The sequence below is a fragment of the Oncorhynchus mykiss genome, chromosome 26 (assembly GCF_013265735.2).
Source record: "Oncorhynchus mykiss isolate Arlee chromosome 26, USDA_OmykA_1.1, whole genome shotgun sequence".
Classification (NCBI taxonomy): domain Eukaryota; kingdom Metazoa; phylum Chordata; class Actinopteri; order Salmoniformes; family Salmonidae; genus Oncorhynchus; species Oncorhynchus mykiss.
Window position 1 is genome coordinate 10,692,489 of NC_048590.1, and position 72,089 is coordinate 10,764,577.

Consider the following 72,089-nt stretch of genomic DNA (forward strand, 5'->3'; position numbering starts at 1 on the left):
TTTGCAGCAAACAGTAGAAAGTTCACCACAAGTTTCACAGAATTCTTTGCCCGAACTCGCCGCAACAGTTTGCCACAAAACTAATTTTCATGCATGAGCTTGCCACAAATTTGCAGCGAATTGGCCAATGGTTTGGCAGAAGCCTGTTTTTTTGTTAAGGGCAAAATACCTGTGTACATCATGGGTGTGAAGAATATATGCTATGTGAAATATTTCTTATCACATAACATCAAGTTTTTATCTATATTGGCCTTCTCTTCCATTTCACCCCCCCTCTTAAACAGGGGTACATTCTGTGTAATCTCTTGTGGACAGACTATGTAAACATAAATGATACAGTAGATCTGTCATGATACAATGGGATGCGTGAGATAATGAGTAGCATTAGTTCCGGAGCTTTGGACCAATCACTATTTTGCAGATGATAGCATCTTTTGAATTTCGTAAGGGGAGGGAATTTTGGCCTATAGACTTGCCCGTTACTTTCAAAGAGAGTGGGTGGAGCTCTTCATTCTGGTTCCGATCCTTTTTCTATCTATTCTCTTAACACATATGGACCCAGAACTTAATCGAGCATCTGACAAAGTATGCAATACTTTAGTTATGGGTTAAGCAAGATTACATTCTGTGCAGACCCAAAAATACTCAATATTGAGAGAATTTCAAAAATGTTTCTTCCTCTCATTTGGGTTGCTGATCTCGTTTAGAAGATACAACTGAGGGAACATAGAACTGAGGTAACATAGAGCTGAGGGGACATAGGACTGAGAGGAACATTGGGCTGATGGAACATGGGGCTGAGGGAACATAGACATGGTCCCAGTATGTTTGCATTAACATTTAGCACTACCAGAAGAACTGCCAACCCATTGCTGCTCATCATGATCCCGTGCTTGCTTCATGTTCAATCCCAGGTCTGACTTACTGCTAGTTTCCCCTAGATGCAGATCTAGAATCTTCTTCCCTTCCCTTAATCCTAACCCCAATCCTTACCATTAATGAGGAAAATGCAACTAGCGTCTAGATGCAAGCACCTCTTTCTTTGGATGAGATCACCAACAGTTTTTACTTTCTCTTTATTGCTTTTAACCGTCCACCGGGGTTTCCTTGACCTCATCCACCGGTCCTGCGTTGCTAGGTTCCTCAGGGCTCCACCAGTGTTTAAGGTGGGTGTTGAGCCGCTCCAGGATGTCGCTGGTGTGGTTGATGACTAGGGCCAACCAGGCCAGCCCGAAGAAGATCCAGGAAGCCATGAGGATGCTGTACCACTCTGGATAGTACTGGTCGGGATTACTGTCTATAGAACCGAGCAGAAAATGTGAACAAAATATTCAGCAACTCTTGGAAGACAATATAGATTGACTTGACAGACACTTTGTGTTTATTATTAAAACCAAAGTGTTTCAGCCTATAGCCTTCACCAGGGCATAAGGGGAGAAGCAGCACAAATATCAAATCAAATCAAATCAGAAATCAAATCAAATCAAATTTTATTTGTCACATACACATGGTTAGCAGATGTTAATGCGAGTGTAGCGAAATGCTTGTGCTTCTAGTTCCGACAATGCAGTAATAACCAACGAGTAATCTAGCTAACAATTCCAAAACTACTACCTTATACACACAAGTGTAAAGGGATAAAGAATATGTACATAAAGATATATGAATGAGTGATGGTACAGAGCGGCATAGGCAAGATGCAGTAGATGGTATCGAGTACAGTATATACATATGAGATGAGTATGTAAACAAAGTGGCATAGTTTAAAGTGGCTAGTGATACATGTATTGCATAAAGATGCAGTAGATGATATAGAGTACAGTATATACGTATACATATGAGATAAATAATGTAGGGTATGTAAACATTATATTAAGTAGCATTGTTTAAAGTGGCTAGTGATATATTTTACATCAATTCCCATCAATTCCCATTATTAAAGTGGCTGGAGTTGAGTCAGTGTGTTGGCAGCAGCCACTCAATGTTAGTGGTGGCTGTTTAACAGTCTGATGCCCTTGAGATAGAAGCTGTTTTTCAGTCTCTCGGTCACAGCTTTGATGCACCTGTACTGACCTCACCTTCTGGATGATAGCGGGGTGAACAGGCAGTGGCTCGGGTGGTTGTTGTCCTTGATGATATTTATGGCCTTCCTGTGACATCGGGTGGTGTAGGTGTCCTGGAGGGCAGGTAGTTTGCCCCCGGTGATGCGTTGTGCAGACCTCACTACCCTCTGGAGAGCCTTACGGTTGTGGGCGGAGCAGCCCGACAGGATGCTCTCGATTGTGCATCTGTAGAAGTTTGTGAGTGCTTTTGGTGACAAGCCAAATTTCTTCAGCCTCCTGAGGTTGAAGAGGCGCTGCTGCGCCTTCTTCACGATGCTGTCTGTGTGGGTGGACCAATTCAGTTTGTCTGTGATGTGTACGCCGAGGAACTTAAAACGTACTACCCTCTCCACTACTGTTCCATCGATGTGGATAGGGGGGTGTTCCCTCTGCTGTTTCCTGAAGTCCACAATCATCTCCTTTGTTTTGTTGACGTTGAGTGTAAAGTTATTTTCCTGACACCACACTCCGAGGGCCCTCACCTCCTCCCTGTAGGCCATCTCGTCGATGTTGTTACCTACCCTCACCACCTGGGGGTGGCCTGTCAGGAAGTCCAGTACCCAGTTGCACAGGGCGGGGTCGAGACCCAGGGTCTCGAGCTTGATGACGAGTTTGGAGGGTACTATGGTGTTAAATGCTGAGCTGTAGTCGATGAACAGCATTCTCACAAAGGTATTCCTCTTGTCCAGATGGGTTAGGGCAGTGTGCAGTGTGGTTGAGATTGCATCATCTGTGGACCTATTTGGGCGGTAAACAAATTGGAGTGGGTCTAGGGTGTCAGGTAGGGTGGAGGTGATATGGTCCTTGACTAGTCTCTCAAAGCACTTCATGATGACGGCCAGCTCTGTCGGCGTCGGAAGTAGTTATCACGGCCTGACCACCGTGATAAGATGGCATCGTAACCTCATTTGTGTGGTATTTGATAACAACTCTACTGAAGTCATTATCAGAGTTTCTGTCATGTGATTAAGCAAGGTAAAGTAAACATTTTTTTTGCCAAAATGTATTTAGGAATTACATAATAAAATGCTAGTTAAATAATAAATACCACGTTTGTCTGTCAATTTCTTTAGGATTCTTTGAAACAAGCATTTAAGTAAACATGTGTGTGCTAGCGCTAGCTCATAAAACACACAAGTAAGCCCACACACGCATGTCAAAAAAATATCAAACACGTGAAGAACATCTCACATGGAAACATTTCATACGCACATTCCTTCTTTGCCAAGTTAATCCATCCACCTGGCATATCAAGAAAATGATTTAACAGCATGATCATTACACAGGTATTTGTATTCTATGTATTATGGACCCCCATCACTCTTCCTGGGGTCCTGCAAAAAATTAAGACAGTAATATAAACTATATATAAAAACGTATGTGGACACCTGTTTACATTTGTGGATTTGGCTATTACAGCCACACCCGTTGCTGACAGGTTTATAAAATTGAGCACACAGCCATGCAATATCCATGGATAATCATTGGCTGTAGAATGGCCTTACTGAAGAGCTCAGTGACTTTCAACATGGCACCATCATAGGATGCCACCTTTCCAACGAGTCAGTTTGTCTCATTTCTGCCCTGGTAGAGCTGCCCCGGTCAACTGTAAATGCTGTTATTCTGAAGTGGAAACATCTAGGAGCAACAACGTCTCAGCCGCAAAGTGGTAGGCCACACAAGCTCCAGCGAGTGCTGAAGTGCGTATCGCGTAAAAATCGTCTGCCCTAAGTTGCAACACTAACGAGTTCCAAACAGCCTCTGGAAGCAACTTCAGCACAAGAACTGTTCGTCTGGAGCTTCAAGAAATGGGTTTCCATGGCTGAACAGCCGCACACAAGCCTAAGATCACCATGCGAAATGCCAAGCATCAGCTGGAGTGGTGTAAAGCATACCGCAATTGGACTCTGGAGCAGTGGAAATGCGTTCTCTGGAGGGACAAATCTGGGTTTGGCGAATGCCAAGAGAATGCTACCTGCCCCAATCCATAGTGTCAACTGTAAAAGTTTGGTGGAGGAGGAATAATGGTCTAGGTCTGTTTTTCATTGGCTGAGGCTAGGCCCCTTAGTTCCAGTGAAGGGAAATATTTTCCAACTTTGTAGCAACAGTTTGAGGAAGGCCCTTTTCTGTTTCAGCATGACAAATCCCAAATGCACAAAGCGAGATCCATACAGGAACGGTTTGTTGAGATCGATGTGGAAAAACTTGACTGGCCTGCACAGAGCCTTGACATCAACCCCATCGAACACTTTTGGGATGAATTGGAATGCCGACTGCGAGCCAGGCCTAGTCGCCCAACATCAGTACCGACCTCACTAATGGTCTTGTCGCTGAATGGAAGAGAGTCCCTTCAAAAAAACAAAAAAACAGCCTAACCAGCTCTGCTAGTGCTGGTATGATCCAAATCCAAGATGGCAGCATGTCAAGTCGTTTGTCTGTGACTAGTACATTTTAACCTACTAATAACCTATTTATTTATGGTTGAGTAACTTCCTTGTTGTGTAGTGCAAACTATTTTGTTTTTGCTGGTGTAAAGATCACGGGTCTCTCTCAACTCGGAACTTCATTACTTGAAGTTTACCAAAGTAACCCTATCTCTGGCTGAGTTCCTTCTTCATCCGCGGAGTGTCTCGTCCAAGCGGCTCCTTTTTGCTCTTCGCCTAGCTGTCAGTGGCAGCTCAACAATCCCCAACCTGTTCTCTCCATCGACCTCAAGACCCAATCTACTCACACGCGCAAATACTCACATTCAGACTCATACATACACGCTGTCCCTCTCTCCCCGTACCTTCGTTGGCCTCTATTTTTTACATTTGTCAGAGAAAATGACAATTTTCGTGGTATTGCGTTGTGCACTGACTTTACTGAACTCTGGAGAAAACGAACATTGTCGCTGGGTGAGTACATCTGACAATGTGCTCTCCCGTCCATTAGACATTTTGTCTGCAGGAACTCGTTTTTTTTTTACTCGGTCCACTCGTCCAAGTGCAGATGTATTTGTGGCATGATGTGAACAGTACGAATTTGCGTCACTACCAAAGTCTAATGGTTTTAAATGACTGTTTTGTATTGTCTGGAAACTCACTTGTAGAATTTGCTTGCATTAGGTCTCTTAAAAAAGAGAAGCCATGCAAGGTTATTAAACAGAGGTGCTTAGTTATTATTTTTTTGTTGATATCAGGTAACGTTCAACCTAACCCTGGCCCTAATATGCAATGTCTTCAAACCCCCTCTGATTTTAAATCAAGATCTGGTTTTGGTATTTTTCATTTAAATGTACGCAACCTGTTTTCAAAAATTGATGCGGTTAGGATTTGGGCTAAATCAACTGATGCTGATGTAATTGTGTTTTCGGAAACATGGCTCAGCAAGCCTGTTTTTGTAAGGATATTTGTACAAGTGGTTACAATGTTTAGCGCACTGATCGAGTTAAGAAAGGTGGGGGTGTGGCTATATATGTAAAAACTCAATTCCCTGTAAGTGTGGCAAAGTCTGAAACTATTTGTAAACATTTGGAGTTTCTTGCTTTGAATGTTCATCATGTTCTGATGCTGATTGGCTTATTTTTAGGCAGTTACGAATCAAGTGTTATTTTCTTCTCAGGAAGGCCAAGTCTGAATAGAAAGTTTTGGAAGGCTATTAAGTATATGTCTGGTAACAGTAATGTTAATGAATTACCATCATGTGTTTTGAAGGACTCTGTTGCTGTATATGACAAAACTGAAATGCTGAATTGTTTCAATGAGCAATCTGTATCATCTGGTAGGCTGTTTGATTCAGTGTCCTCTGTCTCTGTACAACCCTGTGTGGATGAACCAGTGAGAGCTGGTCAAACGTTTAGCTTTTTGCCATTCTCAGTGCAGGTGGTACATAAAGCCCTGAAATCATTATATCAGAGAAAGACTGCAGGTCCTGATCTTTTGGATCCCTGCTTTTTAAATCTGGCAGCTGATTTCATAGCTGAACCACTTAATCTAACCCTGGAATGTAATGAAATTCTGAAAATCTGGAAATCAGCATTTGTCCTACTACTTTTAAAAGGGGGAGATCCAACTCTTTTAAATAATTATAGGCCAATCTCAAAGCTGTCACCCCTGGTGAAAATACTTGAAACCCTTGTGAGTGAACAGCTAAAATAGTTTTTATTTACTAACTCTATTTTATCAATGTACCAATCAGGCTTCAGGAAGAAGCATAGCACAATTACAGCAGCCATGAAGGTTTTAAATAATATCACTGAAGCCCTTGACAAAAACAGCACTGTGTCTCACTTTTTATTGATCTTTAAGGCTTTTGATACAGGCAGAGATTGTCGAGTGTAGGTCTTTCAGAGCATGCAGTTGCATGGTTTGCTAACTATCTGTCTGATAGAACTCAGTGCAATCAATTTGATGGGCTTATGTCTGTTAAATTGTCTGTCTTTCATGGTGTGCCCCAAGGCTCTGTACTTGGTCCTCTCTTATTCACTATTTATATAAATGATTTAGACAAAAATGTCCAAAATGCGCAACTTCATTTTTATGCTGATGATACTGTTATTTACTGTTGTGCATCATCTCTTACAAAAGCCATACAGAACTTGCAAACTGCTTTTTATACTGTTCAACATACCTTGTGTCAATTGAAGCTTATCCTCAATACTGACAAAACTAAACTAATGGTGTTTTCTAAAGCAAGAAATAGACCTCTGAACCTTTCTCCTATTACTATCTGTCAGGGCAAGGAGATTGAGGTTGTAACCTCATATACAGTACCTTGCGAAAGTATTCGGCCCCCTTGAACTTTGCGACCTTTTGCCACATTTCAGGCTTCAAACATAAAAATATAAAACTGTATTTTTTTGTGAAGAATCAACAACAAGTGGGACACAATCATGAAGTGTAACGACATTTATTGGATATTTCAAACTTTTTTAACAAATCAAAAACTGAAAAATTGGGCGTGCAAAATTATTCAGCCCCTTTACTTTCAGTGCAGCAAACTCTCTCCAGAAGTTCAGTGAGGATCTCTGAATGATCCAATGTTGACCTAAATGACTAATGATGATAAATACAATCCACCTGTGTGTAATCAAGTCTCCGTATAAATGCACCTGCACTGTGATAGTCTCAGAGGTCCGTTAAAAGCGCAGAGAGCATCATGAAGAACAAGGAACACACCAGGCAGGTCTGAGATACTGTTGTGAAGAAGTTCAAAGCCGGATTTGGATACAAAAAGATTTCCCAAGCTTTAAACATCCCAAGGAGCACTGTGCAAGCGATAATATTGAAATGGAAGGAGTATCAGACCACTGCAAATCTACCAAGACCTGGCCGTCCCTCTAAACTTTCAGCTCATACAAGGAGAAGACTGATCAGAGATGCAGCCAAGAGGCCCATGATCACTCTGGATGAACTGCAGAGATCTACAGCTGAGGTGGGAGACTCTGTCCATAGGACAACAATCAGTCGTATATTGCACAAATCTGACCTTTATGGAAGAGTGGCAAGAAGAAAGCCATTTCTTAAAGATATCCATAAAAAGTGTAGTTTAAAGTTTGCCACAAGCCACCTGAGAGACACACCAAACATGTGGAAGAAGGTGCTCTGGTCAGATGAAACCAAAATTGAACTTTTTGGCAACAATGCAAAACGTTATGTTTGGCGTAAAAGCAACACAGCTCATTACCTTGAACACACCATCCCCACTGTCAAACATGGTGGTGGCAGCATCATGGTTTGGGCCTGCTTTTCTTCAGCAGGGACAGGGAAGATGGTTAAAATTGATGGGAAGATGGATGGAGCCAAATACAGGACCATTCTGGAAGAAAACCTGATGGAGTCTGCAAAAGACCTGAGACTGGGACGGAGATTTGTCTTCCAACAAGACAATGATCCAAAACATAAAGCAAAATCTACAATGGAATGGTTCAAAAATAAACATATCCAGGTGTTAGAATGGCCAAGTCAAAGTCCAGACCTGAATCCAATCGAGAATCTGTGGAAAGAACTGAAAACTGCTGTTCACAAATGCTCTCCATCCAACCTCACTGAGCTCGAGCTGTTTTGCAAGGAGGAATGGGAAAAACTTCAGTCTCTCGATGTGCAAAACTGATAGACATACCCCAAGCGACTTACAGCTATAATCGCAGCAAAAGGTGGCGCTACAAAGTATTAACTTAAGGGGGCTGAATAATTTTGCACGCCCAATTTTTCAGTTTTTGATTTGTTAAAAAAGTTTGAAATATCCAATAAATGTCGTTCCACTTCATGATTGTGTCCCACTTGTTGTTGATTCTTCACAAAAAAATACAGTTTTATATCTTTATGTTTGAAGCCTGAAATGTGGCAAAAGGTCGCAAAGTTCAAGGGGGCCGAATACTTTCGCAAGGCACTGTAAATATCTTGGAATTTTAATTGATGACGGCCTCTCTTTTAAATCGCATATTCAATAACTTACAAAAAAATTGAAGCTGAAATTGGGATTTTATTTGAGGAATAAGGCCTGTTTTTCTTTTGAAGCCAGAACGAGGCTAGTATCAGCTACATTTATGCCTTTACTAGACTATGGGGATATTTTATATATGAATGCTTCCGTTCAGTGTTTGAGATCAATTGACACCCTTTACCATGGCACATTGAGATTCATTTTAAAACTGCAAAACCCTTACGCACCACTGCACTTTGTATACCAGGGTTAGCTAGCCTTCTCTGGTCACTCTTAGGCTCAGGCACTGGTATACTTTTATTTACAAAGCCATTTTGGGTTTACTACCATTTTATTTGGGCATTTGTATTGTTCAGAAATGTGGTGGGTACTCTCTTCGTTCGCTGGACTTTATCCTGCTAACTGTTCCAAATGTCTGAACTGAATTTGGTAAAAGGGCTTTTACTGTATTTACTCTGCGCCATCGTCTTGGAATGCCTTACAAAATACTTTTAAACTGGAAGAACTTGTCACGATTGGTATTTTTAAATCACTGATGAATGAGCTTGAGACTGATTCCCTGACCTGTCAATGTTTTAAATTTTGTTATACTCTTTTGAATTCTATGGTTTTTACTAGATTACTTGTAGTTTTTCATGTTGTTTGTATGTAATTGTTGTAATGACTTGGTGCTGCCTATCTTGGCCAGGACCCTCTTGAAAAAGAGATTTTAAATCTCAATGAGCCCTTCCTGATAAAAATAGTGTGAGTATGGTCAGTTAACTTGCGTGCTTGACTGCCGTTGTGAGGTCAGAACGTTTGGATCAACCCTACTCATCAGCCACACTGGACACAGTGTGCTCTCTGAACGTTCTGAATTTACGAATGGACAATTTGACATCATAGTTGCAGTCACCAACGCTCTGGATAACATAACAGCCTAACCAGCTCTGCTAGGGCGGGTAATATTCAGTGAGCTGTTCTCTCATTTGTGTCTGGAGGAACAGTGGGGAGAACAAGTATTTGATACACTGCCTATTTTGCAGGTTTTCCTACTTACAAAGCATGTAGAGGTCTGTAATTTTTTATCATAGGTACACTTCAACTGTGAGAGACGGAATCTAAAACAAAAATCCAGAAAATCACATTGTATGATTTTTAGGTAATTAATTTGCATTTTATTGCATGACATAAGTATTTGATACATCATAAAAGCAGAACTTAATATTTGGTACAGAAACCTTTGTTTGCAACTACAGAGATCATACGTTTCCTGTAGTTCTTGACCAGGTTTGCACACACTGCAGCAGGGATTTTGGCCCACTCCTCCATAAAGACCTTCTCCAGATCCTTCAGTTTTCGGGGCTGTCGCTGGGCAATACGGACTTTCAGCTCCCTCCAAAGATTTTCTATTGGGTTCAGGTCTGGAGGCTGGCTAGGCCACTCCAGGACCTTGAGATGCTTCTTACGGAGCCACTCCTTAGTTGCCCTGGCTGTGTGTTTCGGGTCATTGTCATGCTGGAAGACCCAGCCACGACCCATCTTCAATGCTCTTACTGAAGGAAGAAGGTTGTTGGCCAAGATCTCGCGATACATGGCCCCATCCACCCTCCCCTCAATACGGTGCAGTCGTCCTGTCCCCTTTGCAGAAAAGCATCCCCAAAGAATGATGTTTCCACCTCCATGTTTCACGGTTGGGATGGTGTTCTTGGGGTTGTACTCATCCTTCTTCTTCCTCCAAACACTGTGAATGGAGTTTAGACCAAAAAGCTCTATTTTTGTCTCATCAGACCACATGACCTTCTCCCATTCCTCCTCTGGATCATCCAGATGGTCATTGGCACCCTTTACCATTCAGACGGGCCTGGACATACGCTGGCTTGAGCAGGGGAACCTTGCGTGCACTGCAGGATTTTAATCCATGACGGCGTAGTATGTTACTAATGGTTTTCTTTGAAACTGTGGTCCCAGCTCTCTTCAGGTCATTGACCAGGTCTTGCCGTGTAGTTCTGGGCTGATCCCCTCACCTTCCTCATGATCATTGATGCCCCACAAGGTAAGATCTTGCATGGAGCCCCAGACCGAGGATGATTGACCGTCAACTTGAACTTCTTCCATTTTCTAATAATTGCGCCAACAGTTGTTGCCTTCTCACCAAGCTGCTTGCCTATTGTCCTGTAGCCCATCCCAGCCTTGTGCAGGTCTACAATTTTATCCCTGATGTCCTTACACAGCTCGCTGGTCTTGGCCATTGTGGAGAGGTTGGAGTCTGTTTGATTGAGTGTGTGGACAGGTGTCTTTTATACAGGTAATGAGTTCAAACAGGTGCAGTTAATACAGGTAATGAGTGGAGAACAGGAGGGCTAACTAAACTAACAGGTCTGTGAGAGCCGGAATTCTTACTGGTTGGTAGGTATTCAAATACTTATGTCATGCAATAAAATGCAAATTATTTACTTAAAAATCATACAATTTGATATTCTGGATTTTTGTTTTAGATTCCGTCTCTCACAGTTGAAGTGTACCTATGATAAATTACAGACCTCTACATGCTTTGTAAGTAGGAAAATCTGCAAAATCATCAGTGTACCAAATACTTGTTCTCCCCACTGAAGCTAGCAAGTTAGCTTGGGTGCCTGACTGCTGTTGTTAGTTCAGAACACTCAGATCAACCCTTAAGGAGATGGGTGGTGCTAAAGCTTAAGAGGGTGTTAAACAATGCTGAATGGGTGTAGACAAAGAAGAGCTGTCCAGTAGGTACCAAAACATTCAAAGGTCTTTTTCTCAAAAGTGATATTACAAGTTTATCAATTTTCAAAGCATAATTACTTTCCCATTGTTCCTCACCTGTAATGTATGATATAGCATCTAATATAAAAAACACAATTTCAAAAATTAACTGATTTGAGCCGGTTGGTCACATATTATAATACAATTTAAATAAATAAATACATTTTACAACAGATTTCACAATACAGTAAGTGTGTGCCCTCTGGCCAATACTCTACTACAACACACAATCAGGTGTACGTGTGTGTATAGTTTGCATGGGTGTGTTTGCACCTGTGTGTGTGACACTTCACAGTTCTAACTGTTCCATAAGGTGTATTTTTATCAGTTTTTTAAAAATCAGATTTTACTGCTTGAGTGAGTTACTTTATGTACAATAGAGTTCCATGTAGCCATGTCTCTGTGTAGTACTCTGTGCATCCCATAGTCTGTTCTGGAATTTGGGAGATTGAAGAGACCCCCTGCTGCAAGTCTTGTTGGGTATGATGGGTGTGTGCTAGTATTTTAAACATACAGCTAGGTGCGTTCAACATGTTAATACTTCATACAAAAACAAGTAGTGATGAAGTCAATCTGTCCTCTACTTTAAGCCATGAGTGATTGACATGTATATTATTAATGTTAACTCTACCTGTATATTTAAGGGACAGCTATGCTTGTAATTTTCCTAAGTCCCTCTTTGTGGCACCTGACCACACGACTTGGCATCAGTCCAGATGCGACAAAACTAGGGCCTGTAGGACCTGCCTTGATGACATTGCTGTTAAGAATGAAGAGCAGCGCTTTATCATGGACAAACCTCTCCCCATCTTAGCTACTGTTGCATCAATATGTTTGAGTATAACAATTTACAATCCAGGGTTACTCCAAGTAGTTTAGTCTCCTAAACTTGTTCAATTTCCACCTTATTAATTACACGATTTAGTTGGGGTTTAGGGTTTAGTGAATGATTTGTCCCAAATGAAATGCTTTTAGTTTTTTAAATATTTAGGACTGACTTATTTCTTGCCACTCATTCTGAAACTGACTACAGGTCATTGTTAAGTGTTGCAGTGATTTTACTCGTTGTAGTAGCTGACGTGTATAATGTTGAGTCATCCACAGTCAAAAGGTTGGACACACCTACTCATTCAAGGTTTTCATTTATTTCATCAAAACTATGAAATAACACATATGGAATCATGTAGTAACCAAAAAAAGAGTTAAACGAATCAATATCTATTTTGTATTTGAGATTATTCAAAGTAGCCAACCTTTGCCTTGATGACAGCTTTGGACACTCTTGGCATTTTCTCAACCAGCTTCACCTGGAATGCTTTTCCAACAGTCTTGAAGGAGTTCCTACATATATGCTGAGCACTTGGCTGCTTTTCTTTCACTCTGCAGTCCAACTCATCCCAAACCATCTCAATTGGGTTTGTCACTCGTTTTGCCCATTTAATGTTAAATTGAACAGTAACTGAATGCCTCGATGCCTGTCTGCCTGCTTTATATAGCAAGCCACAGTCACATGACTCACTGTCTGTAGGAGCAATCCATTTTCGTGAACCAAATAAACTGTCCGGTGAGTGTATACAGTATGTATGTACACTACCTGGATTTCTGCATAAATTGGTCATACAATTTGATCGGATCTTCATCTAAGTCATAACAATAAACAAATACTTTCTGCTTAAACTAATAACACACAAACATTTATACATTTTCATGTCTTTATTGAACACTGTGTAAACATTCACAGTGCATGGTGGGAAAAGTATGTGAACCCTTGGATTTAATAACTGGTTGACACTCCTTTGACAGCAATAACCTTAACAAATTGTTTTCTGTAGTTGCGGATCAGACCTGCACAACAGTCAGGAGGAATTTTGGACCATTCCCCTTTACAAAACTGTTTCAGTTCAGCAATATTCTTGGGATGTATGGTGTGAACTGCTCGAGGTCATGCAACAGCATCTCAATCGGGTTGAGGTCAGGACTCTGACTGTGCCACTCCAGAAGGCATATTGTCTTCGGTTGAAGCCATTCTGTTGTTGATTTACTTCTTGGGTCATTGTCCTGTTGCATCACCCAACTTCTGGGGGATTTCCTGTTCAGCTTCAATTGGCAGACAGCCTCACATTCTCCTGCAAAATGTCTTGATAAACCTGGGAATTCATTTTTTCCGTCAATGATAGCAAGCTGTCCAGGCCCTGAGGCAGCAAAGCAGCCCAAAACCATGATAGTCCGTCCACCATAGTTTACAGTTGAGATGAGGTTTTGATGTTGGTGTGCTGTGTCTTTTTTTGTCCGCACATAATGTTGTGTGTTCCTTCCAAACAACACAACTTTAGTTTCATCTGTCCACAGAACATTTTGTCAGTAGCGCTGTGTAACATCCAGGTGCTCTTTTGTGAACTTCAGATGTGCAGCAATGTTTTTTTGGACAGCAGTGGCTTCTGAACACTATTCTTGTTTAGTGTTTTACATATCGTAGACTTTTTTATTTATTTATTTTAGCTTTATTTAACCAGGTAGGCAAGTTGAGAACAAGTTCTCATTTACAATTGCGACCTGGCCAAGATAAAGCAAAGCAGTTCGACAGATACAACGACACTGAGTTACACATGGAGTAAAACAAACATACAGTCAATAATACAGTATAAACAAGTCTATATACAATGTGAGCAAATGAGGTGAGAAGGGAGGTAAAGGCAAAAAAGGCCATGGTGGCAAGGTAAATACAATATAGCAAGTAAAACACTGGAATGGTAGTTTTGCAATGGAAGAATGTGCAAAGTAGAAATAAAAATAATGGGGTGCAAAGGAGCAAAATAAATAAATAAATTAAATACAGTTGGGAAAGAGGTAGTTGTTTGGGCTAAATTATAGGTGGGCTATGTACAGGTGCAGTAATCTGTGAGCTGCTCTGACAGTTGGTGCTTAAAGCTAGTGAGGGAGATAAGTGTTTCCAGTTTCAGAGATTTTTGTAGTTCGTTCCAGTCATTGGCAGCAGAGAACTGGAAAGAGTGGCAGCCAAAGAAATAATTTGTTTTGGGGGTGACTAGAGAGATATACCTGCTGGAGCATGTGCTACAGGTGGGAGATGCTATGGTGACCAGCGAGCTGAGAAGGGGGGACTTTACCTAGCAGGGTCTTGTAGATGACATGGAGCCAGTGGGTTTGGCGACGAGTATGAAGCGAGGGCCAGCCAACGAGAGCGTACAGGTCGCAATGGTGGGTAGTATATGGGGCTTTGGTGACAAAACGGATTGCACTGTGATAGACTGCATCCAATTTGTTGAGTAGGGTATTGGAGGCTATTTTGTAAATGACATCGCCAAAGTCGAGGATTGGTAGGATGGTCAGTTTTACAAGGGTATGTTTGGCAGCATGAGTGAAGGATGCTTTGTTGCAAAATAGGAAGCCAATTCTAGATTTAACTTTGGATTGGAGATGTTTGATATGGGTCTGGAAGGAGAGTTTACAGTCTAACCAGACACCTAAGTATTTGTAGTTGTCCACGTATTCTAAGTCAGAGCCGTCCAGAGTAGTGATGTTGGACAGGCGGGTAGGTGCAGGTAGCGATCGGTTGAAGAGCATGCTTTTAGTTTTACTTGTATTTAAGAGCAATTGGAGGCCACGGAAGGAGAGTTGTATGGCATTGAAGCTTGCCTGGAGGGTTGTTAACACAGTGTCCAAAGAAGGGCCGGAAGTATACAGAATGGTGTCGTCTGCGTAGAGGTGGATCAGAGACTCACCAGCAGCAAGAGCGACGTCATTGATGTATACAGAGAAGAGAGTCGGTCCAAGAATTGAACCCTGTGGCACCCCCATAGAGACTGCCAGAGGTCCGGACAACAGACCCTCCGATTTGACACACTGAACTCTATCAGAGAAGTAGTTGGTGAACCAGGCGAGGCAATCATTTGAGAAACCAAGGCTGTTGAGTCTGCCGATGAGGATGTGGTGATTAACAGAGTCGAAAGCCTTGGCCAGATCAATGAATACGGCTGCACAGTAATGTTTCTTATCGATGGCGGTTAAGATATCGTTTAGGACCTTGAGCGTGGCTGAGGTGCAACCATGACCAGCTCTGAAACCAGATTGCATAGCAGAGAAGGTATGGTGAGATTCGAAATGGTCGGTAATCTGTTTGTTGACTTGGCTTTCGAAGACCTTAGAAAGACATGGTAGGATAGATATAGGTCTGTAGCAGTTTGGGTCAAGAGTGTCACCCCCTTTGAAGAGGGGGATGACCGCAGCTGCTTTCCAATCTTTGGGAATCTCAGACGACACGAAAGAGAGGTTGAACAGGCTAGTAATAGGGGTGGCAACAATTTCGGCAGATAATTTTAGAAAGAAAGGGTCCAGATTGTCTAGCCTGGCTGATTTGTAGGGGTCCAGATTTTGCAGCTCTTTCAGAACATCAGCTGAATGGATTTGGGAGAAGGAGAAATGGGGAAGGCTTGGGCAAGTTGCTGTTGGGGGTGCAGTGCTGTTGACAGGGGTAGGAGTAACCAGGTGGAAAGCATGGCCAGCCGTAGAAAAATGCTTATTGAAATTCTCAACTATGGTGGATTTATCAGTGGTGACAGTGTTTCCTATCTTCAGTGCAGTGGGCAGCTGGGAGGAGGTGTTCTTATTCTCCATGGACTTTACAGTGTCCCAGAACTTTTTTGAGTTAGTGTTGCAAGAAGCAAATTTCTGCTTGAAAAAGCTAGCCTTGGCTTTTCTAACTGCCTGTGTATAATGGTTTCTAGCTTCCCTGAACAGCTGCATATCACGGGGGCTGTTCGATGCTAATGCAGAACGCCATAGGATGTTTTTGTGTTGGTTAAGGGCAGTCAGGTCTGGGGAGAACCAAGGGCTATATCTGTTCCTGGTTCTAAATTGCTTGAATGGGGCATGTTTATTTAAGATGGTTAGGAAGGCATTTAAAAAAAATATCCAGGCATCCTCTACTGACGGGATGAGGTCAACATCCTTCCAGGATACCCCGGCCAGGTCGATTAGAAAGGCCTGCTCGCTGAAGTGTTTCAGGGAGCGTTTTACAGTGATGAGAGGAGGTCGTTTGACCGCTGACCCATTACGGATGCAGGCAATGAGGCAGTGATCGCTGAGATCTTGGTTGAAGACAGCAGAGGTGTATTTAGAGGGGAAGTTGGTTAGGATGTCTATGAGGGTGCCCGTGTTTAAGGCTTTGGGGAGGTACCTGGTAGGTTCATTGATAATTTGTGTGAGATTGAGGGCATCAAGTTTAGATTGTAGGATGGCTGGGGTGTTAAGCATGTTCCAGTTTAGGTCGCCTAGCAGCACGAGCTCTGAAGATAGATGGGGGCAATCAGTTCACATATGGTGTCCAGAGCACAGCTGGGGGCAGAGGGTCGTCTATAGCAGGCGGCAACGGTGAGAGATTTGTTTTTAGAGAGGTGGATTTTTAAAAGTAGAAGTTCAAATTGTTTGGGTACAGACCTGGATAGTAGGACAGAACTCTGCAGGCTATCTTTGCAGTAGATTGCAACACCGCCCCCTTTGGCCGTTCTATCTTGTCTGAAAATGTTGTAGTTTGGAATTAAAATGTCTGAATTTTTGGTGGTCTTCCTAAGCCAGGATTCAGACACAGCTAGAACATCCGGGTTGGCAGAGTGTGCTAAAGCAGTGAATAGAACAAACTTAGGGAGGAGGCTTCTAATGTTAACATGCATGAAACCAAGGCTATTACGGTTACAGAAGTCGTCAAAAGAGAGCGCCTGGGGAATAGGAGTGGAGCTAGGCACTGCAGGGCCTGGATTCACCTCTACATCGCCAGAGGAACATAGGAGGAGTAGAATAAGGGTGCGGCTAAAAGCAATAAGAATTGGTCGTCTAGAACGTCTGGAACAGAGAGTAAAAGGAGGTTTCTGGGGGCGATAAAATAGCATCAAGGTATAATGTACAGACAAAGGTAAGGTAGGATGTGAATACAGTGGAGGTAAACCTAGGTATTGAGTGATGAAGAGAGAGATATTGTCTCTAGAAACATAATTGAAACCAGGAGATGTCATTGCATGTGTGGGTGGTGGAACTAATAGGTTGGATAAGGTATAATGAGCAGGACTAGAGGCTCTACAGTGAAATAAGCCAATAAACACTAACCAGAACAGCAATGGACAAGACATATTGACATTAAGGAGAGGCATGCTTAGTCGAGTGATCAAAAGGGTCCAGTGAGTGGAGAGGTTGGTTGAGGGTCACGGCGATTTAGACAGCTAGCCAGGCCATCAGTAGCAAGCTAGCATAGGTTGGAGTCTGTTGTTAGCCACCTCTTGCGTTCGGTCAGTAGATTAGTGGGGTTCCGTGTGGTAGAGGGGATTAATCCAAATCACACAACAACAACAAAAATAAGAACAATAGATATAGTTATAGAGGCCCGAGAAGAAAACATAATAATAATAAAAATAAATAAATTGTCCGATTGTCTATTCAGATAGCAGCCGGTAAGACAGCTAACGGACAGGTAACGTCGCGACGGAGGAGCCATCTCCTTCAGGTAGATAACGTCGGCAGTCCAGTTGTGAAGGCCCGGTGGGGCTCCGCGTAGGCAGCAAAACGGGTCCGGATAGGTGACCGCAGCCCAGGAGTGAATGATGGAACTCAGGAGTGATTGACGGAGCTGGCTAGCACCGGAACAACCGATGCTTGCTCCGGAATCGACGAAAGCCGATTGTCACACGGATAGCAGCTAGCTAGCTGTGAGATCCGGGCATGAATGTCCAGAGAGCAGTCGAAATCCAGGGACATGGAGAGAAAAATTGGTCCGGTATGTTCCGTTCCGAGCCGCGCTGCGCCGTACAAAACTGGCGATAGATTTTCGATAGATTTTCGAGCCAAAGGATAGCCGATGACCACAAACCGTGGTTAGCTGAATACTAACAATTTGCCAGTAAAGAAGCTAACTAGCTTCTGATTAGCTTCTGGATTAGCTTCTGGGCTAGCTCCTGGCTAGCTTCTGGCTAGTTTCTGGCTAGCTTCTTGGAGTTTCTGGCTAGCTTCTTGGAGGATTACAGATCTGAGGTAAATAATACTTTTTTATAAATATAAATTGGTGAGGCGGGTTGCAGGAGAGTGTTTTGAAGATGAGTTGATGGAAAATAAAAATAAAATGTATGTGAAAAAAGTTGTAAATATATATATATACAGGACACGACAAGACGAGGACAAAAGACGTCTGAACTACTATGCGATCTTGGAGAGTGAGTCAAGAGAGTGACTTGTCAACAGAGATGTCAGCATGTTCCAGAGATTTCTGTAAATCTTTAGCTGACACTCTAGGATTCTTTTTAAGTGCCAACCACTGGTACCATTAATGCTAGTTAGTGCTAGTTTGACCACCAGAGAGCATCTTTGAGAAGCATTTGATAGCCTTCAATAGCAGATGTACTAGAGAATTTAAAACCTTTTTTGTAAGAACATAGCATATAGAAATGATTTTAAGAAATTTTGCTTGATTAACTTGATTAATATTATGGTGTTTCTATTCAAGATAAACAAAAAACCTTCTGGGTTTCCTTTACGATGGAGCGGAAAAAATGACGCTCTACAACGTGATGGTCAGGAGTGGGCTACAGTGCTGGGCTATTTAGCAAATGAGTCCCTGTGCCATGTGGGCATGTAGGAGACTGGGGTTCAATTTCCCGATGGGGAGGAAGGAGTAGGTTGTCCTTGTAAATAAGAATTTGTTCTTAATTAACTGATTCCATATGTGTTATTTCATAGTTGTGATTTATTCACTATTATTCTACATTGTAGAAAATAGTAAAAAATAAAGATAATCCCTGGAATGAGTAGGTGTGTCCAAACTTTTGACTGTTGCTTGCTTAATTCATTTGCTTAATATTATGTTGTTTCTACTCCAAGAAAAAATCCTCTGGGTTTCCATTAGGATGGAATGGAAAATACCTACTCGTACAACGTGACAGTCGGGAGTAGGCTACAGTGCTGGGCTATTTAGCTATTTCACAAAAGAATCCCTGTGTTGTGTGCAGGCACACTGGGGTTCAATTCCCCGATGGGGAGGAAGGAGTAGGCTGTCCTTGTAAATAAGAACTTGTTCTTAAGGGGCATCGCACTAATAATGCCGCTGACTAAGGTAACATTCCTGCTGTTCTAGCAAGTAGCTGGACAATAGACTTGCCTAGATGGAGGGTAGGGGGAGAATTATATCATCAAATGTATTTCTAAGTTAGGTTCTAAGTTAAGTATTATTATTTTTGTGTATCACATCCGACCACGATTGGGAGTCCCATAGGGTGGCACACAATTGGCCCAGAGTTTCTCTTCCTCTAAAAACAGAAATAAATGTTTTTGCCTTTACAAATATTATTTTGGCCTTTATTCTGATTACAATCTCTCACCTTTGTTTTTTTGAAAATGAAATAACCTCCAAAATATCGTTATATATTATCAAGTTGATGGCACTATCATATAGCCGGCACCTACATAGAGCTGAGTGACTCGCTCCTTCATGGCTTTGGATCAAAATAAATAAGTACCAGCATTCTTTCTGATGGTCTTTAATAAATACATGTTTTGGTTATCCTGACTTGGACACCATGTACAATATTATAATAGCACATTATGGGCTGTTAGCAGGACAATATACCTTTATCAACACCTCTCTGTATTTTGACTATTTGTGGATGGGGTCTCCCCAGTGGCACGGCTTTTGGTTATAATTTAGAATCCTCCAATCCTCGATATGTAATTACTGGATGAGATTTACGTCATATTTTTCAATATACTGTAGTTCTACCGTAGGTGACATTTAAAGTCCTCGGCCACAAGGAGCAGCGCTTCTGGATGAGCATTTTCTTGTTGGCTGTTGAACGCGGTCTTAGTGCCAGCGTCGGTCTGTGGTGTATATTATCCGTGTTGTCGTTCAGCCACAACTCGGTGAATCATAAGATATTACAGTTTTAAATGTACTGTTGGTAGGATAATCTTGATCGTAGGACATCAATTTTATTTTTCAATGATTGCACGTTAGCCAATAGAACGGATGGCAGTGGGAGTTTACTCGCTAGCCTACGAATTCTCAGCAGGCAGCCCGACTTCAGCCCCCTTTTTCTCTGTCTTTGGGCCTGTTCCCGGGAAAGCAGTATATCCTTCTCGTCAGAGTCATTAAAGGAAAAAGCTTCTTCCAGTTCGAGGTGAGTAATCGCTGTTCTGATGTCCAGAAGTTATTTTTGGTCATAAGAGACGGTAGCAGCAACATTATGAACAAAATAAGTAAAATAACAAGTTACAAACACAAGAAACTAACAAAATAGCACAGTTGGTTAGCAGCATGTAAAATGTAAGCTATCCTCTTCGGCGCCATGTATGTGTGGGGTACAAAGATGAGGTAGTCATTCAAAAATCATGTCCATGCAATTTATTACGCAATTTTTTACTCCTGAATTTATTAAAGGCTTGCCATAAAAGTGGTTGAATAGTTATTGACACAAGACATTTCAGCCTTTAATTTCTAATTAATTTGTAAACATTTTGAAAAACATAATTTTGACATGATGGGGTATTGTCTGTAGGCCATTGACGACAAGTCTCTATTTAATCTATTTTAAATTAAGGCTTCAACACAGCAAAATGTGGAAAAGGTCAAGGGGTGTGAATACTTTCTGAAGGCACTGTATGCTTTTTCCACCTTGCTAACTAGCTAGCTAGCCTCTGATTGCAGAAAAAGTTACCCAAAGTATCTAAAGTTAGCTAACGTTAACGTGAGCTGCTGGACAATTTAGTTTGCTAACGTTAGCTACACTACATGACCAAAAGTATGTGGTCACCTGCTCATCGAGTATCTCATTCCAAAATCATGGGCATTAATATGGAGTTGGTTTCCCCTTTGCTGCCATAACAGCATTCACTATTCTGGGAAGGCTTTCTACTAGATGTTAGAACCATACTGCAAGGACTTGCCTCCATTCAGCCACAAGAGCATTAGTGAGGTTGGGTAGTGATGTTGGGCAATTAGGACTGACTCATAGTAAGCGTTCCAATTCATCCCAAAGGTGTTCGAAGGGGTTGAGGTCAGGGCTCTGTGCAGGCCAGTCAAGTTCTTCCATACCAATCTCGACAAACCGTTTCTGTATGGACCTCGCTTTGTGCACAGGGGCATTGTCATGTTGAAACAGGAAAGGGCCTTACCCAAACTGTTGCCACAAAATTGGATGTGCAGAATTGTCTAGAATGTCATTGTATGCTGTTGCGTTAAGATTTCCCTTCACTGGAACTAAGGGGCCTAGACCAAACCACGAAAAACAGCCCAGACCAATTTTCCTTCTCCACCAACTTTTACAGTTGGCACTATGCATTGGGGCATGTAGCATTCTCCTGGCATCCGCCAAACCCAGATTCATCCATCAGAATTCCAGGTGGTAAAGTGTGATTCATGACTCCATCCAATGCTTGCCATTGCACATGGTGATCTTAGGCTTGTGTGTGGCTGTTGGCCTTAGAGATCCATTCCATTAAGCTTGACTGGGGCAGTTCTATCAGGGCAGAAATTTGACAAACTGACTGGTGGGAAAGGTGGCGACCTATGACGGAGCCACGTTGAAAGTTACTGAGCTCTTCAGTAAAGGCCATTTTACTGCTGTTGTTTGTCTATGGAGATTGCATGTCTGTGTGCTCGATTTTATACACCTGTCAGCAACGGGTGTGGCTGAAATAGCAGAATCCACCAATTTGAAGAGTTGTCCACATACTTTTGTATATATAGTGTATGTGCGCACACACCAATCACCAGCAGTTTCTGGGTACTTAAATATTTCGAAAAATATGTGGAGAATAATGTGTATTTACAGTCCCCACTCTTGCTTGTCCTCAACCTTTTCAAAGTCTGGATTACATTCTCTCTCTCTCTCTCTCTCTCTCTCTCTCTCTCTCTCTCTCTCTCTCTCTCTCTCTCTCTCTCTCTCTCTCTCTCTCTCTCTCTCTCTCTCTCTCTCTCTCTCTCTCTCTCTCTCTCTCTCTCTCTCTCTCTCTCTCTCTCTCTCTCTCTCTCTCTCTCTCTCTCTCTCTCTCTCTCTCTCTCTCTCTCTCTCTCTCTCTCTCTCTCTCTCTCTCTCTCTCTCTCTCTCTCATATATTTATATGTGTGTGTAGCTGGCAAGTTAGTACAGAACGCAGGGATCAACCCATAAAGAGACGGGTGGGGCTAAGGTTTAAGAGGCTGTGAACAATGCTGAATGGATGTAGACAAAGAAGGGCTCTCCAATAGTAGTACCAAAACATGGGCAGCAATACGAGACAGCATATGGGGAAATGTTATAGCAGTATTGTGACATGCATAGGCGAGACGTGCATTGATAATGCAACCTGTGGATTACAGAGTAAAGTTAGGAATTGTCATGAGAGACAGGAGTCAGGATTTTGGTTTACATTGGGTCGATGGGAAAATATCATAGGCTCTATTTAAGGCTACTGGATATAAGGTTAGGCTACTACGTGAGACGAGAGAAATAATACACTTGCTTTAGGCTACATTATTTCATGGTAAATGTTTCTGATCAGTGATAGATGAGCAAGCAAAAAAATGAGCTTCCACTTATCCAATCAATTAACCAAATATACAGACAGATTCAGTGAATCAAAATCACATTGATTGATTATCAGACAAGTCACAGGCTTTTGGTCGGAAGTAGGACAGGCTACTACTACCTGAGTGATGAGAAAAATCCACTTGTATAACATGCTACCAAAATGTTCTGATATTTTAATTATTTAACTAGACAAGTCAGTTAAGAACAAATTCTTATTTACGATGATGGCCTACCAAGAGGCAAAAGGCCTCCTGCGGCGAGGGCTGGGATGAAAAATGAAAAAGTAGGACCAGCTAAAGGCTATTATATTAGCAAACTAGAATAAAGATGATGTCATGGATTCCCCAGGTACTGCTGCTCATTCTGTTCACCAGTTCTGGAGGTCTACTCACCGGCCTTCTAGGCATCACTGAACTGGATCATTACCACCAACCCCGGACTGTCTTGTCTCATACCTAGTTCCCATTCTCCCTGATTAGTATGTGCATATATGTGCCCTCTGTTGTGTCCTTGTTGATTATTGTTCCATGTCCATTGGTCCTGTGAGTACCTGGGCTCTGTTGTATCGGCTTTCGTGTTACCGTGTTAGTGTGCACTTATTATTACGGGTCTTCTGACCCACTGGAATTGTGATACCGTGAAATAATCTGGCTGGAAACAATTGTTGGAGAAATTACTTGTCATGCACAAAATAGATGTCCTAACAGACTTGCCAAAACTGTAGTTTGTTAACAAGAAATTTGTGGAGTTGTTGAAAAACTGGTTTTAATGACTCCATCCTAAGTGTATATAAACTTCCGACTTCAACTGTATGTTCATCATTCAGTTGATCATAACTAAGGTGAGTTTTCCTCTGAGCTTTTTCTAGGACCAATGGCTGTTTCCTTGTCACCTCACTCTGGCACCTGCCTCCGCTGTGTGGTTCTCAACACTAGTTTAAATCAACTGTTTTCGATACATCTGTATATTTTTTCAGGTTAGGGCTCATTTAATTTCTATGATGTCGGACCAGGCCTGGTTCTCGGGCTTCAGCTCACAGGGGTCGGACGGGGTTTGAATTTTCAGTTTTGATGAGAACTCTAAATTGCATTCGGGTCTCCTGTGCAATCTGGCAGTGTCAATTATGTGTGTGCTTTGAATTTATGGTGACTTTGAGTAAATACGCTGTCTAAAGGCTTCCATGTGACAACCTGTTTGGATAATGTGCAATAAAAATAAATCCTATCTGCTCCTGCGCATATTGTGTATTTTGTGAAATTCCATTAGCCCAACATTGTAGGAAAATGTTTCAATTTCACAGTTCTTGTCATCAATGTTTTTCGGGAAATGTGAAGAGTGGTCCTGGGACAGTCCCGGGATCCCGTTTACCGGTATTAATCAATAATGGTCACAATCTAAAGTGTGATTAAAAAAAACGAACTGGTGACCCCACTCTCATTAAACCTTACACAAGTAAGTATTCATACATTAACCAAAAGTTAAATGAAACTATTGTTGAATTTATTCTGCAATTATCAAGTGTAATAGAAATAAGATAAATGGTTTAGAGCAATAATGTTTAAATGACTTTGTTGTAATTTCCCTTCTCAGTTCAATAGAATAAAAAAAACATATTCAATAGGCTTTTCAAATGCAAGGAAATACCATTCTATCAGAACTCCAAAATCAGTCGTTTAAAAGCGGAATTCAGCAGTAGAGACAAAGCGTTTTCCCCACCCGTTTCAGTAAAAAGCTGAGGGATGAGTCTGGAGAAATGTAATCACTCTCAATCATAGACAGAGTTATGGATGCAAGGACTGAACATCCATGATAAATAAATTATAATTTAGCCTATGTTCATTGCTGTTCCTTATTTTATTTTCCACCATAATTTGCAAATAAATTCATTAAATATCATACAATGTGATTTTCTGGACTTTTTAATTTTTTTTGTCTGTCATAGTTTAAGTGTACCTATGATGATAATTACAGGCATCTCATCTTTTTAAGTGGGAGAACTTGCACAATTGGTGGCTGACTAAATACCTTTTTGCCCCACTGTATATAGCAATAAGCTGTTTCTGACTTTTTACTTACTTTTGCGACAAAAATGTATTACTTCATGATTACATTTTGTGACTTTATGTTCCTTGGTGTTTCTTATGTATTATAGTAAAACAGTGACGTGAGTAGGTATTTACATAGTTATTCGCTGATACTTACCGTCTTACTTACCTATATAATAAAAAATACTTTGAATTTATTAAGTATGTAGTACTTACTTGCTTGGTACATTTAAGAAGACATTTTTACTACAAATGTAGATTTTGTTGCTATGTATTTACATAGTAATTAACGGCTGTAAAATGAAGGGTTACCCCGGAACTCCCAGTACGGCCAGTCTGTTTCTGGAGCTTCCATGTTCCTACATATTGAGTCGTGTACCTGCGACGTAGTCTCCAAAGCCAATGGTGCTGAGTGAAATGAAGCAATAGTAGATCGCCTGTGAGTAGCTCCAGCCCTCTTGCTGTTTGAACACCACCATGGGCATCACAAAGAAGAGTGCTGTTCCAGAGAGGTAGGACAACAGGTGGATCATGAACCTGGTTAACTTCTAATGGAGACAGAAAGAAGGGAAGACAGAGTCAATATCTCAAATGGCCCATTCCCAATGTAGGGGAATTGGGTGCTATTTTAGATTTGCACATATTTTAGGACAAACAGGTAACAAATGACAAGTTGGACAGTCACTGGTACTTGCTAACTGATTTATGAATACTGCATACAGACAGAGTTAAAAGAATATGAAGTCCATTATATTCTGGCGACCCCCGCCCCTCCCCCCCAAAGTAATCAATTAAATTTGCTTTATTGGCATGACGTAACAATGTACATATTGCCAAAGCTTATTTTGGATATTTACAATATGAAGAAAATGAGAATCAAAATTGTCAACGGGACAACCGTAACAACAATCACCAAGGGTCAAAATAACCATACATGAACAATAAGCATACTTTTGAGTATATGTGCAGGTTGATTGGTCTGTCAGACACTGTCCCTCAACGTATGGCAGGCAGCAATGTAGAGCGCTGCCAACCCACAGCTCTCTGCGTCCTCCCTCAACAGGACGGGTAGCCTACTCTCACCAGAGAGGTCTTTGAAACATTTTTATAAGGGTTTATAATTTGGGGAAATTACACTAATTGTTTTAGATTTTTCACAGGAAATGCAGCTCCATCTCAGGTTCTGCTGTTGTGCAGTGGTTGCACAGCCTTTCCTCTACAGGGAGCCAGGTTTTCCTCTCTACCCTTCTCAATGGCAAGGCTGTACTCACTGAGCCTGTACTTTGTCAAGGTTCTTCTAAGGTTTTGATCAGTAGCCATGGTCAAATAGTTAGCCACGGTGTACTGTCGATTTATGGCCAGATAGCACTGCATTTTGCTTTGGGTTTGTGTTTCCCAATAAGCAATGTAGATTTGTTTTGACTGTTGTAATTTGGTATTCTGATTGATTGGTCCAATGACATATTCTATTAGTTTTAGACAAATTTTAATAGGTATTTCAATTTAAATGAGTTTTTTAATGGCGTAGAATGCCCTGCGTGCTTTCTCTCTCAGTCCACTCACTGCCCCATTTAAGGTGTCCAGTTGAGCTTGTTTTTAAACCTAAGTAATTGTAGTTTGTGCAGTACTCTATATATTTTGTACCAATTGAGAACTTTGGTCTAATTCCCTGAGATCTGGATCTTCTCTGGAAAATCATTATTTTAGTATTTTTGGGGTTTACTGCCAGGGCCCAGGCCTGCAGGTCTGGCAGTACTGCTCTAGCAGGTCCAGGCTCTGTTGTAGGCCATGTGCTGTGGCTGACAGCAGGCATAGGTCATCTGTGAAGAGTAGGCATTTAACTTCTGAATTGTGGAGACTAACACCAGGGGCTGAGGATTTTTCTTGAATAGTGGCCAATTCGTTGATGCAAATATTGAAGAGTGCAGGGCTCAGATTGCAACCCTGACGAAGGCCACGCCCCTGGTTAAAGAATTCATGTTATTTTCTTGCCAAGTTTAATGCTGCATGTATTGCCAGTATACATTGATTTAATTATGTCATATGTTTTACCTCCTACACCACTTTCAATAACTTTGTAGAACAGTCCTGTATGCCAAGTAGAATCTAATGCTTTTTGGAAGTTGATAAAGCAAGCGTATATTTTGGTATTATTTTGGTGGACATGTTTATCTATCAGGGTGTGTAGGTTGGAAGTATGATCAGTTGTGCGATGTTTTGGTATAAATCCAATTTGGCTTTTACTCAAGACATTGTGCTTATTAACTTGTTATGGATGAGTAGCTTGGATGAATAAGGTGCCCAGAGTAAACTGTCTGCTACTCAGGCCCAGTTGCTAATATATGCATATTATTAGTAGATTTGGATCTGCTAATGAAGTTTCTAAAACAGTTTGAATGATGTATGTGAGTATAACAGAACTCATATAGGCATGAGCTGACTACGTGTGTTCACATGATAGTTAGCTTAAGTTCCATTGCATTTCAACAGACAAAGGAATTCTCTGATTGGAACATTATTGAAGATTTATGTTAAAAACATCCTAAAGAATGATTCTATACATCGTTTGACACGTTTCTACGGACTGTAATGGAACTTTGTGAACTCTGAACCTAGTGATTGCGCGTCATGAATTTGGATTACTGGGCTAAACGTGCGAACAAAAAGGAGGTATTTGGTCATAAATGATGGACATTATCGGAAAAACAACATTTATTTTGGAACTGGGATTACTGGGAGTGCATTCTGAAGATATTCAAAGGTAAGTGAATATTTATAATGCTATTTCTGACTTCTGTTGACTACACAACATGGCGGATACCTGTTTGGGTTGTTTTGGTCTCTGAGCGCTGTACTCAGATTATAGCATGGTGTGCTTTATCGGTAAAGCTTTTTTGAAATCTGACACAGCGGTTGCATTAACTGCTTATGGCTGCAGGGGCAGTATTGAGTAGCTTGGATGAAAGGTGCCCAGAGTCAATGGCCTGCTCCTCAGTCCCAGTTGCTAATATATGCACAGTATTATTAGTATTGGATAGAAAACACTCTGAAGTTTCTAAAACTGTTTGAATGATGTCTGAATGATGTCTGAATGATGTCTGTGAGTATAACAGAGTATGCTTGAGGAATGTTAATTGAGATTTCTGTTGTTTTGAATTTGGCGCCCTGCACTTTCACTGGCTGTTGTCGTATCATCCCGGTAACAGGATTGCAGCCCTAAGAAGTTTAAGGAGAAGTGGATCTATAATCCCATGCATAACAGTTGTATCTTTTATCAATGTTTATTATGACCTTTTCAGTAAATTGATGTGGCTCTGAAAAATCACTGGATGTTTTGGAACTACTGAACGTAACGCGCCAATGTATAGTGAACATACATGTATTGTGTAACATGAAGTCCTATGAGTGTCATCTGATGAAGATCATCTAAGATTAGTGATTAATTTCTCTAATTCTGCTTTTTGTGACTCCTCTCTTTGGTTGGAAAAATGGCTGTGTTATCTGTGACTTGGCTCTGACCTAACATAATCGTTTGGTTTGCTTTCGTCATAAAGCCTTTCTGAAATCGGACACTGTGGTGGGATTAACAAGAAGTGTATCTTTAAAATGGGGTAAAATACTTCTATGTTTGAGGAATTTTAATTATGGGATTTCTGTTGTTTTGAATTTGGCGCCCTGCACTTTCACTGGCTGTTGTCATATCGATCCCGTTAGCGGGATCTCAGCCCAAAGAGGTTTTTAAGGAATTTTAGAACTCTCACATTTATGATACTACAGAAACCTTCCCCAGGTTACTGTTCACACAAATGCCTCTGTAATTGTTAGGGTCAAATTTGTCTCCGTTCTTAAAGATTGGGGTATTGAGTCCTTGATACCAGATGTCAGGGAAATAACCTACACTTAGGATCAAATTAAACCGTTTTAATATAGCCAATTGAAATGTTTCACTAGTGAGTTTGAGCATCTCATTTAGGATGCCATCAGGTCCGCATGCTTTTTTAAATTTGAGAGCCTGAATTTTCTTATAGAGCTCCTGGTCAGTAATTGGGGAGTCCAATGGATTTTGATTGTCCTTTATAGCTTTTTCTAATCCATTCAACTTCTCATGAATTTGGCGTTCTGCGTTTGTGTCAATTTGAAAGGTGTTGTAGAGTGTTTTAAAATGGGTTGTCCATATGTCACCGTTTTGTATCGCTAATTCCAATTTTGCCAGAATTATTTGTTTATGGACTCTTCAATTAGTGTCAACTGCTTGCTGTTGTACTGTGCTTTTTTGGTTCTGAGTGTATGTTTATAGAGTTTTAAAGTCTCACAGTAATGAAGGCGTAATTCACCATTATTTGGGTCTCTGTGCTCTTGGTTAGATAGTGTTCTAAGTTATTTCCGTATAATTTTACAATCTGCATCAAACCAGTTGTCACCTGTGATCTTTTTTGTTTAGTTTTTTATCAATTTCAATTGCGCTTCTTTTGCCGTTTGCCTGAATATATATATATATATATATATAGTTGATGTTTTGTACTGCTAGATTGATGCCTTCTTTACTGTGAGTGAATGTGGTATCCAGAAAGTTATCTAAGAGTGTTTGGATATTTTGCTTCCAGGTTGCTTTCTGGTATTCTTCTGTGCTGTTTTGGGCCCATCTGTATGAATTTCTGATGTTGTACAGCTTACTGGGCTGTGAATGTGTGGTTGTTTCCATGTCTGTTCTTTTGAGAAACAACGCAATTTGGCTTTGATCACACAGGTGTTCGTGGCTTTACAGTGAATGAGCTGAGAGAGAATGGGTCAATGTCTGTGATCATATAGTCTACTGTACTGTGGCCAAGAGGTGAGCAGTAGGTGAATCTCCCCAAAGAGTCCCCCTGTAACCTACCATTGACCAAGTACAGACCCAGGCTTCTACAGAGCTGCAAAAGATCCCTTCCGTTTTTGTTGACGGTGCTGTCACTGTTGTTTCTAGTCAGAGATTAAGACAGTTAGAAACACTATGGCCTGTAATAAAGCTGTCCCCTCGTGTGCTCGTTAGATCAGGTAGTATTCCTGTGCACGCAGTTGTGTCCCCACAGATGAGCACATTGATCTGCAGTTTAAACAAGAACTACTCGGGCAGCGCACCAATTGTTTTCCCACAGGCGGGCGAGACAGCAAACATTCTATTTTATAACAATTGGGACTATTTATGATTGACATATGTGACTCCTTTCAGGGAACTAGGCGTATGTTGTGCGTCACTACTCACAGGAGAGCCATTTAAACGTAAACGTAAAAATAAAATAAAAATCTAAATATGTTTTATGCCAGAAAAGCTTTCTGGAACATTAGAATTTTCATGTGCCTTAATAACAAACTTGTATTCCATCTGTAAATACAAATACAATTGTTAAATTACGAGCCTAGTTGGTTTAGCCACAGAATAAACCAGCAGCCTTTTTGCAGCCAGTTTGAATTGGTCTGCCACGTTGCACGCTTCTGTCTATTTGAGCTGGTCAGTATGTGTAGGTAACTTGTCTTAACAAGGTTTAAAAATATATATATACAGTATATATAGTAGAACTGCGTAAGTGTTGCTCTTCACTTTCTGGACGGCTAACTTCTGAAATCAGTGGAATTAGAGTATGATAGCTAAGAAGATGGAGAAAACACCTGTCTCCGGATTACATCTTTAAACTAAGGGCAACCATCCGTGACAACCATCCGTGACAGAGAGGGGGAAGCGTACATCCATGTATACGGGTAAAAGTGTCTAGCTAACTACATTTTCAGATATTAAACGTTTCTAATTTTGTCAGACAGTCGTTGTCATTTCAAGTTAAAGTGTACTGTTAGCTAGCTAGCTCGCTAGCTAACATTACCTATGTGTATGATCTGTGTAGTAATATTATTCGTATCTCAGAGCCATTTGCTTCACTATTTATAGCCTAATGTTAGCTAGCTAACATTGAACCTGGTGGGTTAGCTACCTGCAGATTCATACAGGGTAGTAACGTCATGAGTTGGTATTATGGTTCATTGTTTAGCTAGCTAGCTACATGTCAAAATACTCTACTATGCAAGTATTAATTTCAATAATATGTTCATGATGTCACTGCGACAGCTGTTGTTAGATGTAGCTGGTAAAAAGAGCGCAGAATAACTGACAAATTTACGAAAGCTCAACACCCATTTGAATATGGCCGGTGTCAGTAAACGTTGACAAAAAAGCATAAATTGTGGACAGCAGCACAGTTGCAGTCACCAATGCTCTGGATAACATAAAAACAGCCTAACCAGCTATGCTAGGGTGAGGAAAATGATCAGTGAGCTCTTCTCTTATTTGTGTCTGGAAGTGGCTAGCAAGCTAGCCAACGTTAGCCAGTTAGCTTTGGTGCTTGACTGCTGTTATTAGGTCAGCTAGCAAACATGACGTGTATGATCTGTGTGGAAATATTATTTGTATCTCAGAGCCATTTGCTTTGCTAGTTATAGCCTAATGTTAGATAGCTAAATTATTTGGGCTAGGGGGCAGTATTTTGACGTCTGGATGACAATCGTGCCCAAAGTAAACTGCCTGTTACTCAGGCCCAGAAGCTAGGATACGCATATAATTGGTAGATTTGGATAGAATACTCGAACGTTTCCAAAACTGTTAAAATAATGTTTGTGAGTATAACAAAACGAAAACAGGCGAAAACCTGAAGAAAATCCATCCAGGAAGTGGGAATGTTTTTGAATGCCGATTGAGTATCTAATGGTTTAGGACCCAGATTGCAGTTCCTATGGCTTCCACTAGATGTGGAAGCCTGTGGAGTCTTTAGACATTGTTTCATGCTTGATTTCTGAAAAATGAAGAAGAATGAGACCTTTGTCAGGGGACTGGAGAAGCATGCAGTGCTGATTTGTGCCCTTTGTTGTTTTTCCTTTCTATTGAATACGCTATTGTCCGGTTGAAATATTATTGATTATTTAGACAATAGACAACCTGAGGATTAATTCTAAACATAGTTTGACATGTTTCGACAAACTTTACCGGTACTATTAGGATGTATTCGTCTGCATGCTTTGACCGCCTTTGAGCCAGTGGATTACTGAACAAAACGCACCAACAAAACAGAGTTTTTGGGATATAAAGAGGGACTTTGTCGAACAAAACAAACATTTATTGTGTAGCTGGGACTCTTGTGACTGCAACCAAATGAAGATCTTCAAAGGTAAGTGATTAATTTTATCACTATTTCTGACTTTCGTGACTCCTCTACTTGGTTGGAAAATGTTTGTATGCTTTTTTCCGAGGTCGCTGTCCTCAGATAACTGCATGCTTTCACCGTAAAGCCTTTTTGAAATCTGACAAAGCGGCTGGATTAACAAGAAGTTTGTCTATAAACCGATGTATAGCACATTGTATAACCATTTTTATGAATGTTTATTTTGACTATTTCTGTATTTTGAATTTGGCGCTCTGCAATTTCATCGGATGTTGTCAAGGTGGGTCGCTAGCGGCACGCCTGCGCCAGAGAGGCTAACATTGAACCTGGTTAGATAGCTACCTGAAGACTCATGCAGGGTAGTAACGTCATGAGTTGGGATTATGAAAAAGCGTAAATTGTTGCCAGCATCACAGTTGCAGTCACCAACGCTCTGAATAACATGTAAACAGCCTAACCAGCTCTGCTAAGGTGAGTAAAATGGTCAGAATGAGATGTTCTCTCATTTGTGTCTTGAAGTAGCTAGCAAGCTAGCCAACGTTACCCAGTTAGCTTGGGTGCTTGACTTCTGTTGTTAGGTCAGAACGCTCAGATCAACCCTTAAAGAGATGGGTGGGGCTAAAGCTTAAGAGGTTGTGAACAATTCTGAATGGGTCTAGACAAAGAAGAGCTCTCCAGTAGGTACCCAAACATTCAAGGGCCAGTTTATCAACTTTCAAAGCATAATTACTTTCCCATTGGATGACCCTTTTAGTGTGCATATTTTCGTAGTTAACCATTTTCTGTGTTCTCTTATACCCAATATGTAACCCCAAAATGGTAGAGGGAACACACTCCTTTTCGGTCCGTGGCTATCAGACGCAAATTTTCATCATTTCTGTGAACGTTACTTAAACTGAGTTTACTTTGCAATTTAAATTCAGAACTCTGATGGGTAATGCTTTATAATACAGTCTGGTTAAAGCTGACCTTACCTGATATTTACATGGTATTAACTAAGGCCTCAATTCAATCTAATCGAGCGTTAAACAGCATTGGTAGACATCTTCATAGCGAATATTCTGGCATTGTTGGAAGTGTAACTGCGGTATGCACTGACAAATAGGTGAGCGGCTCGTGTGTCACAAACCACTCCCTTCCTTATTATCCGTACCGTGTTAGAAGCTCAAACAGCGATAGGCAGTAAACATGCATTAGCATAAACTTCCTTTCAGTCGAATTGAGGTGTTGCGACGATAGAACATAACACTTTTGAGTGTTTGAACTTGTAACGTGGCTGCATGAACTTCTGACGCAACTGGATGGAATTTGTTGGATAATAAAATCAGGTGGTTTTGTTGCATCCAATGGCATGTTCGCGATAAGCTAACACAAGGAGCCGCTATTGGATTTCATAGTTCTTACGCAGTTCCACTTCCGACACCGTCGAAACAACAATAGCTTTGCGGGTGTCGGCTAGTGTACATCTGATAGAATCTAGCCCGAAGTAACTATGTGGAAACAATTGATAATTCCTGGTACTTACCTCCAAAGAATACAACACACATGGTAAATACCAGGCTGTAAAATAAAGAGTTACCATCTCAGAGTCTATAGGTAGAGCACTTACCCTGTGATTGGTCTTTCCCTGGATGAAATCGGAGGCTTTCCTCTCTATGGCCAGCATGTACTTGCCTACTCTGTTCAGCACCACCATGTTCAGAGGGATCCCAAACAGAGCAAAGAACACACAGAAGATCTGACCTGCCGTTGTACTGGGGCTCATGTTGCCATAGCCTAGAACAGGGAGAACAAATGGGCTCACGAATTGGGAATTATTTGGTCTATGTGTTTCTATGATGAACACACAATAAGAACAACAATTGTAATATTAAATTATAATACAGGCAGAAGCACATAGCACAGGAATATCCTGGCTATGATGAATGTGAGGCATAAATAAAGACAGGGCATTAAGAACTTGTAGACGCTACATGATGAGGTACATTTGTAAATTTGGGGTGAACTATTTTTCTAATATTAGGTACATTTCTAACTGAGGTGAACTACTCCTTTAAATTTAGGTAGATTTGTAATTTGTTTGAACTTTGGGTGAACTTTCCCTTTAAAATGTATGTGATGTTGTTTCCGGATAGAGCAGCCTACTACTTTTAATGATCTAATAAATTAAATCAATAATTTATCATTTAAGATGAGGTACATTAGTAATTTGGGTGAACTATCCATTTAAAACTCACCTATAGTGGTGACAACAGTGGCAGCAAACACAGCAGAGCTAGTGAACTTCCAGAAGCTGTCCATGGTCTGGTTCCCTTTCAGACTAAGCCCAACCTTGGAAGAATCTCGAAATACCTAGAACAATACATATGGACATACGAGAGAATTTCATAACCATTATGGGCGGGATTTAATTCCTAGTGCAGCTCACTGGACAGCTGGCAACGTGACTTTTAATAAAGGCATCATCCCTGACGTTTGTGGAGATTGCATTCTCTGTAAAATCTGTAGAGCTCAATCGGAAATCACCTTTTAAATGTCAAGTATGCTATAATGTGATTCGAATGAGGATGGGATTGAATCCCGGCCTATATAAACAGTACCAGTCAAAAGTTTGGACACCTACTCATTCAAGGGTTTTTCTTTATTTGTACTAGTTTTTTCATTGTAGAATAATAGTGAAGACATAAAAACTATGAAATAACACATGGAATCACGCAGTAACCAAAAAAGTGTAAAACAAATCAAAATATATTTTATGTTTTAGATTCTTCAAAGTAGCCTGACATTGCCTTGATGACAGCTTTGCAAAATATTGGCATTCTCTCAACCAGCTTCACCTGGAAGGCTTTTCCAACAGTCTTGAAAGAGTTCTCACATATGCTGAGCACTTGTTGGCTGCTTTTCCTTCACTCTGCGGTCCAACTAATCCCAAATCATCTCAATTGGGTTGAGGTCAGGTGATTCTGGAGGCCAGATCATCTGATGCAGCACTCAATCACACTCCTTCTTGGTCAAATAGCCCTTACACAGCCTTTATGTGTGTTGGGTCAATGTCCTGTTGAAAAACAAATGATAGTCCCACTAAGCACAAACCAGATGGGATGGTGTATCGCTGCAGAATGCGTTGGTAGCCATGCTGGTTAAGTGTGCCTTGAATTTTAAATAAATCCCTGACTGTGTCACCAGAAAGCACCCCCACCCCATCACACCTCCTCCTCCATGCTTCACAATGGGAACCACACATACGGAGATTATCCGTTCACCTGCTCTGCGTCTCATAAAGACACAGCTGTTGGAACCAAAAATCTGAAATTTGGACTCATCAGACCAAAGGACAGATTTCCACCAGTCTAATGTCCATTGCTCATGTTTCTTGGCCCAAGCAAGTCTCTACTTATTATTTCTGTCCTTTAGTAGTGGTGTCTTTGCAGCAATTTGACCATGAAGGCCTGATTCAAGCAGTCTCCTCTGAACAGTTGATGTTGAAATGTTTGTTTAAAAAAATATATATTTCACCTTTATTTAGCCAGTTGAGAACAAGTTCTCATTTACAACTGTGACCTGGCTAAGATAAAGCAAAGCAGTGCAACACAAACAACAACACAGAGTTACACATGGAATAAACAAACGTACAGTCAATAACACAATAGAAAAAAGTCTATATACAGTGTGTGCAAATGGCATGAGGAGGTAAGGCAATAAAAAGGCCATTGTAGCAAAGTAAATACAATTTAGCAAATTAACACTGGAGTGATAGATGTCCAGATGATGATGTGCAAGTAGAAATACAGCTGTGCAAAAGCGCAAAAAGTCAATAGATACAATAGGGGTTGAGGTAAATAGATTGGATGGGCTGTGTACAGCTGCAGCGATCGGTTAGCTGCTCAGATAGCTGATGTTTAAAGTTAGTAAGGGAGATATAAGTCTCCAACTTCAGCGATTTTTGCAATTCGTTCCAGTCATTGGCGGCAGAGAACTGGAAGGAAAGACAGCCAAAGGAGGTGTTGGCTTTAGGGATGACCAGTGAGATATACCTGCTGGAGCGTGTGCTACGGGTGGGTGTTGTTATCGTGAACAGTGAGCTGAGATAAGGCGGAGCTTTACCTAGCAAAGACTTATAGATGACCTGGAGCCAATGGGTCTGGCGACGAATACTGTTACTTGAACTGTGTGAAGCATTTATTTGGGCTGCAATTTCTGAGGCTGCACTTATCCTCTGTAGCAGAGGTAACTCTGGGCCATCCTTTCCTGTGGCGGTCCTCATGTGAACCAGTATCATCATAGCGCTTCTTGGTTTTTGCAATTGCACTTGAAGAAACTTTCAAAGACCTTTGTGTCTTAAAGTAATGATGGACTGTTGTTTCTCTTTGCTTATTTGAGGTGTTCTTGCCATAATATGGACTTGGTCTTTTACCAAATAACTTTTAACAAAGCACACCTGTTAATTGAAATGCATTCCAGGTGACTACCTCATGAAGCTGGTTGAGAGAATGCCAAGAGTGTACAAAGCTGTCATCAAGGCAAATGGTGGCTACTTTCAAGAATCTCAAGTATAAAATATAATTTAATTTGTTTAACCCTTTTTTGGTTACTAGATGATTCCATATGTGTTATTTCATAGTTGTGATGGCCTCACTATTATTCCACATTGTAGAAAATAGTAAAAATAAAGAAAAACCCCTGAATTAGTAGGTGTGTCCAAAATTTTGACTGGTACTGTATATATTTCAGATATGTTCAAGTTCTACCCTGGAGGCAGCAGGACTTCCACTTAACCAGCCCCCGGCACATTTATTTACTTTTAAGGAGGAATAACATTGGGACATAAAAACATTTATTTAGGCCTACTCAACCGTAGATTAACTTTTTCTGTGGGGCAGGTTTACCTCAGAGGTTTGATTTAATTCCCGTCCCACTTCTTGCTGCTCAGCTAGCTATTTCGTCTACTAACCAAACTCTAAGGCATGAGGTCAACTAGTGTAAACAGTCTCCCCTTTACAGAGTAAACAGTCTCCCCTTTACAGAGCAAACACATTCTGCTTAGATAAGAAAAGCTACAATCTAACCCAGCAATCTAGTGGTCAACTTTCAAGGCCCCTACTCGAGACAGCCACGCTAACTCTGTCATAAGTCAAGGTTATATAACAGTTTGCATACTTGGTGGACAGACTGTAACCACCGTTTCATCTCTTTACGGTCGCTTGTGCTCATTCTGGACTTTTAGGTCAATGGACCACAGTTGTCAAGAAGATGATGTACATTAGACCTGAAAATCCCTTGTAGTGAGGTATGTCTCGGAGCTGTGTCAGAATTAAGATGTTGACACAGCCTATTACATAAACGTCTTCGCAGAGAGCATCACAAGTTTGACAGTTACTCCACATATACCGTACACACATACAGTGGTGTATATTCATGGAGGCCCAAAGATGTTACCAAGAAGAAAATATTTTTCCTTCAATTTGCAAGAAGCTGAATGTATGACATTATTGCTGCCTGTAGCATTGAATTCAATAGTAAGGGAAGCCAGGGAGCATTTAGCCTCACTTGATAATAAAAGCAATAAAATAATAGCCAATCATTTTTGAGCTAATCTGAGTGAGATCAACTGTGAATGGTCCTGACGCATAAAAATAAAGTGTCAAGAGAAGCCAGTTTGGATTTGTCTTCACATCAAAAGCAAAACGTCATTGACAGGAAAAACGTAAATTGTTGCATCTCGTTGTGTTGTCCTCTGGTGGCAAGCCAGGTAGCTAAAATTGTCCATTCACTAAATTAGCCCTGGATGAAGATAGGGATTTGGACTTGTGGTTTTACTTATTTCTCCATACTGGCCAATGATTATAACGGTGATTCTGATCCAACCATAAATTCATACATTGTGCCCCTAGCCTGAGAGGATGGATGTTCTATATGTACCTAGATATAGTAGGCTAATGTTAACTACCCGGCACATCGTTGCCCATGAAGGGAAGTTAGGCTAGCGAGCAAGCATTTTAGCCAGGTAGCCCAGGACAACACAAATAAAAGCGTGTACTGTATGACAGTCATAGACCGTTTAGGTCACATGAAAGAGAGGAGGATGGCATTAGTGTTCCTCTACAAGTAGGGTGAGTCAACATGTTTTTTTCTACCTGCACGCACACACGCACACACACACACTCACATTATATTCATCTTACGTTGATTGGACGAAATTGTTTTTGGTATTAGAGTAAACGTAGGTGATTTGATGATGTTAAAGTTGAAATAGTGCTGGAATAGTGGAGGCAGCTCCTGTTTTCTTTAAGACTTGCGGTAACTCTTCAAGGTTCTAAATCAACAGTTGTTTAGTAGTCTGAACATTTCGGAAACAAGAACTTGTTTGACCATGCTGTAGGTTATGTAACAGTTTGTTAAATACAATATGCTTTGTGGATGTTACTGGACAGATGATGCCCTCCTGTTTTGTGATGAAACAAACGTTTTTATTCTGCCTTCGGAAAATATTCAGACCTTAACTTTTTACACATGTTGTTACGTCACAGCCTTATTCCAAAATTGATTTAAAAAATGTTAGAGCAAAAACCAGGCCATGAGGTCGAAAGAATTGTCCGTAGAGCACTGAGACAAGATTGTGTCGAGGGGCAGATCTGGAGGAGGGTACCAAAAAATGTCTTCAGCATTGAAGGTCCCCAAAAACACAGTGGCCTCCATTATTTTTAAGTGGAAGAAGTTTGGAACCACCAAGACTCTTCCTAGAGCTGGCCGCCTGGTCAAACTGAGCAATGGGGGGTCAAGGAGGTGACTAAGAACCCGATGGTCACTCTGACAGAGCTCTTAAGTTCCTCTGTGGAGATGGGAGAACCTTTCAGAACCATCTCTGCAGCACTCCACCAATCAGGCCTTTATAGTAGGGTGGCCGGACAGAAGCCACTCCCCAGTAAAATAATCTCAGAACATGAAAAACAAGATTCTCTGGTGTGATGAAACCAAGATTGAACTCTTTGGCCTGAATACAGGTATGCCAGCTTGTAGCGTCCTACCCAAAAATAATGTAGGCTATAATCGCGACCAAAGGTGCTTCAACAAAATACTGAGTAAAGGGTCTGAATACTTATGTAAATGTCATTTCAGTTTTTTATTTTTATTAAATTAGCAAAATGTCAAAACCTGTTTTTGCTTCATCATTAAAGGGTTTTGTGGATAGATTGTGGAAATTTAAAATATAATTTAAATTAAGTCTGTAGCCTAACAAAATGTGGAAAAAGTTAAGGGGTCTGAATACTTTCCGAAGGCACTGTATATCACGGTGGCATATGAACTAACAGGTTATAGAGCAAACAATGCAATTATCACAACACATAGGTTGTAATATGGCTTCCCTACTGATTTTACCTACGCAATGCTACTGCCCACATATCTGCCACTGCTTGAACCTGCTGCAGACCTACCTGTCCACAGATGCCCAACATCAATCCCCTTAAAACTACCCACCACTTTACATAAATGCACAGCTAAAGCTTTTAAAGTTGAATAAAAAATGATAATTCAAGAACATTTTGTAACCTTTTATAAAGGTTGAGAGAGTTCTTACATCACAAAAAGGATTACTTGGGAACACCCAGGCGATCTTAACATGGACCATGTAGGTCCAGGGTTGACACTCAGGCAAAGCAGTGCATTGTTTAAAGTAGCCCAATTTGCATGGGAAAGGATTGCCTCCTTGCCTTTTGAACATCAGTCAACAATCCAGCAGTGAGTCAGCACCTCTTGACAGACTAGTATTATCCTCAATTTAACTTGTAAATGGACCAGTAGCTAGGTTTCCATTCAATCGGCAACAGATTCTCATGTGAATATTGAATATTCTAAAATCTGCATAAAAACAGTATGCGCATTTTCCCACCAGAGATTCAGATCAAATTTGACTTGTTGCAGATAAAAGGCTGTGCGTGATGATGTAGTGCACCATAAAAATACATTTGAACTGGTTTTCTCACCCAAAAAAGTTGTGATATACTGTATAGCGAGTGTGCCCACTCTGGCATTAGCAAGTATGCTCCAGCCAACAATTTGCAGATACGGTGCGGATAGGATAGCCAATATGATGAGATTACGATAGACAAAAGAGCAAGATTATTTTTATTTGTCAAACGCAGCAAAGTATCGATCATCATGTCGCCAGAATAAGATTTTTGATATTTATTGGACAGGAGCATCAAGCTGATCACATTTCACTTTCAGCACACTGTGAAGTTCATCGTAAATTATTTAATTTGTAGCCTAATAAACACCAAGTTCAATATGATGGTTATTATATCAATATTTCAATCTCCACCAACATTTCTCACATATTTAATTTTACAGACACAAAAAGATCCCATCTTGTCTATCGTAATTTGTTTTGTCGACATTTGGCAGTATGTAGAAATGTAAATACGTTGTCTTATTGTGGCTGAGTGGGTAACACTGCCACAACTCTACTCTGCTTTCAGGAGTCATTTATTAACTGCCTCTCATATGTGCCTAGTCTGTCTCCCCTAATGTGCCTAGTCTGTCTTAAATAAATATAAATATATAAATAATATTAAGAAATGAATCATTTAAAAATAAATGCAATATGGAAAAAGGCTACATCAAAAATCTTGATTGGAGGTTGAATATTCTCCCAAACACATCTGCCATTAACTCAAGTCATGTTTACAACTTATGCTAACATATGTTTTTTGTGATCTGATCAAGGTGATCCAATAACTGTGATCAAGTTTTGTCACATTTGCACATGGTATTAAAATATCTCTCTTATCCGTCCACTCTGTCAAATAATATTGTATTTGTCACATACTTCGTAGACAACAGTTGTATACTCTGGTCCACATTGTGACCAGATTTTCTGGTCCCCTCTTGTATTCAAATTTCTTGACAGATATTCTTTCAAACAAATATGTATTTATTTAATTATTTTAAGACATATTGATGCCATACATCAAATTTGCCCCCTGTCAATGATTTTAGAGGTCAAGATAATTATGTTTTAAATAGTCTCAATCTCAATCAGATCTCAATGCGTTTTTTAACTGTCTAAAAACTTGTGCACAATCAGAATGCAGAGAATATCAGGACAAAGGACACATGTTAGCACCATCTCTCTCTCACACTGACTCACCTGAGCTATAGTATCCAGGGCCTCTTGGTTCAGACAGGGGTATGTGTCTAGTAGTGATCTCTTCTCCTCAAGTATACGGGTTTTTTCCTGCCGCACCAGACCTCCTTCCAGCTTCCAGAAGATCAGTCCTCCGATCAACACATAGGCCACGTACAGTACCGCCAACATCAGGATAGAGGGGATGCGAGACAGGCTGAACCCACTGAGACAAGCCATGTTGACACCAAGGGCTTGGGGCTGCCTCAAGACTTCTGACAGGGTTATTCTACCTCAGCGAACAAACTAAGTAGACAAGTGGTGAGAATCAAGCCAGCCTGGCTCTCCCTTCCCCTTCATTGCGTTGCAGGCAAATTAATCCCCACCCGCACGCACTCCTGTTTCAACCTCCCAAGGTTTAGCATGCAAATCTGACCAGGTAGACTGACACAGAGTGAGGGAAATAGAGAGAGAAGAGATGTAGGGATATACGGGGGCCTGTGTTGCAGGTTAGGGGAAAGGAGGCTCAATAGTAAAAAGGTCAAGACACTGATCCCAGAAAAATTACCCTATTGGCCCCATGTGGTTGGCACACAGTTATTTTTGTGCAACCATTACTGAGTGTCGTTCCAGTTGAAGTGTTCTGTTGTGTGATGCTCACATTTTTGTTTCAAACTTCTGCTCATTCAAGGGTATTTCTTTATTTGTATTATTTTCTACATTGTAGAATAATAATGAAGACATCAAAACTATGAAATAAAACATATGTAATCATGTCGTAACTAAAATATATTTTATATTTGAGATTCTTCAAAGAAGCCAACCAGCTTCAACTGGAATGTTTTTCCAACAGTCTTGAAGGAGTTCCCACATATGCTGAGCACTTGTTGGCTGCTTTTCCTTCACTCTACGGTCCAACCCATCCCAAATCATCTCAATTGGGTTGAGGTCAGGTGATTGTGGAGGCCAGGTCATCTGATGCAGCCCTCCATCACTCTCCTTCTTGGTCAAATATCCTTTACACAGCCTGGAGGTGTGATGAGTCATTGTCCTGTTGAAAAACAAATGGTAGACCCACTAAGCACAAACCAGATGGGTTGGTTTGTTAAGTGTGCCTTGTTTGTTAAGTGTGCCTTGACATCTAAATAAGTCACTGACAGTGTCACCAGCAAAGCACCTCCAAACATTCACACTTCCTTCATGCATCACGGTGGGAACCATGATGCAGATGGATGCGGAGATCATCCGTTCACCTTCTCTGCATCTCACAAAGACATGGAGGTTGGAATCAAAAATATCAAATTTGTACTCATCAGACCAAAGGACAGATTTCCACCGGTCTAATGTCCATTCCTCGTTTTTCTTGGCCAAAGTAAATCTCTTATTATTATTGGTGTCCTTTAGTAGTGGCTTCTTTGCACATTTCAAATAGGCTTTACAGCGAAAGCACCACAAACGATTATGTTAGGTCAGCACCAACTCACAGAAAAACACAGCCATTTTTCCAGCCAAAGAGAGGAGTCACAAAAAGCAAAAATGAATCACTAATCTTTGATGATCTTCATCAGATGACACTCATAGGACTTCATGTTACACAATACATGTACAGTGGGGAGAACAAGTTTTTGATACACTGCCGATTTTGCAGGTTATCCTACTTACCAAGCATGTAAAGGTCTGTAAAAAAATCAAATAAAATGTGCATTTTATTGCATGACGTAAGTATTTGATCACCTACCAACCAGTAAGAATTCCAGCTCTCACAGACCTGTTAGTTTTTCTTTAAGAAGCCCTACTGTTCTCCACTCATTACCTGTATTAACTGCACCTGTTTGAACTCGTTACCTGTATAAAAGACACCTGTCCACACACTCAATCAAACAGACTCCAAACTATCCACATTGGCCAAGACCAGAGAGCTGAGTAAGGACATCAGGGATAAAATTGTAGACCTGCACAAGGCTGGGATGGGCTACAGGACAATAGGCAAGCAGCTTGGTGAGAAGGCAACAACTGTTGGCGCAATTATTAGAAAATGGAAGAAGTTCAAGATGACGGTCAATCAGCCTCGGTCTGGGGATCCATGCAAGATCACCTTTTTTATCTGTTCTTGGGAATATGACTCACACAATTGATTAGACCAGTCACGTATTTATTATGCATTTAATTAAATTATCAGTTACCCAATCAAGGCAGGGCCCCACTTTTACCTACGTGTGCCCCCTAACTTCTCCCCTCCCATCTGATGATTAGCAGAGTGTCACCAGCACAATCTTAGACCTAAGGGTTCCAAAAGGGATATTTTGGGAGGGATAGGGTTCTACCAAGAACTGTTTTGATCAGAATAACCTTTTTGGAAGACAATGGTTATTTGTAAGGCAAAGGGTTCTACCTAGAATCTTTATCATCCTAAGAATAGTTTTTTGAAGAAAAGTTTCTTTGAGGATTCTTTGGAAGGCAAGAATTATTTATTGGAAGTCAAGGTGTTCTACATTGAACCATATATAATATTTCCCAGCATGCTCTGTTGCAGGGCGATTTTCAGAATTGTTTGTTTTATTGTAATATATGTGTTTTTGCATGAACATTGCATGGTTGATACGTCTTCTAAACTAATTCAATCTGTTAGTAATTGGATTTATTGCAACCGCTACTGAGACGGTTGTTCCAGTTTAGATGATTGAGGTAGTCTAGTATTCAATCTTTCCTACACTGGCATTTATTCTGAATGCAGGTTGCAGGCGATTAACAATTCCACTTGTTGGATATCCTAACTCTGGCTGAGTTCCAATAGAAATTACCCATCACTTTGCAAGCCAGCATAATGTGACTTGTAGGTCTGATGTGGCTTGTAAACCAGGAGATTCCTAACACCACTGGTATAATTAGGCCCTCAAATAAAGGCCTTATGATATGTATTGTAATGAATAATACAATTTATTTTAAAGGCTAATAAAGCTGGTGGAATTGTTTATAGAGGGTTCCAAAGATAAAAGTGTTCTTGGTAGAACTCTTCACAGATGGTTCTATGAAGAACCTTTAGATGATCAAATGGTTCTTGGTAGAACCATATACAGGAGGTTCTTTGAAAAACCCTACATAGATGGTTCTAGATCGAACACTCTGAAAAGGGTTCTACACAGCACCAAAAAGGGTTCACCTATGGGGACAAACCAAAGAACCCTGTATGCTTCTACTTAGCACTTTTTTTCTAAGTGTGACGTGGTAAGATTGGACCCAGGTGCAGAGAAGAGACCAGACGAGGAATCAGTGGTTAAGGAGAAACATAATACTTTACTGAGAAACGGTAGCCGCAGGATCACAGTACACTTGAAAAAACAACAAACACTATGTCACGCCTGCTCCCGCTTCCCCTCTCTGGCGCTCGAGGGTGCCTATATCTGTCTATTCCTCAGTTTTATCCCCATGTCAGCATTCATGTTTTGTTTCCCCTGTCCAGACGCTGTCCTTGTTTTGTTTTATGTCGGTTATGTCACACCCTGACCTTAGAGCTTTTTATGTCTCTATTTTGGTTTGGTCAGGCTGTGATTTGGGTGGGCATTCTATGTTCTTTTTTCTATGTTTTTGTATTTCTTTGTTTTGGCCGGGTATGGTTCTCAATCAGGGACAGCTGTCTATCGTTGTCTCTGATTGGGAACCATACTTGGGTAGCTTTTCCCACATGGTTTTTGTGGGTAGTTGTTTTCTGTTTAGTGTTTTGCACCTGACAGGACTGTTTCGGTTTCGTTTATTTCTCTTTGTAACTGAACAATATAACAAAATAACAATCTAAAGTTATGAACACTTACCACGCTGCGCTTTGGTCCGATTCCTCTTCTTCAGACGACGACTCCCGTTACAGGTTATTTATTAAATATTCACTCCCTATACTTGCTTCTCGTCTCGCAGCGTCTGTCCTTACACACAAAATCTCGACAACTCACTCAGGAAACGAACGCACACAGTAAACAATATAAGCTACTGCAAAGGACAACAGAAAACACACCTCTTAACAGGGAAATCATAATGAGTAAATAGGCCACACCTGAGTGCCATTCATGTCTCTAGGACCGTCTCTACTGCCCTCTAGTGACAAGTGGAACCATGGCAGTACCCCCCCCCCCCTTCCCCCCCCCCCCCCCCCCCCCCCCCCCCCCCCCCCCCCCCCCCCCCCTTCTTGGAGCGGAAAGTGGTGACCAGTGCCTCAGTATTCCACCCACTCTTGGCGGCGAGGGTGCGGATGGTGGTGGCTGTTCCCACACCACCGTAGCCTACGCCAGGGCCTTGCCCAAGAGTAGAGAGATGATGTAGGCGATCATGGCCCAATCGCGTGGAACAAGGAGGACTGTAGCTCAAACACCAGAGAGCACTGAGTGAGGAACCCCATGCATAGTCCCGGGTGGCTGTCTTACCGCTCGGGGGCTGGGATCTTGGGTTGCCGGTGCAGGTTCTGTGGAGGAACTATGGCGATGCCTGTATTACTGGGTGACGAGACTTTGGCATTGGCTCCTCCTGGGTTACGGTTGTGCCATGGTTGGAGGGAATCTGTAAGTGCCCGGAGGGTCTCTGATATTTGGGAGAGTTTTTCTTGCTGCAGCTCTAGCAGTGCTCCTTGTTGGGTTATAGCATTCTGGATCTGGGTGATCTCTGCTGGGTCCATGTTGAGACAGAAGCTTGCTGTGATGTGGTAAAGTTGGACCCAGGTGCAGAGAAGAGACCAGACAAGGAATCAGTGGTTAACTGTCTAGGCCAAGCGTTCCGATAGCGGAACCCCACCTCAACATTCCGCTGAAAAGGCAGCGCGCGAAATTCAAAAATATTTTTTAGAAATATTAAACTTTCACACATTAACAAGTCCAACACAGCAAATGAAAGATAAACATCTTGTTAATCTACCCATGGTGTCCGATTTCAAAAATGATTTACAGCGAAAGCACAACATATGATTATGTTAGGTCAGAGTCAAGTCACAAAAACACAGCCATTTTCCAGCCAAAGAGAGGAGTCACAAAAAGCACAAATAGAGATTAAATTAATCACTAACCTTTGATGATCTTCCTCAGATGACACTCATAGGACATCATGTTACACAATACATGTACGTTTTGTCCAATAAAGTTCATATTTATAAAATAAATCTCAGTTTACATTGGCGCGTTTGTCACGGCTGATTTCCTCCTCTTCGTCTGAACATGCAATATACCTAGAATATACAATATACCTAGAAAGGAGCCCCATAAACATACAAAACCCCTAGACAAAATACACATACATCACCCATGTCACACCCTGACCTAACCAAAATAACAAGGAAAACAAAGAATACTAAGGTCAGTGTGTGACAGTACTCACCCCCCCCAAAGGTGCGGACTCCCGGCCGCACACCTAAACTTATAGGGCAGGGTTTGGGTGGGCGTCTGTCCATGGTAGCGGCTCTGGCGCTGGATGTGGACCCCACCACACCATAGTCTTTGTCCTCTTTAGTCTCCTCCTAGGAACGGCGACCCTCGCCGTCAACCTAGGATTGGCAACCCTACAAAATGGCCCCACTGGACTGAGGGGCAGCTCCGGACTGAGGGGCAGCTCCGGACTGAGGGGCAGCTCCGGACTGAGGGGCAGCTCCGGACTGAGGGGCAACTCCGGACTGGCTGAAGACTCTGGAAGATCCTGGCTGACTGGCGGCTCTGGCGGATCCTGGCTGACTGGCGGCTCTGGCGGATCCTGGCTGACTGGCGGCTCTGGCGGATCCTGGCTGACTGGCGGCTCTGACAGCTCCTGGCTGACTGGCGGCTCTGGCGGCTCCTTGCAGACTGGCGGCTCTGGCTGCTCTGGACAGGCGGGAGACTCTAGCAGCTCTGGACAGGCGGGAGACTCTAACAACTCTGGACAGGCGGGAGTTTCTAGCAGCTCTGGACAGGCGGGAGACTAACAACTCTGGACAGGCGGGAGACTCTAGCAGCTCTGGACAGGCGGGAGACTAGCAGCTCTGGACAGGCGGGAGACTCTAGCAGCTCTGGACAGGCGGGAGACTCTAGCAGCTCTGGACAGGCGGGAGACTCTAGCAGCTCTGGACAGGCGGGAGACTCTAGCAGCTCTGGACAGGCGGGAGACTCTAGCAGCTCTGGACAGGCGGGAGACTCTAGCAGCTCTGGACAGGCGGGAGACTCTAGCAGCTCTGGACAGGCGGGAGACTCTAGCAGCTCTGGACAGGCAGGAGACTCTAGCAGCTCTGGACAGGCAGGAGACTCTAGAAGCTCTGGACAGGCGGGAGACTCTAGAAGCTCTGGACAGGCGGGAGACTCTAGCAGCTCTGGATAGGCGGGAGACACTAGCAGCTCTGGACAGGCGGGAGACTCTAGCAGCTCTGGATAGGCGGGAGACTCTAGCGGCGCTGGAGAGGAAGAAGGCTCTAGCTGCGCTGGACAGGTGAGGCGCACTGTAGGCCTGGTACGTGGTGCCGGCGCCGGTGGTACTGGGCTGAGGACGCACCCCAGGGCGAATGCGGGGAGGAGGAATAAGGAGTACTGGGCTCTGGACACGCACAGGAAACCTGGTACGGGGGGCTGCCACCGGAGGGCTGGTGCGTGTAGGTGGCACTGGATAGACCGGACCGTGCAGGCGCACTGGAGCTCTTGAGCACCGAGCCTGCCCAACCTTACCTGGTTGAATGCTCCCGGTCGCCCTGCCAGTGCGGCGAGGTGGAATAGCCCGCACTGGGCTGTGCTGGCTAACCGGGGACACCATGTGTAAGGCTGGTGCCATGTATGCCGGCCCAAAGAGACACACTGGAGACCAGATGCGTAGAGCCAGCTTCATGGCACCTGGCTCGATGCCCACTCTAGCCCGGCCGATACGAGGAGCTGGTATGTATCGCACCGGGCTATGCACCCGCACTGGGGACACCGTGCGCTCCACAGCATAACACGGTGCCTGCCCGGTCCCTCTCGCTCTCCAGTAAGCACAGGAAGTTGGCGCAGGTCTCCTACCTGGCTTTGCCATACTTCCTGTGCCCCCCGCAATAACTTTTTGGGGCTGACTCTCGGGCTTCCAGCCCTGCTTCCATGCTGCCTCCTCAAACTGCCGCCTCTCCGCTTTGGCTGCCTCCAGCTCTGCCTTGGGGCAGCGATATTCCCCAGGCTGCGTCCAGGGTCCATCTCCATCCAGTATCTCCTCCCAAGTCCAATAGTCCTGATTGCGCTGCTCCTCCTGCAGCTGCCTGACACCACGCTGCTTGGTCCTGTACTGGTGGGTGATTCTGTCACGGCTGATTTCCTCCTCTTCGTCTGAAGAGTACCACAGTACCGTGTGGTGAAACAAACACAGACCACGAAACAATCACCCACAAACTACCCACAGAATATGGCTGCCTAAATATGGTTCCCAATCAGAGACAACGATAGACAGCTGCCTCTAATTGAGAACCAATCTAGGCAACAATAGACATACAATATACCTAGAAAGGAGACAGCCCCATAAACATACAAAAACATCACCCATGTCACACCCTGACCTAACCAAAATAACAAGGAAAACAAAGAATACTAAGTTCAGGGTGTGACAGCGTTACGTTCAGTAATATTTTGATTCCAAAACATCCAGTGATTTTCCCAGAAATACTCATAATAAACATTGATAAAAGATGCAAGTGTTATTCACAGAATTAACCTCTAGCGACGAGCAATCCCGTATCCGGGAGCGTAATCATAGCCTCAAGCGCATTACCATAACGCAACTTTTCCTATTCATGAAAATCGCAAATGAAATGAAATAAATATATTCAAACACAAGCTTAGCCTTTTGTTAACACTGTCATCTCAGATTTTCAAAATATGCGTTACAGCCAACGCTAGACAAGAATTTGTGTAAGTTTATCATGGCATAATGCTATGCTAGCTCTGCTGGCAGCAGGCAACATTTTCACGAAAATAAGAAAAGCAACCAAATTAAATCATTTACCTTTGAAGAACTTCAGATGCTTTCACTCAGGAGACTCCCAGTTAGATAGCAAATGTTCCTTTTTTCCAAAAATATTATTTTTGTAGGCGAAATAGCTCCCGTTTGTTCATCGTGCTTGGCTGAGAAAATCGACCGGAAAATGCTACAATTACAACGCCGAACTTTAAAAAAAATTAACTCCATAATATCGACAGAAACACGGCAAACGTTGTTTAGGATCCATCCTCAAGGTGTTTTTAACATATGTATTCGATAATATATCCGTCTCATAAGAAACGATTGGAAAAATGGCTACCTCAGTATTTTACGCAAGGTTTCCTCCGGGGGACACCATGCGAACACTCGCCCTATATGGTCTCTTACAGCCATTCTCCAATGGAAATGCCTAAAAAGACGTCACAATGCTGTAGACACCTTGGGGAAAACGTGGAAAATGTAAGCTGACTCCTAGCTCCTTCACAGCCATATAAGGAGGCATTGGCATGAGGCGGTTTCAAAAAATGAGGCACTTCCTGATTGGATTTTTATCTGGGTTTCGCCTGTAACATCAGTTCTGTGGCACTCACAGACAATATCTTTGCAGTTTTGGAAACGTCAGAGTGTTTTCTTTCCAAAGCTGTCAATTATATGCATAGTCGAGCATCTTTTCGTGACAAAATATCTTGTTTAAAACGGGAACGTTTTTCATCCAAAAATTAAAAGAGTTCCCCCTATATCCAACTGGTTTTAAAGATAGACTGATCCTCTATGCAACCGCTGTGCCAGATTTCAAAAACAAATTACAGAAAAAGCATAATCTGAGAACGGCGCTCAGTACCTGCTTATAAACAATTAGACAATCCCGCCATCTTGGAGTCAACATTAGTTAGGAAAAACACTAAATATTCACTTACCTTATATGATCTGCATCAGAAGGCACTCCCAGGAATCCCCGTTCGACAAATGACTGATTTGTTCCATAAAGCCCATCATTTAGCCACTTGCTGTTGGCATGTTCAGCCCAGTAATCCATCTTCATGGAGGCGCGACCATTTCCTCCATGACAAAAACTAAACAAGTTCCATTACAGGTCGTAGAAACAAGTCAAAACATGTCTGCAATTAATCTTGAGGATGTTTTTAACATATATCATCAATAAGGTTCCAACCGGAGAATTTCATTGTCTGAATAAAAGCATTGGAACGGGAGCTAACTCTCTCCGGAGTGCGCTTCATGAGACTGAGGCGCTCTGCCAGACCACTCACTGCCAGACCACTCACTAAAAGAAGATCCCCTCCTTTATAGTATAATCTTAAAACTAGGATCCAAAGACGGTGACATCTAGTGGAAGCCCTGGGAAGTGCATGCACATCCATAACAATCAGGGATTTAAATAAGCACTGTTTGGATTTCTGTTTGGATTTCTTCTCAGGTTTCTGCTTGCCATATGAGTTCTTTCATACCCACAGACATCATTCAAACAGTTTTAGAAACTTCAGAGTGTTTCCTATCCAATACTACTAATAATATGCATATATTAGCATCTGGGACAGAGTAGGAGCCAGTTCAGTTTGGGCACGCAACAGGTTAAACAATTCAGCCATATGAGCTGTGTTTTTAAATAAGGCAGTAAATGAGGCTGAATGAACTGTTTCGCTGACAGACGCGGTTCCGCTGATAGCCAGGTGTAGCGGTAGTAAGGATTCACTCCATGGTGCTGAAAAGAAAGCTCTGCTGTTGAGAAAGCTTTATCCTCTCTAGGGTATGTGGGATGCTAGCGTCCCACCTGGCCAACATCCGATGAAATTGCAGAGCGCCAAATTCAAAACACACATAATACACATAATAAGCATTCATAAAATATACAAGTGTTATACATTGGCTTAAAGATGAACTTCATGTTAATCCAGCCGCTGTGTCAGATTTCAAAAAGGCTTTACGGCGAAAGCATACCATGCGTTCATCTGAGGACAGCGCCACGCAGAAAAAAGCATACAAACATTTATCAGCCAAGTAGAGGAGTCACTAAAGTCAGAAATATAAAATTAATCACTTACCTTTGATGATCTTCATATGGTTGCAATCACAAGACTCCCAGTTACACAGTAAATGTTTGTTTTGTTCGTTAAAGTCCCTCTTTACGTCCCAAAAACTCAGTTTTGTTGGCACGTTTTGTTCAGTAATCCAATGGCTCCAAGGCAGTCACAACAGGCATACGAATACATACTAAAAGTACCGGTAAAGTTTGTCGAAACATGTCAAACAATGTTTTCATTAATCCTCAGGTTGTTTGTTGTCTTTATAATCAAACATATTTCAACCAGACAATACCGTTTTCAAAAGAAAGTAAAAATAACAAACGGCGTGCTCTCAGGTCTGCATACTTCCTCTGTCCTCTGACCAAAAAGGCTTTTTAATTGTATTTTTTCAAAATAAAAGCCTGAAACCATGTCTATAGACTGTTGTCATCTACGGAAGCCATAAGAACTGTAATCTGATTCCTAACCGATTGGATTCTCTATAGGTATTGAGTTGAAAAAGAGCCACATGAAAATAATTCCACTTCCTGGATGGATTTTTCTCAGGTTTTTGCCTGCCAAGGAGGTTTTCACTCAACATCTCACGATACATGATCGAGGGAGATTATCAGTTGTCTTCCATTTCCTAATAATTGCTCCCACAGTTGATTTCTTCAAACCAAGCTGCTTACCTATTGCAGATTCAGTCTTCCCAGCCTGGTGCTGGTCTACAATTTTGTTTCTGGTGTCCTTTGACAGCTCTTTGGTCTTGGCCCGAGTGGAGTCTTTCATACTGATAACAAGTTCAAACAGGTGCCATTAATACAGGTAACGAGTGGAAGACAGAGGAGCCTCTTAAAGAAGAAGTTACAGGTCTGTGAGAGCCAGAAATCTTGCTTGTTTGTAGGTGACCAAATACTTATTTTCCACCATAATTTGCAAATAAATTCATTAAAAATCCTACAATGTGATTTTCTGGATTTTTTCTCTCATTTTGTCTGTCATAGTTGAAGTGTACCTATGATGAAAATTACAGGCCTCTCATCTTTTTAAGTGGGAGAACTTGCACAATTGGTGGCTGACTAAATACTTTTTTGCCCCACTGTACATGTAGGTAGAGTTATTAAAGTGTCTATGTCTAGATAATAACAGAGAGTAGAGGCAGTGTAGAAGGGGAAGGCAATGCAAATAGTCTGGGTAGTCATTTCATTAGCTGTTCAGGAGTCTTATTGCTTGGGGGTAGAAACTGTTTAGAAGCCTCTTGGAACTAGACTTAGTGCTCCGGTACCGCTTGCCGTGTAGTAGCAGAGAGAACAGGCTATGACTAGGGTAACTGGAGTCTTAGACAATTTTTACGGATTTCCTTTGACACAGCCTGGTATAGAGGTCCTTGATGGCAGGAAGCTTGGCCACGGTGATGTTTTTATTTTTTATTTTACCTTTATTTAACTAGGCAAGTCAGTTAAGAACAAATTCTTATTTTCAATGACGGCCTAGGAACAGTGGGTTAACTGCCTGTTCAGGGGCAGAACGACAGATTTGTACCTTGTCAGCTCGGGGGTTTGAACTTGCAACCTTCCAGTTACTAGTCCAACGCTCTAACCACTAGGCGTATTGGGCTGTACGCACTACCCTTTGTAGTGCCTTGCGGTCAGAGGCCAAGCAGTTGCCATACCAGGCAGGATGCTCTCGATGGTGCAGCTGTAAAACCTTTTGAGGATATGAGGACCCATGCCAAATCTTTTCAGTATCCTGAGGGGGAATAGGCTTTGTCATGGCCTCTTCGCAACTATCTTGGTGTGCTTGGACCATTTTAGTTTGTTGGTGATGTGGACACCAAGAAACTTGAAGCTCTCAACCTGCTCCACTACAGCCCTGTCAATGAGAATGGGGGGGTGCTCGGTCTTTTTTTCCTGTAGTCCACAATCATCTCCTTTGTCTTGATCACGTTGAGGGAGAGGTTGTTGTCCTTGAACCACACGGACAGGTCACTGACCTCCTCCTTATAGGCTTTCTCATCGTTGTCGGTGATCAGACACTGTTGTGTCATCAGCAAACTTAATGATGGTATTGGAGTCTTGCCTGGCCGTACAGTCATGAGTGAACAGGGAGTACAGGAGGGGACTAAGCTCGCACTCTTGAGGGGTCCCCGTGTTGAGGATAAGCATGGCGGATGTGTTGTTACCTACCCTTACCATCTGGGGGCGGCCCGTCAGGAAGTCCAGGATCCAGCTGCAGAGGGAGGTGTTTAGTCCCAGGGTCAGTAGCTTAGTGATGAGTTTTGAGCTGTAGTGAATGAACAGCGTTCTCACATAGTTGAAGTCGGAAGTTTACATACACTTAGGTTGGAGTCATTAAACTAGTTTTTCAATCACTCCACAATTATCTTATTAAAAAACTATAGTTTTGGCAAGTCAGTTAGGACATCTGCTTTGTGCATGACACAAGTAATTTTTCCCACAATTGTTTACAGACAGATTATTTCACTGTATCACAATTCCAGTGGGTCAGAAGTTAACATACACTAAATTGACTGTGTCTTTAGACAATTTGGAAAATTTCTGAAAATGATGTCATGGTTTTTGAAGCTTCTGATAGGCTAATTGACATAATTTCAGTCAGTTGGAGGTGTACCTGTGGATGTATTTCAAGGTCTACCTTCAAATTCAATGCCTCTTTGCTTGACATCATGGGATTTTTTTTTTAAATCAGCCAAGACCTCAGAAAAATATTGTAGGCCTCCACAAGTCTGGTTCATCCTTGGGAGCAATTTCCAAATGCCTGAAGGTACCACGTTCATTTGTACAAACAATAATACGCAAGTATAAACATCATGGGACCACGCAGCCATCAGGAAGGAGACGTGTGCTGTCTCCTAGAGATGAACGTACTTTGGTGCGAAAAGTGCAAATCAATCCCAGAACAACAGCAAAGGACCTTGTGGAGATGCTGGAGGAAACAGGTATTAAAGTATCCATATCCACAGTAAAACGAGTCCTATATCGACATAACCTGAAAGGCCGCTCAGCTAGGAGGAAGCCACTGCTCCAAAACCGCCATAAAAAGCCAGACTACGGTTTGCAACTGTACATGGGGACAAAGATTGTACTTTTTGGAGAAATGTCCACTGGTCTGATGAAACAAAAATAGAACTGTTTGGCTATAATGACCATTTGTTATGTTTGGAGGAAAAAGGGGGAGTCTTGCAATCCAATGAACACCATCCCAACCGTGAAGCACGGGGGTGTCAGCATCATGTTGTGGGGGGTGCTTTGCAGCAGGAGGGACTGATGCACTTCACAAAATAGATGGCATCATGAGGAAAGAATACTATATGGATATATTGAAGCAGCATCTCAAGACAAGCTTGGTCGCAAATGGTTCTTCCAAATGGACAATGACCCCAAGCATACTTCTAAAGTTGTGGCAAAAAGGTTTAAGGACAACAAAATCAAGGTCATGGAGTGGCCATCACAAAGCCCTGACCTCAATCTTATAGAAAATATGTGGGCAGAACTGAAAAAGTGTGTGCGAGCAAGGAGGCCTACAAACCTAACTCAGTTACACCAGCTCTGTCAGGAGGAATGGGCCAAAATTCACCCAACTTATTGTGGGATGCTTGTGGAAGGCTGAAACGTTTGACCCAGGTTAAACAATTTAAAGGCAATGCTACCAAATACTAATTTAGTGTATGTAAACTTCTGACCCACTGGAAATGTGATGACAGAAATAAAAGCTGAAATAAATCATTTTCTCTACTATTATTCTGACATATCACATTCTTAAAATAAAGTGGTGATCCTAACTGACCTAAAACAGGTCATTTTTACTAGGATTAAATGTCAGAAATTGTGTTATACTGAGTTTAAATGTATTTGGCTAAGGTGTATGTAAACTTCCGACTTCAACATTAGGTGTTCCTTTTGTCCAGGTGTGAAAGGGAAGTATGGCGTGCAATAGACATTGCATCATCTGTGGATCTGATGGTGCAGTATGCAAATTGGAGTGGGTCTTGGGTTTATGAGATAATGGTGTTGATGTGAGCCATGACCAGCTTTTCAAAGCATTTCATGGCTACAGACGTGAGTGCTACGGGTCAGAAGTCATTTAGGCAGGTTACCTTAGTGTTCTTGGGCACAGGTACTATGGTGGTCTGCTTGAAACATGTTGGTATTACAGACCATGTGAATGTAGACCTGTTTAAAGGTCTTACTCACATTGGCTGCGGAGAGCGTGATCACACTGTCATCCGGAATAGTTGATGCTCTCATGCATGTTTCAGTGTTATTTGCCTCGAAGCGAGCATAGAAGTTATTTAGCTCATCTGGTAGGCTCATGTCACTGGATAGGGAGTTTGAGTTGGGGAGAATGGGTATTGGTCCAAAGGAGGGGGTTTGGAACCAAAAGAGGCATATAACTGAACCAACATACGTACATTACCTAGTTGAATTGTATGTTCACTCAACTTTGAATTTTAGGATGAGGGAACATATAATTCAATTTGAGAATTTATTCTTCCTTGTTTGCATATTTCCCACTGGGCCTTTCTAGTGAATTGTAGTTGTACCACCAATTATTGTATTTGTTAGCAACAGAAACATGGTTGTTGTATTCAATGGCTATCAGTCCTGTTGTCTTCATCAAGTGAATCAAATCATCACGATAATTTGACTATGGTTGGTGTTAAAACAATTCCAATTAAACTATTACATGAAATAATACGCTACCTTAACCACAATGTATTTAAAAATGCATTGGTTTGTTATGAAAAAGAATGCTATTAAACATTTGCATTTAAAGTATAACTTTTGAATGTTTATAAACAAAGTGCATATAAATCTAACCATTCAAAACAAATACAATTTCAACAGCATAATAGAATATTGGAATATTGCACCATAAAATAAAATAAATGTAATTGCAAAACTGCAGCATCCCACAAATTGAAATACATTTCAAAAAAGTGTCATGTACTGTCATGTTGTGTCTTGTCTCTGTCCTTTCCCTTCATCCTGTCTCCCTCTGCTGGTCGTTGTTAGGTTACCTTTTCTCCCCCTCTTTCCCCCAGCTGTGCCTTGTCTCCTCCTAACCACCTCGTCACCCCTTTTCCCACCTGTTCCCTTTTTCCCTCTGATTAGGTCCCTATATCTCTCTCTGTTCCTGCTCCTGTCCTTGTCGGATTCTTGTTTGTTGTGTTTCATGCCTGAACCAGACTGTCGTCATGTTTGCTGTAACCTTGTCTTGTCCTGTCGGAATCTGCCGGTCCGTCTGAGCCTACCTATGTTTGGTAATTAAAGAAGCTCTGTTTAAGTTAATTCGCTTTTGGGTCCTCATTCACGCACCGTAACAGAAGAATCCGACCAAGAATGGACCCAGCGACTTCGGATCCTCTCCACTCAGCCGTCGGGATCCAGGGAGCGATGCTAGGCAGACACGAGCAGGAATTGTCTGCTGCTCGACATGCCGTTGAGACCCTGGCCACCCAAGTCTCCAACCTCACAGAACAGGTTCACCATCTCCGCCTCGATCCACCGGCCACTTCCAGGGCTTTCGAATCTCCGGAGCCCAGAATCAATAACCCGCCGTGTTACTCTGGGGAGCCCACTGAATGCCGCTCGTTCCTCACCCAGTGTGATATTGTGTTTTCTCTCCAGCCCAACACTTACGCCAGGAGCACTGCTCGTGTCGCCTACGTCATATCTCTCCTTACTGGACGGGCTCGTGAGTGGGGCACGGCAATCTGGGAGGCAAGGGCTGAGTGTACTAACCAGTATCAGGACTTTAAGGAGGAGATGATACGGGTTTTTGATCGATCTGTTTTTGGGGAGGAGGCTTCCAGGGCCCTGTCTTCCCTATGTCAAGGCAATCGATCCATAACAGACTACTCTATTGAGTTTCGCACTCTTGCTGCCTCCAGTGGCTGGAACGAGCCGGCTTTGCTCGCTCGTCTTCTGGAGGGTCTCCGCGCAGAGGTAAAGGATGAGATTCTCTCCCGGGAGGTTCCTTCCAGCGTGGATTCCTTGATTGAACTCGCTATTCGCATTGAGCGACGGGTTGATCTTCGTCACCGAGCTCGTGGAAAGGAGCTCGCGTTCTCCGTTGCCCCCCTCTCCGCATCACTACCATCTTCCTCTGCCGGCTCGGGAGCTGAGCCTATGCAGCTGGGAGGTATCCGCATCTCGACTAAGGAGAGGGAACGGAGAATCACCAACCGCCTCTGTCTCTATTGCGGTTCTGCTGGTCATTTTGTCACTTCATGTCCAGTAAAAGCCAGAGCTCATCAGTAAGCGGAGGGCTACTGGTGAGCGCTACTACTCCTGTCTCTCCTTCAAGATCCTGCACTACCTTGTCGGTCCATCTACGCTGGACCGGTTCGTCAGCTTCCTGCAGTGCCTTAATAGACTCTGGGGCGGAGGGCTGTTTATGGACGAGACCTGGGCTCGGGAACATGACATTCCTCTCAGACAGTTAAAGGAGCCCACGGCCTTGTTCGCCCTGGATGGTAGTCCTCTCCCCAGGATTCAGCGTGAGACGCTACCTTTAACCCTCACTGTTTCTGGTAATCATAGTGAAACCATTTCTTTTTTAATTTTTCGTTCACCTTTTACACCTGTTGTTTTGGGCCATCCCTGGCTAGTTTGTCATAATCCTTCCATTAATTGGTCTAGTAATTCTATCCTCTCCTGGAACGTCTCTTGTCATGTGAAATGTTTAATGTCTGCTATCCCTCCTGTTTCCTCTGTCTCTTCTTCACAGGAGGAGCCTGGTGATTTGACAGGGGTGCCGGAGGAATATCACGATCTGCGCACGGTGTTCAGTCGGTCCAGGGCCACCTCTCTTCCTCCACACCGGTCGTATGATTGTAGTAATGATCTCCTTCCGGGAACCACCCCCCCCCGGGGTAGACTATACTCTCTGTCGGCTCCCGAACGTAAGGCTCTCGAAGATTATTTGTCTGTAGCTCTTGACGCCGGTACCATAGTCCCCTCCTCCTCTCCCGCCGGAGCGGGGGTTTTTTTTGTCAAGAAGAAGGACGGGTCTCTGCGCCCCTGCATAGATTATCGAGGGCTGAATGACATAACAGTGAAGAATCGTTATCCGCTTCCTCTTATGTCTTCAGCCTTCGAGATCCTGCAGGGAGCCAGGTTTTTCACTAAGTTGGACCTTCGTAACGCTTACCATCTCGTGCGCATCAGGGAGGGGGACGAGTGGAAGACGGCGTTTAACACTCCGTTAGGGCACTTTGAATACCGGGTTCTTCCTTTCGGCCTCGCTAACGCTCCAGCTGTCTTTCAGGCATTAGTCAATGATGTCCTGAGAGACATGCTGAACATCTTTGTTTTCGTTTACCTTGACGATATCCTGATTTTTTCACCGTCACTCCAGATTCATGTTCAGCACGTTCGACGTGTCCTCCAGCGCCTTTTAGAGAATTGTCTTTTTGTGAAGGCTGAGAAGTGCACTTTTCATGCCTCCTCCGTCACATTTCTCGGTTCTGTTATTTCCGCTGAAGGCATTAAGATGGATCCCGCTAAGGTCCAAGCTGTCATTGATTGGCCCGTCCCTAAGTCACGCGTCGAGCTGCAGCGCTTTCTCGGCTTCGCGAACTTCTATCGTCGTTTCATCCGTAATTTCGGTCAGGTGGCAGCTCCTCTCACAGCCCTTACTTCTGTCAAGACGTGCTTTAAGTGGTCCGTTTCCGCCCAGGGAGCTTTTGATCTCCTCAAGAATCGTTTTACATCCGCTCCTATCCTTGTTACACCTGACGTCTCTAGACAGTTCGTTGTCGAGGTTGACGCGTCAGAGGTGGGCGTGGGAGCCATTCTTTCTCAGCGCTCCCTCTCTGACGACAAGGTCCACCCATGCGCGTATTTTTCTCATCGCCTGTCGCCGTCGGAACGTAACTATGATGTGGGTAACCGCGAACTGCTCGCCATCCGGTTAGCCCTAGGCGAATGGCGACAGTGGTTGGAGGGGGCGACCGTTCCTTTTGTCGTTTGGACTGACCATAGGAACCTTGAGTACATCCGTTCTGCCAAACGACTTAATGCGCGTCAGGCGCGTTGGGCGCTGTTTTTCGCTCGTTTCGAGTTCGTGATTTCTTATCGTCCGGGCTCTAAGAACACCAAGCCTGATGCTTTGTCTCGTCTCTTCAGTTCTTCAGTAGCCTCCACTGACCCCGAGGGGATTCTCCCTGAGGGGCGTGTTGTCGGGTTGACTGTCTGGGGAATTGAGAGGCAGGTAAAGCAAGCGCTCACTCACACTCCGTCGCCGCGCGCTTGTCCTAGGAACCTTCTTTTCGTTCCCGTTCCTACTCGTCTGGCCGTTCTTCAGTGGGCTCACTCTGCCAAGTTAGCCGGCCACCCTGGCGTTCGGGGTACGCTTGCTTCCATTCGCCAGCGTTTTTGGTGGCCCACCCGGGAGCATGACACGCGTCGTTTCGTGGCTGCTTGTTCGGTCTGCGCGCAGACTAAGTCCGGTAACTCTCCTCCTGCCGGCCGTCTCAGGCCGCTTCCTATTCCCTCTCGACCGTGGTCTCACATCGCCTTAGATTTTGTCACCGGACTGCCTTCGTCAGCGGGGAAGACTGTTATTCTTACGGTTGTCGATAGGTTCTCTAAGGCGGCTCATTTCATTCCCCTTGCTAAGCTTCCTTCTGCTAAAGAGACGGCACAAATCATCATCGAGAATGTTTTCAGAATTCATGGCCTTCCGTCAGACGTCGTTTCGGACAGAGGTCCGCAATTCACGTCTCAATTTTGGAGGGAGTTTTGCCGTTTGATTGGGGCTTCCGTCAGTCTCTCTTCCGGCTTTCACCCCCAGTCTAACGGTCAAGCAGAACGGGCCAATCAGACTATTGGTCGCATCTTACGCAGTCTTTCTTTTCGCAACCCTGCGTCTTGGTCAGAACAGCTCCCCTGGGCAGAATACGCCCACAACTCGCTTCCTTCGTCTGCGACCGGGCTATCTCCTTTTCAGAGTAGCCTCGGGTACCAGCCTCCGCTGTTCTCATCTCAGTTCGCCGAGTCCAGCGTCCCCTCCGCTCAGGCTTTTGTCCAACGTTGCGAGCGCACCTGGAAGAGGGTCAGGTCTGCACTTTGCCGTTATAGGACGCAGACTGTGAGGGCTGCTAATAAGCGTAGAACTAAGAGTCCTAGATATTGTCACGGTCAGAGAGTTTGGCTCTCCACTCAGAACCTTCCCCTTAAGACGGCTTAAGTTGACCCCGCGGTTCATTGGTCCGTTCCGTATTTCTCGGGTCATTAATCCTGTCGCAGTTCGACTTCTTCTTCCGCGATACCTTCGTCGCGTCCACCCGGTCTTCCATGTCTCCTGCATCAAGCCCGTCCTTCGCGCCCCCGCTCGTCTTCCCCCTCCCCCCCCATCCTTGTCGAGGGCGCACCCATCTACAGGGTCCGTAGAATTTTGGACATGCGTCCTCGGGGCCGTGGTCACCAGTACCTCGTAGATTGGGAGGGGTACGGTCCTGAGGAGAGGAGTTGGGTTCCCTCTCGGGACGTGCTGGACCGTGCGCTGATCGAGGATTTCCTCCGTTGCCGCCAGGTTTCCTCCTCGAGTGCGCCAGGAGGCGCTCGGTGAGTGGGGGGGTACTGTCATGTACTGTCATGTTGTGTCTTGTCTCTGTCCTTTCCCTTCATCCTGTCTCCCTCTGCTGGTCGTTGTTAGGTTACCTTTTCTCCCCCTCTTTCCCCCAGCTGTGCCTTGTCTCCTCCTAACCACCTCGTCACCCCTTTTCCCACCTGTTCCCTTTTTCCCTCTGATTAGGTCCCTATATCTCTCTCTGTTCCTGCTCCTGTCCTTGTCGGATTCTTGTTTGTTGTGTTTCATGCCTGAACCAGACTGTCGTCATGTTTGCTGTAACCTTGTCTTGTCCTGTCGGAATCTGCCGGTCCGTCTGAGCCTACCTATGTTTGGTAATTAAAGAAGCTCTGTTTAAGTTAATTCGCTTTTGGGTCCTCATTCACGCACCGTAACAAAAAGGATGCTATTACACATGTACATTTAAAATATAACTTTTTAATGTACAGTCATGGCCAAAAGTTTTGAGAATGACACAAATATTAATTTTCACAAAGTTTGCTGCTTAAGTGTCTTTAGATATTTTTGTCAGATGTTACTATGAAATATTTAAGTATTTCAAACATTTCATAAGTGTCAAAGACTGTCAGAATTTATGGGTTTTTGTTTGTCCACCCGCCTCTTGAGGATTGACCACAAATTCTCAATGGGATTAAGGTCTGGGGAGTTTCCAGGCCATGGACCCAAAATATCGATGTTTTGATCCCCGAGCCACTTAGTTATCACTTTTGCCTTATGGCAAGGTGCTCCATCATGCTGGAAAAGGCATTGTTCATCACCAAACTGTTCCTGGATGGTTGGGAGAAGTTGCTCTCGGAGGATATGTTGGTACCATTCTTTATTCATGGCTGTGTTCTTAGGCAAAATTGTGGGTGAGCCCACTCCCTTGGCTGAGAAGCAACCCCACACATGAATGGTCTCAGGATGCTTTACTGTTGGCATGACACAGGACTGATGGTAGCGCTCACCTTGTCTTCTCTGGACAAGCTTTTTTCCGGATCACCCAAATAATCGGAAAGGAGATTCATCAGAGAAAATGACTTTACCCCAGTACCTTTTGCAGAATATCAGTCTGTCCCTGATGTTTTTCCTGGAGAGAAGTGGCTTCTTTGCTGCCCTTCTTGACACCAGGCCATCCTCCAAAAGGCTGCACCTCACTGTGCGTGCAGATGGACTCACACTTGCCTGCTGCCATTCCTGAGCAAGCTCTGTAGTGGTGGTGCCCCGATCCCGCAGCTGAATCAACTTTAGGAGACGGTCCTGACGCTTGCTGGGCTTTCTTGGGCACCCTGAAGCCTTCTTCACAACAATTGAACCGCTCTCCTTGAAGTTCTTGATGATCCGATAAATCGTTGATTAAAATGCAATCTTACTGGCAGCAATATCCTTGCCTGTGAAACCCTTTTTGTGCAAAGCAATGATGAAGGCACATGTTTCCTTGCAGGTAACCATAGCTGACAGAGGAAGAACCATGATTCCAAGCACCACCCTCATTTTGAAACTTCCAGTCTGTTATTCGAACTCAATCAGCATGACAGAGTGATCTCCAGCCTTGTCCTCCAGCCTGGTCCTTTTGTGGCAGGGCTGAAATGCAGTGTTTTTGGGGGGATTCCATTCATCTGCATGGCAAAGAGGGACTTTGCAATTAATTGCAATTCATCTGATCACTCTTCATAACATTCTGGAGTATATGCAAATTGCCATCATACAAACTGAGGCAGCAGACTTATATATATTTGTGTCATTCTCAAAACTTTTGGCCAAGACTGTATATAAACAAAGTGCATATAAATGTAACAATTCAAAATGAATACAATCTGAACAACATAATAGAATATTGCACAATATCAAAGAAAAATAAATAACAATGTGCAGAACTGCAGCATCCCACTTAAAACATTACAATTGGTCACTCTTTTCTCTCTCCTTTATTGCCATGTAATAACCAGCAGCACACAGCAATACTGACCATCTTTTGCCTTTATGAGAGATTTGCATTCAGAAATGCAAGCTGCCTCACTTTCGAGAGGCTGATGTGGTTTCTTCTCTCCGTAATTATTTGTCTCGTTTTCGAGAAGACCCTCTCAGATGGAACGGATGTGGTCACTATGCAGAGTCTCCTTGTCATGACTTTAAGCCGTGGGTAGACAGAGGCCTTGTTCTTCCACTAGCTCAGAGGATCTGCAGATCTTTGGAGGGGCTCCTCCAAATTGGATCAGACCTCCATTATGGCATCTGCTGAGGGATTCCTTCGATTCCTTCGTGAAGAGCCTCATCCATTGCTCTGGCATCACTGAAGGCTCACTTCTTAAACCTGTGGTGAAGTGCAGCGGTTTCTGATAGCACGTGGTTATATTCCATTCTGTGGAACTTTCTGTCCAATGATGAACATAGGGTGTCCATCAACTCTGTCACATGTCCTGTGGTTACATTTGCTTATCTCTGGTGGCTGGCTGTGATTCGCTGCAGACCCTTACACAGGAGTATCATTTTTGAGGCTGTCACATAGCTGAAAAGAGAGAACAGTAACTTATTAGTTCAGGTTCATGTTTTGTCTACTGATACTACATTCTCATCTACTGCTCATATACATATATAATACTGGATTAAATAATGATGTAGTAATTGCTTACTGTACCTCTCTCCACTGATCTCCACAGTGACCTGCTTAAAGGGGTTCCACGCTTCAACATATAAAATGTTGAATTCCACCTTGTAGTGTAGTCTCGTTTTGGCCTTAGCTCAGGCATCCCCATCTGGCATTGTGTAGACTTTTTAGCATTTTCACTTTTGGATGAATAGCGTGCCCAGAGTGAACTGCCTCCTCTGTCCCAGAAGCTAATATATGCATATTATTATTAGTATTGGATAGAAAACACTCTGAAGTTTCTAAAACTGTTTGAATGATGTCTGTGAGTATAACAGAACTCATATGGCTGGCAAAAACCTAAGAAAAATCCAACCAGGAAGTGGGACATCTGAAGGTTGTAGTTTTTCAAAGCTTGGCCTACCGAGTACCTACTGAGATATGAGATATGAGATTGCACTTCCTAGGTCTTCCACTAGATGTCAACTGTCTTTTGAAAATTGAATGAGGATTCTACTATAAAGGAGGGGCGCATGAGACCTGTTTGAGTCAGTGGTCTGGCATAGTGCCTTGGTCTCATGACGCACGCTCCCGACAGAGTTACCTCTCGTTCCAGTGCCTTTCTGAAGACAAAGGAATTATCCGGTTGGAACATTATTGATGTTTTATGTTCAAAACATCCTAACGATGGATTTCATACATCGTTTGACATGTTTCTAAAGGACTGTAACGGAACATTCGAGTTTTTGTCTGGATGAAATGTTCGCGCCTCATGAAGATGGATTACTGGGCTGAACATGCTAACAACAAGTGGCTATTTGGACATAAATGATGGAACTTTATGTACCAAATCAGTCATTTATTGTCGAACTGGGATTACTGGGAGTGCATTCTGATGAAGATCATCAAAGGTAAGTGAATATTTATGGTGTTGTTTCTAACTTTGTTGATTGGCTATTCCTCTGGCTGTTTTGGGTTCTGAGCACCGTTCTCAGATTATGCTTTTTCCGTAAAGTTTTTTTGAAATCTGACACAGCGGTTGCATTAAGGAGAAGTCTCATTAATTCTGTGAATAACACTAGTATCTTTTATCAATAATTTTTTTAGCATTTCTGCAAAATCACCAGATGTTTTGGAATCAAAACATTACTGCACGTAAGGCGCCAAGGTAAACTGAGATTTTTGGATATAAATATGCATGGCTGTGTGTTTTTTCGACTTGGCGGTGATCTAACATGATCATATGTTGTGCTTTCGCTGTAAAGCATTTTTTAAATCGGACATGATGGGTAGATTAACAAGATGTTTATAGTTCGTTTGCGGTATTGGACTTGTTAAACTTCTCATGACTCTCAAACCCGTATCCGGGAGCGTAACCATAGCCTCAAACCAATTAGCATAACGCAGCGGACATAAATCTTCCTAGAAAATCTTCCTATTCATGAAAATCACAAATTAAATATATTGAGACACAGCTTAGCCTTTTGTTAATCACACTGTCATCTCAGATTTTCAAAATATGCTTTACAGCCAACGCTAGACAAGCATTTGTGTAAGTTTATCAAGGCATAATGCTATATTAGGCTCTGCTACCAGCAGGCAACATTTTCATGAAAATAAGAAAAGCAATCAAAAAATAATTTACCTTTGAAGAACTTTGGATGTTTTCACTCAGGAGACTCCCAGTTAGATAGCAAATGTTCCTTTTTTCCAAAAATATTATTTTTGTAGGCGAAATAGCTCCGTTTGTTCTTCACGTTTGGCTGAGAAATCGACCGGAAAATGCAGTCACTACAACGCCAAACTTTTTTTAAAATTAGCTCCATAATATTGACAGAAACATGGCAAACGTTGTTTAGAATCAATCCTCAAAGTGTTTTTCACATATCTATTCGATAAAATATCCACCGGGACAATTGGTTTCTCATAAGAAGCGATTGGAAAAATGTCTACTTTTGTACTGTCACGCCCTGGTCGAAGTATTTTGTGTTTATTTTCATTTATTTGGTCAGGCCAGGGTGTGGCATGGGTTTTTGTATGTGGTGTGTTGGGTTTGTAGCTTAGTGGGGTGTTCTAGTGAAGTCTATGGCTGTCTGAAGTGGTTCTCAATCAGAGGCAGGTGTTTATCGTTGTCTCTGATTGGGAACCATATTTAGGCAGCCATATTCTTTGGGTGTTTCGTGGGTGATTGTCCTTAGTGTCTTGATGTCCTTGTTCTGTGTGTATGTGCACTAGTATTAGGCTGTTTCGGTTTTCGTTACGTTTATTGTTTTGTAGTGTTTGTATTTAGATTCGTGTTGCTTCAGTTTAAATAAACATGGATCGCAATCTACACGCCGCATTTTGGTCCGATCCTTGCTACACCTCCTCGTCCGAGGAGGAGACCGAAGAAAGCCGTTACATGTACTTTACGCAAGATTTTCTGCGGGAGCCATCATGTGACCACTTGCTCAATGTGGTCCCTTACGGCTATTCTTCAATATTCTTCATAAATGCGTAAAAAGACGTAGACACCTTGGGGAATACGTAGAAAACGTAATCTCATTCGTAGCCCATCCACAGCCATATAAGAGGTCATTGGCATGAAGCGGTTTCAAAAAATACGGTACTTCCTGATTGGATTTTTATCTGAGTTTCGCCTGTAACATCAGTTCTGTTGCACTCACAGACAATATCTTTGCAGTTTTGGAAACGTCAGTGTTTTCTATCCAAAGCTGTCAATTATATGCATAGTCGAGCATCTTTTCGTGACAAAATATCTTGTTTAAAACGGGAACGTTTTTTATCCAAAAAATGAAAATACTGCCCCTAGAGTCGCAACAGGTTAATGTTACATATTTCGAAATAACATTTTTGAATTTCGCGTGCTACTTTTTCAGCGGAATGTTGTCGAAGGAATGGAACACTTGTAACGGTTTTCTTGAGTTGAAGGAGAGGCAGACCAAAACGCAGCGTGGTTTTTTAGATACATCTTTAATAAAGATGAAAATAGAACACTATAAAAAAACAAGAACCATGAAAAACCGAAAACAGCCCTATCTGGTGCAACAAACACAGAGACAGGAACAATCACCCACAAAACCCAACACCAAACAGGCTACCTAAATATGGTTCCCAATCAGAGACAATGACTAACACCTGCCTCTGATTGAGAACCATATCAGGCCAAACACAGAAACAGACAAACTCAGATCACACCCTGACCAAACAAAACATAGAAACATACAAAGCAAACTATGGTCAGGGTGTGACAACACTAGTCACTATAATCATGTTTACATATCTGGCATTACTCATCTCATATGTAAACACTTATCATGACGTTGCCCTGGGGGTAGGTTTATGACAGTCATAAATACCTCTCCCCCCTTTTTCCTCTCTCTACCCTACTGATGTGACATTTTAAAAATCCCTTGGGTAACAGAGATTCTGGGAACATCAGAAGGTGGGGGAAAATTAACCAAATTCTGAAACTCCAACCAGTTGAACATATGCGGTGGTACTTAATTAATATGATGTCAGTTTGGTTGAGACATTCTCATCAATGATAGGATGACATAAAGTCTACAGTGGAAAGTCTGCACTTTGTAGTTATCGGATTCACATGGAATTGTTGTTCAATTTAAATGTTTGAATATAAAATTATTGGTGAAAAGATTAAATGTAATTTTAGCTTACAAATGAGAGGTTTGGGTTTTCATAAGGTTAGGGCTCTGCTTAATCAGTGACCCGCCCCAGTGAAGAGACATGGGCTGTAAACTATGAAAACACACCCTTCTCCCTCCACTATATAAAGCCTTGACGAAAATGTTCCGAGGATGTGCGGACGACGGTCCATACGTTAAAAGGACTAACATGTCAACTGTTCCCGGGTACATCAGGATGACGATCCGATGTCACAATGGTTCAGATAATAACTACAGAACGAAGCCAACCTCAGCGTGAGCTTTGGTTGCAAATGGTATGAACTTTGAACTCTTATTCACTACAGAAGTGACACTGCCTAGCCGTTGAGTTAGCAACAGCAGCTGCAAATGTGGGCTAGGAAAGAACAGACAGAATCCCGTCTACCACACAACGACGTTACTACAACATATATAATTTACCAGCAGAGACATTCTTCAAATGACTCTGTGGGATAACACGGCTTTCCATCTACCACCAACCTACCGAAGCGCAGCTCAGAGTAAATATTTATTGTATTTTCCTTTTCCAAATGTGCGGTAATTTAGAATGCATACGTTCTGTATTTACGATAGCATGGCTTCTCCCTTTGTTCCTCAAGTCTTCCTGCTCTTTCACTCAAACCCAGCCCCCTTTTATTTTGTGTAACCAGCTGTCATATTTGTTCCGTCCGCTAGGGACATTTTCCTTTATGACGTAATTTGTAATCAAGGTATGATTCATTCTGTGTATATGTAATTCTGTGTGATTAGTTAGGTATTTAGTAAATAAATAATTAAACCCAATTTTGTATTGCTGATTCAACTTGTTAGCCAGGGTTCGTGAAGATAACCAAGAATTTACAACTTTCAGATGACACTGAAATAAGGTGACCATTAATATTGACTGCTATTGATAAAATATTACTAGGTCTTTAAGAGTTTATTCGGAATATACCAGCTCTATAAATATTATTTTGTGGTGCCCCGACTTTCTAGTTAATTACATTTACATGATTAGCTCAATCAGGTAATATTAATTACGGAGAAAGGATTTTACAGAATAGTCATATCACTTAATCCGGCATAGCCAAAGACACAATACAATGCACAAGCATTTTGCTACATCCGCTACGTACTATTCTACGGTATCGATGTCATTTCAAAATAGCCTACAACACTCTACTCAGCAATTTGGATGCAGTCTATCACAGTGCCATCCGTTTTGTCACCAAAGCCCCATATACTACCCACCACTGCGACCTCTTTGCTGTCGTTGGCTGCTCCTCACTACATATTTGTCGCCAAACCCACTGGCTTTGATAGGTAAAGCTCTGCCTTATCTCGGCTCACTGGTCACCATAGCAGCACCCACCCGTAGCACGCGCTCCAGCAGGTATATTTCACTGGTAGTACCCAAAGCCAACACCTCCTTTGGCCGCCTTTCCTTCCAGTTCTCTGCTGCCAATGACTGGAACAAATTACAATAATCACTGAAATTGGAGACTCATATCTCCCTCACTAACTTTAAGCGTCAACTGTCAGAGCAGCTTACCGATCAGCTGCAGCTGAACACAGCCCATCTGTAAATAGCCCATCCAACCAACTACCTACCTCATCCCTATATTTGTTTTTGTTTTTCTGCTCTTTTGCACACTAGTATTTCTACCTGCACATCCTCATCTGCACATATACCACTCCAGTGAAAATTGCTAAATTGTAATTACTTTGCCACTATTAGCCTATTTATTGCCTTACCTCTTTACTTTATTTGCACACACTGTATACATAATTTTCTATTGTGTTATTGACTGTACGATTGTGTGTATTGGGAATATGTTGTGTGATTTGTTAGATATTACTTGTTAGATATTACTGCACTGTCGGAGCTAGAAGCACAAGCATTTCGCTACATCCGCAATAACATCGGCTTATCACGTGTATGTGACCAATAAAATTGTTTGGATTTGTAACCAACTGTTACATGTTTTGCTATGGCCCTGGGTTGGTTTGGGTTTGTTGCTGCATGTTAGTATGTTAGTACACTGTCGTAGTCAGACGTGAGTTAGCTAGTATCCCCATAGCTGCATCCAATATTTATTTGTGCACTAGATGGGTTTAGTCTAAGTTAAGCTAATTTATAGTGGCATGGTAATACGATGCATTGCTAAAGAAGGCAAATAATTAGTAGGAAACAACTTTGCCATATGTTGTTGTCAAAATCACTTTAAAGAGATGACATTGTTGCCATTACTGTTCTAGTGAAGTTAGTCAAAAATAGCTAGCAATGCTGAAGTTAGCTAGCTAAAATACGGTGGTCCCCTCAATTAGTTATCTGGCTAAAGTAATACTGCATCTAAAGTCAATCTGGAGACATCACAATCACAAAAATCACAAAAAAAGTTTTCCTACTAATTATTGACTTATTTTGAAATGTTATTATGTTTCCAAGGCAAATCTGAGTTGTATTTAGCCAGCTAGCTAATGTCAGCTATGCTAGCAATGATTGCGATAATGATTATCAAAATATACATAACCAGTAGTCTTTGGTCTAGCTACCAGTATAACAGTTTGTGGTCATGCGCACATCCTTAAAAACATAGTTGCTAAAGTAAAGAACAAGAAGGCTCACAGACTGTTAAAGCTCCCAATTCACAGCTTTATTGACGTTTCGATCTGAAACGGATCTTCATCAGGTCAAACAAACAAACTGAGTGCTCACATCCCAAAATACACATTTCCCCTCACATGACCATTGTGGACATGACAAATGGTGGGTACAAAAACAATGTGTATCTCTAATAATTTTATATCAATGAGATTGGCACATGTAGTACTTACAGAAAATAATACATATTTACAAAATGACCAAGTAGGTGACCTGGAAGGCAAGACATATCAAAGTGACATATTCATCTTAGAAACGGTCTGATATCAAACTCTTGGTTCAGACCTCTAGGAGACACGGTACACAAACGGTGAATCCAATACAATTCTCCTCTCAATAATACATTTTCAGTATCTCCCCCCTCCTAGGAGTCTTAACATGTGTGATACCACATGTATCTCAGAGAGCTAATGTTGTGATGAGCCGCCATGAAATGCGCAGCCACAGGGTTTCTCTGGTCAAAGGTCCTGATATTACTCCTGTGTTCTGCTGTCCTTGTTTTCAGAGCTAATTTCGTTAGCATAGACCTCAGATACACATTTTTTTTGTGGAACATGTCATGATGTCCTTAATCTTAGTGGCTTTGTTTGTCTGACCTGACGAAGATCAGTTTTGGATCCAAGCGTTTTCAATAAAACGGTGAATTTGGAGCTTTAACAGTGTTCTTTACTAGCTACCGGTAACCTCACCCCCATTGGGAACCAATGAACTCCAACCACCTATTCTGCTAGGTACGGTCCTTCAGCAGGACATGCAAACCATTGTTGGCTGTGCATCCTGCTGGAAGCATGCATTGTCGAACCAGAGCCAGAAGCATGGTCAATCCATATAGGGAATTCAGTCTCAAATGGCCGTAATCCTTTGAACGCGTTGGGGGCAGTGATGTAGTGATAAAAAAGTGGGTAAACTATAACTCCAGTGGGTGATCGAGATAACACAATCAACCACTGATATAAACCAAACATATTACATTATTATAATGAATTGTTTGATTGCATTTTCATGCATGTCTATAGGGAAGGCCTATTTAATTTTGTGTAAAACATTTTACAAAATGCACATCCGGTCACCCTCCTAAAATAGTTCATTTGGACTAGTCACTAAAAAAGAAACACAGGATGTGGAAATGTTTTTATTGAAATGTGTAATGGCTATCTGGCGGTAGCCAGAGCCCTAGATAGCCATCTCACTGAAATATCAGCGACTATTTATTTACCAGTTGTAGAGTCATTCTCTGAAAGTCTGTTTTTCGGGGAGGATTAGCAGGAGTCGAAGGACTGTCTTATGTCCTTCATCTCGCAAGGCCACTGTCAGCGGCGTTTCTCTGCCACTTGAGTGTTCCTCTCAGCTGAGGAAGTTCGTTTCACGTCTCCGCCTGTGCCGTGTCCGGAGTTTGCCGTTGGACAGAGTGCGAATGAATGCGCTGCTAACAAGGCAAATCCGGGGTGAGCAGGCAAACATAACGAGCATACCTGAATCATGATTCCAATCGTTCGCAGAGAGGCAGGCTTGATTAGAATTCAGATGAGCATGAATTATTGACATAATTGCAATCCAAACTCAACTATCATTTACTCGTTGTGACGCAATCAGGTCCCACACTTCCTTTTAGATGAGACGGACTTTATGAGCAAAATTGACCTATTTCCACTTTGTAGTCAATTTTAACACTAGAATAAATGTTTCTGACTCAGGTCGTTTTCAAAGGGATTAGTTGGTTTCAAGGGGCACTCGTTCTTTAAGCACTTTTCATCATGTCAGCGTTTTCCATAGACTTCGACATTTAGTACAATAAGCTTACCCATTAATTCAGGGAAAATTATTATTATTATGAGATTGAAAGAGGCAATCAGAAGTTGCTACGTCTATTTTTGGACTCATAAATTAATGATAAGTACCTATTGATTGTTAGATCTTATAAATGCCTCATGAGCTTAAACTGTCATATCCTATCAGAACCCAAAACGTAAGCTTGTTTTTCTCCAATGTTTGTTAACTAGGAAAATGTAAACACACATGCCTCAAAATGGTTAAAACTATAGTTTTGATGGTCAATCATTGCATCTATAGCTCGGTCTATGAATTTGAGAGTGATTACATTTATCCAGCCCCATCCCTCAGCTTTTTACTGAACCAGGGATGGGGAGGCTGCTTTTTTTTATTGTTTCTACTGCTGATTGTCGCTTATAGAAGTAAAGACACTCTGTATATAAATAAGCATAGCAGTACAGGTCAGAATTCAGGGGCACTCAAAATGGAGGTGGTAATTCAATCGGTATGACTAAGCAAGGGAAGATGTGACAGGGAGAGATGGTGACATGGGCAAAGTTCATTCTTTCTCCAAGACAGAATGTAAATCTCTGTCCTCCGAGTCATCTGTCAAACAAATCTGCACGGAGCCATGCAAAA

At 42.3% G+C, this 72,089-nt stretch overlaps 1 protein-coding gene across 1 annotated transcript; it reads right to left on the reverse strand.

The window, feature by feature from the left end:
• Nucleotides 1–1,085: 1,085 nt before the first annotated feature.
• kcnk17 (potassium channel, subfamily K, member 17) lies at nt 1,086–41,450 on the reverse strand. The gene is made up of 5 exons (XM_021585498.1): nt 41,235–41,450; nt 34,324–34,438; nt 33,696–33,862; nt 25,282–25,450; nt 1,086–1,297 (listed from the first exon to the last, which is right to left on the reverse strand). Exons 1-5 carry the CDS (start codon nt 41,448–41,450, stop codon nt 1,086–1,088), a joined length of 879 nt encoding a protein of 292 aa, XP_021441173.1.
• Between the last annotated feature and the right edge of the window lie 30,639 nt (nt 41,451–72,089).

What these genes read in the sequence shown, in the direction of transcription:
- kcnk17 (XM_021585498.1), bottom strand. Translation starts at nt 41,450, where the DNA reads ATGGCTTGTCTCAGTGGGTTCAGCCTGTCTCGCATCCCCTCTATCCTG. An exon ending in CACTGTTGTCACCACTATAG is followed by an intron (nt 33,863 to 34,323) that starts GTGAGTTTTAAA and finishes TCCCTGTTCTAG; the next exon opens with GCTATGGCAACATGAGCCCC. An exon ending in CTTTGGAGACTACGTCGCAG is followed by an intron (nt 1,298 to 25,281) that starts GTACACGACTCA and finishes TCGGTTCTATAG; the next exon opens with ACAGTAATCCCGACCAGTAC.